At 34.5% G+C, this 72,089-nt stretch overlaps 3 protein-coding genes, 1 long non-coding RNA gene and 1 pseudogene across 4 annotated transcripts; all 5 read left to right on the forward strand.

Annotated features, from left to right (window-relative positions):
• The first annotated feature begins 7,395 nt into the window (after positions 1–7,395).
• LOC128204690 (multiple epidermal growth factor-like domains protein 10) lies at positions 7,396–27,950 on the forward strand. Its single transcript, XM_052906089.1, has 12 exons — positions 7,396–7,411; positions 7,942–8,442; positions 8,545–8,670; positions 9,157–9,219; positions 9,581–9,701; positions 10,323–10,399; positions 11,151–11,244; positions 19,806–19,938; positions 25,140–25,728; positions 25,909–26,029; positions 26,278–26,333; positions 27,896–27,950. The coding sequence occupies exons 1-12, from the start codon at positions 7,396–7,398 to the stop codon at positions 27,901–27,903; spliced, it is 1,905 nt and encodes a 634-aa protein (XP_052762049.1). The 3' UTR covers positions 27,904–27,950.
• A 4,173-nt stretch (positions 27,951–32,123) lies between these two features.
• On the forward strand, positions 32,124–33,339 carry LOC128206192 (uncharacterized). The gene is made up of 3 exons (XR_008256411.1): positions 32,124–32,254; positions 32,472–32,629; positions 33,204–33,339. It is a non-coding gene; the product is annotated as an uncharacterized LOC128206192 (long non-coding RNA).
• Positions 33,340–42,614: 9,275 nt separating this feature from the next.
• On the forward strand, positions 42,615–45,474 carry LOC128204691 (proprotein convertase subtilisin/kexin type 5-like). The gene is made up of 4 exons (XM_052906090.1): positions 42,615–43,980; positions 44,265–44,385; positions 44,532–44,638; positions 45,362–45,474. Exons 1-4 carry the CDS (start codon positions 43,434–43,436, stop codon positions 45,472–45,474), a joined length of 888 nt encoding a protein of 295 aa, XP_052762050.1. The 5' UTR covers positions 42,615–43,433.
• Positions 45,475–61,087: 15,613 nt separating this feature from the next.
• LOC128204692 (multiple epidermal growth factor-like domains protein 11) lies at positions 61,088–62,854 on the forward strand. Its single transcript, XM_052906091.1, has 4 exons — positions 61,088–61,817; positions 61,997–62,117; positions 62,386–62,441; positions 62,706–62,854. Exons 1-4 carry the CDS (start codon positions 61,088–61,090, stop codon positions 62,852–62,854), a joined length of 1,056 nt encoding a protein of 351 aa, XP_052762051.1.
• A 5,732-nt stretch (positions 62,855–68,586) lies between these two features.
• Positions 68,587–72,089, forward strand: part of LOC128206193 (uncharacterized) — a 15,026-nt pseudogene continuing 11,523 nt past the window's right edge.

A 72,089-nucleotide genomic window follows, 5' to 3' on the forward strand; every position in this document is an offset into this window, starting at 1 on the left:
ATGCGTAAATGTCTGAAAACCACTGATATAACACTGCTGATAAACGATCAGAACGCAGTGTTCGTATTAACGTTCGAAAAGTAATGATTTATGGCTCAAGGTGTTACTCAAAAGGTTACTAACCCTTTAAAAGAAGACAACTCTTTTGTCAGCAGTCTCATACCATTGGTTCTCATATATTTACGAACAAAAATACTGATTCTAAGACATTGTTTTGGTCAAAACGGTCAATCTGTGATATTGCAGCTTTAAGATATGCAGGCATTGCTAGGAAATGGAACATGCACTCGCCTGTCGGCAACTACTCTTCATGAAAATGACTGTTTCAAAAATCAATTTTTTTATCGAAACGATCAATCCAAAAGGATAATGATATTTTTTTTATTTGTTATTTCATTTAATGACATTCGCATGCTTCCACTTTAAAATTTCCATATTTCAACAACACGACGTTCGTTTTATCGTCAAAATGCATCACTTGGATACGAGATAATTTTGTCGGGGCGGAGCAATGCTTAGGCACCGCAAAAGGGCGCGTGAGATGAACAAGCGTCTGGATGATCGCGTGGTCGGTCGATTCATCAGGGTATATAATGTCCAATTTGCGATGCTCATAGCCAAGATCGCTAATGTTAATTCTATTTTCGGTCTCAAGTTTTTCTTTCAATTGGGATGATTTCATTTCCTGTTACACACGCGGGTTTGTGTACAAAATAACACATTTTAGTCAATATCTCTGTTTCCTTTGAATATAACGGCATATGAGTTTTCAAATGACGGCCTCATGACCAATGCAAGGCTTCACACACACGAATTATGATTATGGACTTTCATCGATGTCGATTTGAACTTTTGCTGACAAGTTATTTGCACGAGTGTCGATGATATTCTGTTTATTACCCCAATATATGAGGACGAATTTCTTCAATATTAGCAACGTGTGCAGTATTGTTGTCTCAAATATGGAAGCTTTTTTCATTTATACATATGATCACACTTTATGGTAATCATGAACTCTTGACAACTTGTTTGATATTTACTCAGCAAGTTTATATATTATTTCGACTTGTTCACTTTATAACTGGTTATGTTTACATTTTCGTCGATAAATTTAAAGTAGATGAAGACACCTTGTCGACTGGACAAATATCATGTCGACACATGGTGCCTAACATTGTTTTGTCGACAATCATTCAGACAACATATTTAGTCGAAGCTTTAATTGGGTAAACTCGATACGTTGACTTCATTCCTGACGACAAAAACAACAACGGTGAACTGCTTTGTCGACTGAATTGATATGCATAATGCATTTGAGGGTTGGTTCAAAAGTGTTTATTGTATAAATTGCTTTTCTTTAAGTACAATTGTACATTTTGGAACTATGATAATCTGCATTCCATGGATATGTATATTCTGTTTAACATGTATAAGACAACAAACTAACTGAGTCCAATGGAGCTTTAGTCAACGCAGAGATGTTTCATTTCTTATATAATAAAACATAAACTGCAATCCCATATTAAAATCACTATCTTGCAGGAACGTTTTCTATTTGGGGAGGCAACAATTGAAATAAAACAACAATTCAACAACTTTTAACAGTCCGTATTTTAACAAGTGTCATCGTCGAGGGTGGCGAGTAGTGTGTTGCATGAAAAACGTTTTTCTCCAATAAAGGGGGTGTTAATGTGGGGATGAATGCGGACCTGACTGTATGACTGGCGGAGGTTTGAATATAACATATTCTCTTACTTTGTAAACATTAAAGTCAAACACTTTGTTTATTTACGAAACAGGTAATCAATCACTGGTTTGATAAGGGGTTTTTAACACTTTTATGAACATTCGAATTAATAGCAAAACATGCTTGAAATTGGCATGCATCGAGGATGGTGACAATGCACAGACTTATAATAATACATCAACATTGTATTTGATCTTAATGGAAAACTTTGTTCCGAAGTACGTTCAACTAAAATTCAAAACGTAAACATTTTAATTTTGAAAAACAATTTCACCACAACAATATACTGTGATTAGTTGTTTCATAAAATACTCAAATTATATGTCTACGTATATGTTAGAGATCATTTTGTCGATCTACAGAAAATGGAGCGAGTGCAGCGAGACCGTAAGCCGAGAAAGCCAAAAATAACTCTTACTTTATTGGTGTTCGCTAAGTTGACTCACTAGCTCTGCCCTTTGTGTAGTCACGTGGTATTTTGGCGCGAAAGTTAAACCGCCCAGGTGTTTAATTAAATGAGTGTCGGGCAATGGCGTATTGTTGCGACTTTGTGATTATATTATTAAAGCAAATAATATTGATTGATGTTTGAACAAAAATGGAAAACACCGCAACATGAATGTTTATAATACATTTCGTTTAAAAATATTTTTTTTGTAAATATTAAGATTATTAAAATGACCTAGGTATATTTGCATTGTACAGAACATACTTGGACGACATCGTTAAGTTTTTTTTAAATATAATGATAAATACAATATTGCACCTTTTGGTACTGAATTTGTATAATTGGTTGTATTTTATAAAGAGCATTTAAAAGTTAAAATCGTAGACGAGAATTGTATTTGAATATTGTCACACGAATATCTTAATTGTGCACTGAATGGATGTAAATACGATTTGGAAGCTGAATACACACCCATTTTCGATTTCTGGTTTCATGACGTAAGCTTCAACTGCTTACAGACACCCGCACCCATAACTGTCAACCATAGTGACTTCGCTCATGGACAGAGAGCAGAGCGATCTATGAAAAATAGACGACTTTACAAAATCATGTAGATCGACAACATACTCTCTACGAAAATATGTGTTTATATTCACCGTCAAATCTGCTCTACATGATAAATGCAGTAAATATGGTATAATCCTCTTGACCGTTTGCAGTGAAAGAGGTCCCGGGATCTATTCCTTCCGTAGGCGCAATTTATTTGTATTTTTTTATTCGTTGTTTGTAATCTTTCTATAAATTAATTTTCATGTTAAGCTTATCAAAACTGACGGGTTTTTCAACATTGGCAGAGATATTTTACTTTCGATTTCATCATAACTGCAGCTACAGAGCCTTTAACACACTTTGATTATACTTTTAAACAGGAAGTTTTTATTCAGTTAACCCAGCATTATGCTTGGATATGTTTACATTTTGCAAAAATTAGCTATGTATTTGTATTATGCAGAAAAAATTAAAGACAGTGTATCAATAGTTGATTAACATGTATGATGCCATACTAACAACTAATATTTTGTGAATTCTATACTTGGTCAACTCCACGTTGTTTATATGTATTTATGTATGCATATCTGTATATGGGCCGGAGGCCTTCATACAATATTTGAATCCCTACATTTATGTTTTGGTCAGCGCCGTAGAGGAATATGGATAGTTTTAAGGTATTGTAAATTTATATACATATTTTAAAAATTACAATAAGTTTGATTTGTATTAATATGAAACAGCTAATGTTAAAAAATACATGCTATGTCAATAAACATGATAATATATATATATACGTGATTTAATATATTAAAACAATGGTAAAATGTAATTAATGAACTTTACCAAAAATCTATCACGCCCTGGTATGGAATTAAGAACCCTGTGGTTGGAAGTGTAAATAGAGAAAAGTTAAAATACTCATCCTGTCAAATTTTGGATTCAAACTTAATAACTCACTTCAATAAAACATCGGTTTGAAATGTTTGTATTTTTAACGAACAAACAGCATGTACAGGGAAATAGTTCATGATATAATTCAAACCTTATTGAAGTTCCGCATGGACATTGTCAAGTTAAATCTCTTGTCTAAGCCATCCCATCTTTATTATCGATAAATAATACATCGTTTGTCTTACTGTTACATCTTCCCTCAAACTACCTATCAGTGTACGCTTACATTGTGTCACCAACATAAAGTCACCCGACTATTCATTCAATGAAGTATGTCAGGATATAATGTGGTTTTATAAAGTCATTGAATCGTATTGGTACATCCGAAAAATGTTAAAAGTCGATATAAACTACTAATAGCAGTAAATTTTGGAAAAAAAAGTTTAAACAGCAACTCGTATTTAAACCCTTTACAATATTTAAAAAAAATAGTCGACAGATCAGGTCATGTTAGAGTTAATATACTTAGACATAGAACCCAGACTATGTTTGGACAAAAGTCCGCAGAATCGGTCACGTCAAAAACGCACACTATGTTAAAAACAGTCGGCAGAACAAGTCAAGTTAAGACTCCAGACTTTGCATGGAAATTAGTCCGCAGAACAGATCGGGTTTAGAACCCAGACTTTGTATGGAAATAAGTCCACAGAACAGGTCAGGTTAAGAACCCAGCCTTTGTTTGGAAAGTGGTCCACAGAACATATCAGATTAGAATCCCAGACTAAGTATGGAAATAAGTCCATAAAACAGGTCAGGTTAAAAACCCAGACTATGTATAGAAATTAGGCCACAGAACAGGCAAGGTTAAGAACCCAGACAATGTATTGACATTAGTTCACAGAACAGGCCAGGTTAAGAACCCATACTAATTATGGAAATCCGTCCACAGAACAGGCTAAGTTAAGAACCCAGACTATGTATAGACATTAGTCCGCAGAACAGGCCTTGTTAAGAACCCAGACTTATCATGGAAATTAGTCCACAGAACAGGCCAGGTTAAGAACTCAGACTATGTATAGACATTAGTCCACAGAACAGGTCAGGTTAAGAACCCAGACTATGTATAGACATTAGTCCACAGAACAGGTCAGGTTAAGAACCCAGACTAATTATGGAAATTAGTCCACAGAACAGGCCAGGTTAAGAACCCAGACTTTGTATGTAAATTAGTCCACAGAACAGACCTGGTTAAGAACCCAGACTTTGTATGGAAAGTAGTCCATAGAACAGGCCAGGTTAGGAACCCAGACTGTGTATAGATTGACATTAGTCCGCAGAACAGGCCAGGTTAAGAACCCAGACTATGTATTGACATTAGTCCGCAGAACAGTCAGGTGAAGAACCCATAATTAGTATGAAAATAAGTCGACAGTACAGGTCAGGTTAAGAACCCAGAATATGTATGGAAATTAGTCCATAGAACAGGCCAGGTTAGGAACCCAGACTGTGTATAGAAATTAGTCCGCATAACAGGTCAGGTTAAGAACACATACTTAGTATTAAAATTAGTCGACAGTACAGGTCAGGTTAAGAACCTAGAATATTTATGGAAATTAGTCCATAGAACAGGTCAGGTTAGGAACCCAGACTATGTATATAAATTATCCCACAGAACAGGTCAGGTTAAGAACCCACACTTTGTATGGAAAATAGTCTACTGAAAAGGTCAGGTTAAGAACCCAAAATATGTATGGAAATTAGTCCGCAGAACAGGTCAGGTTAAGAACCCAGACTATAACATGAAACCAGACTATGTTTCGAATTTAGTCCGTAGAACAGGTCGGGTTAAGAACCCAGACTATGTTGAGAATTTAGTCTGCAGAACAAGTCGGGATAAGAACCCAGACGATATTTAGAATTTAGTCCGCAGAGCAGTTCAAGATAAGAACCCAGACTATGTATGGAAATAAGTCAACAGAACAAGTCAGGTTAATTACCCAGACTATGACTGGAAATAAGTCCGCATAACAGGTTACTTTAAGAACCCAGAATGTATTTGGAAATAGTCTGATGAGCCGGTCACATTGAGAAGCAGGACTATATTTTAAAAGTTGTCCGCAGATCACGTTACAAGCCAAGGCTATGTTTGAAAAATAGTCCGCGGAATAGATCACGTTTAGAAGCAGGGCTATATTAGGAAAGAAGTACGCAGAACAGATCACGTTAAGAACCTATATTATATTTGGAAAGACGTCCGATGAACTAGCCGTATTGTTAACCCAGATTTTTATTTGGAATATAAACTGGATAACAAGTCATGTTAAAAAAGTGACCTGAGCAAAGTAAAAGCATAGATATTGAGCAAAAAACAAACTGTGTCCATAATAACAGCGTTCTAATTCTGAGTTTGGACTCAATATGCAAAACTGCATATTCTCATTTTGTTTAGAATTGGTCTACAAGAGCAATCATTCTACAGTCATGACCACAATGTTCGTTTTAAATAGTTTAAGAAACATGTTTTAACATATTTTAAAAGTCGCATTTCTGGGTATCAGTATTAAACTCAGACTCAAAACAATTGTGTATTTGTGCTCAGGCCTATCTTGAAATACAGTCGCTTTTGAAAAGTTGACTTATAAGGGATGCTTTCGTATAAATACTATTTTCCTACTCAAATATTCCATGGGTTACGACAAAGCATGCTACGCAACGATTACCGTGGACATTCGACAAGACCTTAAACGACACGAAAATAAACAAGAGATAATCATGGACAGTTTTCAAGTTAATGTTTGAGGTCCTGTATATTTATTGCGCACATATTTTGTTGTGCCAGGACTGAACAACTGATGGGTAGATTTTATTCAATGTAGATAAAATGTCACTACGTTTTACTGGCCATATGATTCTAACGCAAGGGGTTATTCGGTTCAAACAATTTTGATTTTAAACTGTACACTTGCACGCAATATCGTGATTGGTCATTTCCAAAATGCGGTTGATGTTGTTTTGATGCAGTATTGGCCATTATACAAAAACAAAATTATAATAAATATTTATTATTTGATCAATTGTGCCATTTGAAAAGATAACAAAAGTGTCTTCTACTTTTTCACGAGTGCCATATATGCAAAATTCAGTTGCTCTAAGGGTTTAAAGTAATTTGAAAATGGAAAGTCATTTATCAGATATTATCGAAAAGCGGACACCTTCTTCCCATAAAGCAACAATATAACTTGTTACGGTTTTAAAAGTTGCATTAAAAAGCTGCATGATAAGTGTACTTGAAATGGGCACGATAAACTCGATTCGCTTACAGGACCATTATCTGCACTGACTTAAAATCCTAGTGACAAAAGTTATTTTTCACGACGTTAGGACACGTCGTCTTTACCCCACGTTAAAGTCAAAGAAGAATCACCTTTGCTTTCAAATGTAATATTTATCCTGTCTTTAGTACTACTCAAGTCAAAATTAAAATACAGTGAGTTATGAATGTTTTACTCAAACAAACTTGGTAACTATTGACGTGTTTGTTTAATTTTATCATTCACTTTTTAAACAAAATCATACGCCAAATATGAGTTCTCTGAGTCGTCGTATAGTTATACTCATAGCTTTCCTAATATGTCCTCATTTTAACCATATACATATTTGATTTCTGTTTAAATTAAAATTTCCCGGGGACAATTTTTTATCGTTGCGTGAAGAGTGAAATAAAATTTTCTTATTATTTCAGATCCTATTTGCATTCATGGTGCTTTTTAAAGGTATGTTTTACAAAATTAAAAGTTTGTACCCTTAAACTTATAGAAATAGGTTCATTAGTTCATAAATGAAGTCGGGATCACGCTTTAAATCGTTTTTCTTTTGAAAATAATAATTCGTAATTCTATAAAACATCATTAATAAATTACTCCATAACTCCATTAATTTATTTATTCATTCATTCATTCATGCCTCTATCCATTATCACATTAAATAAATAAGTCTTATTAACCTCCATATTTTTATTATCTCATTAATTGAGTCCTACAATCATTCAGTCATACATATTAACTAAATACTTTATATTGCTTGTTCACATATATATATATATAAAGGCTTAAATGCTGTTCTTTTGTCATCAGGCTTGCCCCTGTATTTTTCATTATAGTACTTGTTGCATATATATGTTCATTTATAAAAAAATGTGTGTTTTTATATTTGTACAAGTTGTTATGTATATTGATATTTTATTAGTTTATCGGCGAATAATTCGTCATATTAGTTAAATACGATTATTTTGAACTAACTACAGCTACATGCGCTTCATGTTCTGGTCGATGCCAGTGCTGCGTGACAGACAGATGTGAAGATTACAAAGGCGAGGACCAGGTGTGTGTTGATGGCTGCAAAGATGGTTATCATCAACCTCGATGCATGTTCCCGTGTAAAGGAAACTGTCAGACTTGTCGCCAATCTGACGGAGTGTGCCTAACATGTAAACCGGGATTCTATGGAATATCTGACAATTGTTTAAATGCATGTGTTCACAGACACTGCGCATGTGTTGAAACCGTATGTGATTACTGCCTTGATGGATTTTACGACGTTAGCCAACATTGCAATTCTGCTTGTCTAAAAGGATGTACTGAAGACAAATGCAATGATGATGGAACTTGCAACTGTGTTGAAAATTTTGAAGGAAATAAATGTGACAAGTGCGTTCTAGGGAAATACGGAGAACTTTGCAATAATAATTGCATAAACGAGAACTGCATGTGCACTAACGCGAGTAATTGTATTTCCTGTAGGACTGGCTAATTTGACATTTCTACTTTTTGCACGAAACAGTGTTCCGTAGGCTGCAACGATATTTGTAATAGTGACGGCCACTGTACATGCCTTCCTCAATTTTCAGAAAATACATGTGAACACTGTATACCTGGATATTTTGGTAGCGAATGCACAATGCCGTGCTCAAAAGGTTGTTTTAATGGCACATGCAATAGAGATGGCACGTGCAAGTGTATTCGATACTTTGTGAGTAACAAATGTGAAGCTTGTGATCAGGGACGTTTTGGAACATTATGCGATAAAACATGTAGTGTAAGTTGTGCAAATAATACATGTGACAGAAGCGATGGATCATGCGCTATGTGTATTGACGGTTATACATCATCAACTTGTCATGAAAAATGTAACTATGCTTGCCAATCATGTAACGCGTCTCACTGCTTATCATGCTTTAAGGGCTTTTATGTTGATTCGAATATGTCAGATTGCACTCCCTGTGAACAGTCGTGTCTTGCTAACACATGTGAACAGCCAAATGGTATTTGTACATACGGATGCCGAGAAAGATACTGGGGCCACAACTGCAATAACTCATGTCATCCTACGTGCAAAACCTGCCTTCGAGAAAATGGCATCTGTTCACAATGTGTTAACAACTCTTTGACTAGTGTTGGAAATTACTGTGCCAGAACATGTAGTGACACCTGTGTCAATAAGGAATGTGATGTTATGACAGGCCGCTGCCTACGTGGTTGTGTTCGCAACTTCTACGCCGACATGTGCGATATAGAGTGTCCAGGTACATGCGTTTCCGTACCAGATATAACAAGATGCGATTACTTTGGTCGTTGTCGACATGGTTGTATTGATGGATACAAAGGGATTACCTGCGCAAATGGTAGATATAGGTTTATTCAAGAATATGTATGGAACAAAAAGACATTTACTTGTAAATCTATGTTACCCAAAGTGTCACCAGGTTCTTACTGTGTTCTTTCAGATCATATAGAATAATGTTCAATACGTTTGATGGGAATGCAAGTAGCTTTAAATAATAATGATAATAACTGTTTTACTTATCGAAATTACAATGTAAAAAAACACATTATTGAAAGGTCGGATATTGGAAATATATGTCTTATATCTAAATTAACTTTCAGCAACGACAACTTGTAAACCGGAATCTTCATCATACGGGGGAATCATTGGGGGAACTGTTGGTGGTGCAATTGCTATGTTTTGTGTTATTGCTGCCATCCACATAGTTCTGTTTCTTCGAAGGTATGTCAGTACATGCTTTTAATTGTAAAATTCAAAGGTAGGATTAACAAATTAAGCCCGTCACTTACCACATTGATAGTCACAGCGACATTACTTTTAACTTACCACTGACGTTCTGGCCAGAAGACACTTACCACATTCATAGTAACAGCGACAGTGATTATATCTTACCAATGACACCCTGGTCAGAAGACACTTACCACATTCATAGTCACAGCGACAGAGCTTTTATCTTACCCCTGACATCCTGGTCAGAAGACACTTACCACATTCATAGTCACAGTGACGGTGCTTTTATCTTACCACTGACATCCTGGTCAGAAGACACTTACCCCATTCATAGTCACAGCGACAGTGCTTTTAACTTACCACTGACACCCTGGTCAGAAGACACTTACCACATTCATAGTCATAGCGACAGTGCTTTTATCTTACCACTGACATCCTGGTCAGAAGACACTTACCACATTCATAGTCACAGCGACAGTGCTTATAACAAATTAAGCCCGTCAATGTAGAAAAATGAAGAAAAACAAACAATAATGAAATGCTAATATTTGTACAATAATATCCTTACAATTCATAGATTACTCACAATTCAATTGATAACTTTTCATAAAGGAGACGACAAAAGAAGAGGAACTCTTCTGAAAGAAACCGGGAGCTCACGTTGCACAGTCCGGATCCATATGCAATTGGTACGTTTCATTTTTATAAGTTCTATTGATATGTATGTACCGCTTTATGACAAAATAGTATTTGTGATATGAATTTTGGCTTGCGTTATGACTCAAATAAAATGATGCAAACATGATATTTTGCATGGTATTGTTCTTACAATATGATAGTATAGTCTTAGTAACAAAAATCGTTTTTGTGGGTAAACAGGCTATCTCAAAGTGTGAAGTTGGTACTTTCTGAAATGACAGGAAGGTATTCTGCTAGCACGGTCCATGCTCAAATGGTAGTATGATAGCAAATAGCAAACACTTTAAGATTAACGGAATTGAAAACAAGTTTTTGTTTGGGATCAGTTTTCATATTATTTTATGAGATGATAAATGTATGAGTAGTGTTCGTGATATCAAATTCCGGAAACATATTTCGAACGTACGTTACTTAAACCATAATTTAGAAAAAAAAACACGAAATTCTATTGTCGCACTCATATCCGGATTTGAAGAATCGAAATACATGAACAGTTACTATGTTATTATTAGGAATTATGGTATTTTCACATATTCATTGAACATTAAAATTTGTGTTATCTGAGATTTGCCTTTGGGAGTTTTGCGTCACTTTTTTGTCCTTGAATCATTTAAGATTTGTTATTAATTAACGTCATCATGGCGTTTGGGACTATTGGGTTTGTGCCTGTAGTTTATATTGCAGTATTTATATTACTTGCCAATCTTTTTTGATAAATATATATATTTTCGCTTATTTCAGAACCGGAAATGCAATATCAAGAGCTTAGTGTCAAACGCTTAAGCGAGAATCAAGATGAAACGTACACAGACCTCCAGGAAGCCACAACGTTAACGTAAACGAACTTGCTGATGTTTGATTGATTTTTTTTTAAATTTCTATATGTAAGCATGAGTTTGTGAGAACATAATGTATGTGTCAAAACATTTTGGTATACTATAGTGTTAATTCAATGGACCCTATATATTGTCTCTCTTTAATTATTTCAAAAGTTGTTTTATTGAGGGTTGTATGTTGCAATTGAAGAAAATTGAAGTATTCTATGTAATAATACAGTAATTGGTCGTACGATTGGGATTTTTTCCTGGCAATAACATTCGTATTATTCCCCAAACCCCGGTAACCCTATCAACCAATGCTAGAGGTTTCTATAAATATTATCTGCAAAATTATTTTGATTTTATTATTATTTAACTGTTATGATATATAATTTTTTTTGTTTTATTGAGTGTTTTATGTTGCAATTGAAGGAAATTGAAGTATTCTACGTAATAATACAGTAATTTTATAACCGCTGGAGCAAATATGGCAATGGACGGGCCAACAAAATTAATGCAATATATGTATAGTGTATTCCTAACGGACCAATGTTCGTTCAAGAATCAGACTTCTAATCAAGGATTAATAGCGTTGATGTCAATGAACGACATCTTCACAATCTGCTTAAATTCATTTCGTAGTATACGATTTGCCATTATGATCTGAACTTCACCAAAAGTAAGTCATTCTTTATCTGTCTTGTAGGCACGGTTATGATCAGCACATCGAGTAACGAAGGTGCCGACTTTGTTTCACTCAAATAATGAATGAACACAAATTATCAGTTGTACAAAACTCGTGTTTTCATTTACTGAGCTATAAATAGCAAATTTGGAATTACAGATGCCATTTCAAGATTTGAATGTATATTGCTCTCTTAACAAAAATGTGTCAGATATTTCATCAAAGACACGTTGTGAAATAAATGAAACTAGGGCTAATTATTGTAGATCTTAATTGAATAGATCGATCGAAAGTGTTGTAACTCTAGGAAAAACTTGTTGTGTTTATAAAGTGCATAATGGGTACTCGTGAACAATTATTACCGATTTGTTTCTCTTCAAATGTTATCTTATCACTGACTTCCGGGTCAGAAGACACTTACCACATTCATAGTCACAGCGACGGTGCTTTTATCTTACCACTGACATCCTGGTCAGAAGACACTTACCATATTCATAGTCACGGCGACGGTGCTTTTATCTTACCACTGATGTCCTGGTCAGAAGACACTTACCACATTCATAGTCACAGTGACGGTGCTTTTATCTTACCACTGACATCCTGGTCAGAAGACACTTACCATATTCATAGTCATAGCGACTGTTTTTTTTATCTTACCACTGACATCCTGGTCAGAAGACACTTACCACATTCATAGACACAGCGACGGTGCTTTTATCTTACCACTGACATCCTGGTCAGAAGACACTTACCACATTCATAGTCACAGCGACAGTGCTTTTATCTTACTACTGACATCCTGGTCAGAAGATACTTACCACATTTATAGTCACAGCGACGGTGCTTTTATCTTACCACTGACATCCTGGTCAGAAGACACTAACCACATTCAGTGTCACAGCGACGGTGCTTTTATCTTACCACTGACATCCTGGTCAAAAGTTAGATACTGTACTTCACGTTTTATTTATCTGTTCAGACAGCGAATTACTTTTTAAATATATTTTATTTTCCAAATTCGATACTGCAAAAATAACGAGAAAACAAGAAACATTGACGTAGAAAATGAGTTCAGTGCAATGAATCTATTCATTTTCAGCTTCGTAGTTAAAGAAATAAGCTCTATTATAATTCAGTACTTCTTCAATGAAATTGGCGCAATTGTGCGATAAAATAGCAATCAAATATAAAAAAGTGTAGAAAATCTACAATAATAAAAAATCGTAACATAACATCCTTAGCTAAACTTCAACTAATTACATACACGAGAAGATGTAGAAGTAATATGAATATAAAGAAGACTTTGAGGTCAGTTAATTCACCAAACGTTAACTATATTGATGTTTAAAAGTTTATTCAAAACCTTAAGTATTCGTAATATAAGGTACATGAGAGTATGCATTACTTCGTATTAGCCGGAACTTCCTTATTCAACAATGGAGTACCTCATATTAAATTTAAACATGCAACTTCAGTAATTGGATATATTCATTATGTTAATTAAATTTCCGCTTTCTGTTCATAATTGAATGCAATGTATCGTCATGCAAGGATATGCTACTTAAGTATCATGCTTTTATTCTTTACAAATTTAAAATACAATTTGGAATCATTTGGACAACGAATTTGAGATTGCACATTATTGACAATAATGTTATGAACGGAACCAAACGGTGATGCAATTACCATTACGCATAAGTCCTACCAGCCTTTTTATTATTCCATCTTTGCTGACTAAAGTTTTAAAAATTATAATGATATTAACACTTAACACAGGTTCCCTAAGGAGTATGTGGACATTTTATCAGTGGTAACTTGAAATGGTTTGCTTAAGCTTTTTTTTTCATTTCATTCTATTTCAATTCCTTCCTTACATACATTCATATTCCCTTTAAAGGAAGCATTCTGTGAAAATGCTACATAACCTTAATGCTCTTGATTGGATTGAACTAATGACTGTGCAGTAAAGGTAATTGACAAAGCCGTTGTTCAAAGTGCCGATTTCAATGGACGAACTTTTTCCCCTTAAAAAGTAATTTTTAATGGATTTATTGGATCAATTTCAACAGTGTCACAGTTTTTTCAAGAATTATGCGCATGTGTTCCCCGGTACTAACACACGCATGGCATTTATTGTAGCAGGACTAATATAGAAAAAAAACAACTCGATATCACGAACAATTAATGAGACATTTTTCACTAAGGTTAGTTTAAACTAGCACAGCTATCAACGAAATGTCAACAAAATAGAATACATCATGTTAATTAATGTTTAAACCACCTGCTTTTTTCAAGATCAAACATACCCTTCGAAAACTGTACCGCATTGACAAGAGCTCATATCGTTGATCATTTAGCTGTGGAGGCCGTGAAAAAGAAGCAGGGATTTAAAATCGATTTTCTCATGCGATACAAAAACAATGGCGAAGTGACCTTGTATTTGGCTGTTTAGAAAACGTCGTTGCAACATTACACCTGACGGACACTGAAGACGGATTTTCCTGACCATGTAATCACCACAAATAACAAATTGATTGAGAAACGTTTTGTCTAGAAATCTACATAGTCATTGTATAACTAATTAAGACTCTAATTAGAACAGTAGTGGAAAATACAAGTTGCTTTTTAAAAGGCATGTGCGCATATATCTTATAACGATATAATGCATAGAGCTAGAGCAAAAGCTGTTTACAAATGATCACAATTCTGTTATTCGCCTTCACTAAACCAAAAACAATATCTCAAGCAGTCGGAAATCAACTATTGGTTCAATTTAGTTCACAATGATATATTTGTAACTGGAGAAGTAACGCGCTTTCCGTTATTTTGGTTGTCATTGTACACCGAAATAGTGAAATGTGTTTCTTGAGACATGTTAATGTTCTTATAGCTATGCATGTGACATCAATACGGCGACTGGATAGAATCAAATTTGGCACAACTTTTGTCTAAATGATTCTGATAATAAATGAAACAGTAACAAACTTAAGCCCTAATATAACAGTTAATGGCTATGACACTGACAGGGTTATATCGGTGATGTTTGCCGTGTTCTAGTTACATGGTTTGTTATTTTTGTAAACATTTAAAAACAAAAACACAAATGCGGAAATAAAAGCCACCTTTTATTTTGCCTCAATGGATGTTTACAATATTAGTTTGTTATTTTTACTTCCTTGAAACATACTGCACAAAACAGTTATAGGATATGACGTGCGATATTTATTTCTCTTCCTTGGTGCATTCGTAAAGATGTTCAAAATACGATTAAAACGAAGATAGCGCTTTTACAAATACACTACGCTTTCTGTTTGGTTACAATGCGAATATTTTATATCTCCGGTTTTCCAACAGTTTAGCCTTTGATGATATCGAGCTTGTAAAATGTTTTCACCGCAAAACTGTTTGCAAATATGTGCATTTTGTATTCCAAAGGTTGCACGCCAAATGTGATATCGATGTGTATATGATAATGAATTTCACATTAATTATCAACTACCCTAATTAAATGAAAGCACAGAAGTTAAATTGTGATTCTTTATAATCATTCACAATAGGTATCATCCCATAGTATCGAAGCAAGTTTTCCATAATGAGTTTGCTTGACAGTTCTTATTATTATTATGATTGCGTCCTTTAAGATTGCCAGTGGTGTTCGTTCGAGCGTCTGGCTCTTTTATATGCCTTTGACGGAGTAACTAACGAAGAGTCCTGGGTGCGAATTCTTATAAACCTTGACAGTATATATATTTCACAGAATACCATAAGTTGATTAGGAAAATTATTAGGGTTCGTTCGTTTTGTGTGAAAACATGAATTCCATTCACAAAATATGACACAAACGACCGTAGTTCGACATAGTCCCCTTGTTAAAATTTCCAAACTTTTCGTTCCCCAACACCACATTATAAAACAATATCTAATGATGAAACTAAGAAAAGGTCTAGAAGAAACTGAGGTTTCGCTTAAATGATTCAGGCATGTTCTAGTATTTCCGTAATGCACTGAGCATTCAAAAAAAAAAAAAAAAAAAATGGTCCTTGTTAATATATCTTCATAAATGAAGATACTTTGTAATGCTAAGGCGCAATTCTTATTTAGAGAATGCATTAGGTACATTTTGGTATTGTTTTAGTGCGCTGATCACATTATATTGATATTACCTTTTTTAGACAATGAGAAAGAGTGCATTACCTCATTTAAAAACACAAACAACATAAACAATTCGTTTTAAGTCGATTCTTACTGAAATAAAAAGTTTGTGTAGTCTTAAGACTGGAATAATATGAAAATGCATCAAAGTGGTTGATGAATTGATTAAAAAATCATTAGCCCATGCTATCTCATCAGATATGCCAAAATCCATTTATAGACATAAAGTCTATACAGGTTGTCCGGTAAGCGCAATGATAAGCGCACTCGCTTCTCACCAAGGCGACCTAGGTTCGATTCCCGGCTTGGGCGCATATGAGTTTGGTAAGTGTTCACCAACCCGGACAAGTGAGTTTTCTCTGGTTTCCCCCACAACACAAGACTACACTCTCGCGCCAAAGAGCGTGATTAATATAAGTTACAATAGCTTGTTTCACAATCGTTGTACAATTAAATAAGCTTAAACTAAAGTCTATACAATCAACCTTCTTATGATTGAAAATGAAACTGGTTTGGGTCTAAGTATATGTAGTTACATTTTTTGTAATCTTTAACAATCTTTTGAAAAGGAACAAAATACGACGATAATATATATTTAAAAGGAACTCATGCTGAAATGAATGTCTTACGAGCTTGTCTAAATTAGTTAACACTGAAAGAAATAACAGTAAAATATGTTTGCCATTTATATTTGGAATGTACCATGTTGGATATTGTTTTCAAATATTTGTCTACGTATCTACTGTCATACCCAGACTGGGATAAGTCGAGGGGGCTTAACCTTTCGATAAATACCGTGCGGATGAATAACAACGTTATTTACTAATACCTCATATGTTATTTATTGCACGTTGGCCTTGACAACATGATGCAGCATAGTTACATGACCCGTTGTCACTATGATTGAAACTTGTGTTGTCGGTGCCGTTAATATTACATATGCTTTCTCAAAACTTGTATAATAAAATGTCTGTTATATGGAAAAAATTCTTATTTCGAAATAATTTTATGGTGTTATCAAGGCCAAAAACCTGGCTAAAAAGGAATCCAGCAAACCACTTTGGTGTTTCAGTTGTTTTTCTGCCAGTGTTAGATGTTGTTATCATAAATACATTTGCATTTATTGTGAATGCGTTTAAACTTTGGTTATGTGTTCAATACAAAAAGTAATAATGGTCACAGTAGGCATATTTAAATAGTTTCGCCTGTCTGTATTCCATTCAACATATACCTTCGTATAACCTAAATAAAATTTATGAAAAACACGTTATTGCTCCCGTCATTTTCCATCGAGCGATGCCCGTTTGATTTGGTGTATAAGGGTAAATATCGAGTGAAATTCAGGCAATTGAATCCTGCGATTAAATGATGCAAAGCACTAACATACTGTTATTATTTAAAGCCCCAATAAGTTCAGTATATAACTTTTATATAGTTTGTGTTACTATGTTTATGTTCAGAATTAAATCGAATCAACATCAATAAGTCAATCAATTTAATAAGGTGGTTACTACATCTGTGCTTGATATTATGTGATTGTTTTGCTTGTTCTGTCCAAATCTTAGTTAAATCGTAAAAGTTATTAAAAGTCACTTAAATAAACTTGACATAATAATAAATACAATCTTAAGTTGTTGTTGCCGAGGTTGTGCGGGAAACAATTGCAGTCAAACCGAAAGATCATGCGCCTGTAGGGAATATTATAGTGGTGAAAAATGTGACAACCGTATCGCACATAGGTATGGAGAAGACTGTTCCAAACCATGTAGTCTTGGTTGTTTAGAGAACACGTGCTCTTCTTCTGATGGAAAGTGTGATTGCAAACCATTTTATACAGGAGACAAATGTGACGTGTGTGAAGACGGGCGGTATGGCGAAAACGATTGTAATCAGAAATGTTTTTCTGGTTGCAATAGCGTCACATGCAACCCCAACGGGACGTGTTTATGTAAGCCTGATTTTACTGGTGATACGTGTAACACTTGTGTGTCTGGTAAGTATGGGGTAAATTGTTCTTTGAAATGCAGTCGTGATTGCAGTGAGTATTATACAGGAGCTAGATGTAAAATGTGTGAAACCGGGCGTTACGGTGACGGTTGTTTAATTGCATGTAAGTTCTGCTATTCATGCAATATGATATATTTTTAGGTAAAGAGCTAACTATCTCCTAACCTGCCTTATGCCATTTGTTTACATTGGTTAAAATATACTTGGAACCTCGTTTAGACAATCAACAGAAGGCAAGCGTGCATTTATATTCTCTGAAACACGGATGATAATGTAAAATTTTAAAAGCATTCGAATTATCAATTTATTATACCAATCGTTAATTATGAAACACAACACAATTGACGTATTTACAAATGAATTTCTCTTCCATTTTGACTAAAACTTTTACTGTCAAAAGTATAAGGGTACAAGAGGAAATATGCGAACAATGTATGTATTGTATAAGAGTCAGAAAACATAAGGATTCTCATTCATGTTTCAATTTTGAGACTAAAATATACCTGAACTATTTGTATCTGCTTACAAGTTCACATGACATACCGTTTTTGTTTGTAAGATAAACAAACAAAATATTGTGTATAACGGTTCTTCTTTTTTTAAGCCAGGAAAGCGTACTAGAGAAGTGTCTAAATAATGTTTTAATATAAAAAAACCATTCACATAATATCATAAAGTGAAAAATCCATCAAAATAGGTAAGGCTCCAAGTTTAATTTAAGCATACAATATTGTTTATATATCCATGCTACAAATGATTATTTTTAAGCATTGTTGGAGGAGTGTCCAGAGTTTTATCCGTAATTATTTATGTTTATTTTAGCAATGTATGTCAAATTATCATATAATCTGTACCTTTGGATCGCTTTATCACATCAGATCGTGATTCGAAAGCACTTATCTCCCAAAGCTCAGCGACAAAAGCATAACTTATAAATAATGTTGTAAACGCAAGAATGCTTTGAAAACCCTTGCTCTTTACAGAGAGAAAGTGTGATTGTAAAGTTTGCTTTTTAAATGAATGTGAGGTCTGTAATTGATGTAATTTACCATTTTGTTGTTATTTGGTAAGTTAATGTAAACAAATGAAAGAATGAATGTTCAGACCATAGAGATTGTATTTAATGTAATGCTCATTTTAAAAGAGCAAAGAAAAAATGTGAATAGATTCACAACACAGACCAATAATCAAAACTAGGTATTAATCATTATCAGTTACATTAGAAAATTATCTGAAAGCTGCTACCGCAAATAAACTATCTCTTGGTTTCCAGTTATCTGATTTATGGCTCGCTTGCTGTAATTGCAAACATCTGTTTCAGCTGCTCTTGCCAATACATCCATGTTTAATGGTCCAAATATGACTACACATACCTTTAATGTATACCATGAGGTCATGGGTTTGAGTCCCGACCAGTGAACATTCTCCTGGCCTTTCACATGGATATTTAATACTGAGGAAGTCCGACCAAGGGTGTGGAATTTGTTTTCAAACGACAGCTATCAGGAACGACAAACAACTTAATATTAGGTTCAACCAGAAATAAATGAATGAATGCTGTTTAATATTCGCAGTGAATAATTAGCTATGTTTTTAAAAGAATACAATGAGGTTGAAAGATACAGTCATAAGTATTATCAATACACTCATTATTAATATTTTTGTACTCTTAACTCTCTAAAATTAATATTAAAATATTGGTTATTTCTGTCAATATCTCTCTTCTTTTTGAAGATGGTTCAATATGAGTTTGACGATTGAACAGGGCAATGTGTTCATGTTGGCATGGCTGGTGCCGATTGTTGCCGGGGTAGCAGGAACACTCCGTACTGGATCAGATTTCTTTTCCATTTGCCCTTATGAGAAAGTCGGAAATAAATGATGATATTCCAAGTTATACTCAAAATAAAATAAAGTCTCTTACACGTTTATATGGAAATGGTGTGTAAAGGGGTATAACCAGCTGTCTGTTGAGCTAAGTTAATTAAATGCGACGTGTTAGTGTTCCGGCAGTCGTGGGTCCGATTCCAACTCCGGGCGCACTTTTCCAACCAAGTTTAATTTAATGGCCGCAGCAGAAAAAGGCAGGAGTGCCTCTTTTGGCCTGAAAGGCTAATGGGGGAGGAGAAAAGTTTGTGTGGGTAAACTCAGTATGTTAGAGCGTCATTCTAGTGATTCGGCGATTGTGGGTACGGGTACCACACCTATTGTGGGTACGACACCCATTTCCCTCAAGTTTACTTTAGATAATATACAATGTATGATAAATTGATTAATTGGATCGATAATATTTTTACCTCAGCTTCTATTCCCGAAATGAACTCCCTTTCGACATTTGCGATTATTTTACTAGTGTTTGTTTTATGTCAGCAGGCCTCATAAAACATAGATCAGCATGTTAGAGTATGAACATTTTTGATAATTATCTTAAATGTATTGTTGTCATTATTGTTTCAGTTTTGAGTTTAGAAGGGATTTATATCAATACACATTTCTCAGTAACCCAATAACTGTTGAACAACTCATTTATCAAATTATTTATACGGATATTGGTAAAAATACTATGTTTATGTTTAGGAATGTTTAACGAAAAAATATGTTCCCATGTTACTTCCGTCCACAAAATTACGCTTTGGCGTAGCATTGGTTGAGGAAAAGAAGAAGTCTGGGCATTGCCGTTCCACTCTCCGAAATGGGTTTAACATACCCAAAGGCTTATTTTTTTAGCCCAACCGCATTTTCACCATTGTATTTATTGGAAGTGACTAGATCAGCTAGAGATAAAAGCATCCGACTGTAGATATTAGAAAAGTCAACAAAGATATAACGACAGTATAAGTATACTATGCTGTTTTATCTCTCTGCCCCTTTTTTATTATTTATTTTTGCCCACCCAATATCGGATAGAACTGCTATATGCCTGTTACAGAATGGTATTAGACATTGCCTTCCTTATTTAACACCGCTTGTAGTACATTAGAATATTCACAACCGATTAAAGTCTTAAATAAATAAAATGTAATCCGTGTACACTATAACATTGCATTTTTCGAGTTGCACTGGTACCGAAATAGTAATGGAAATAATATGATGCTGATTCGGTGTGACTATTTGCGTCTATCGTTAATTGTCTGTTCAGTATTGACCATTGTGCCTTTAAACAGCGCATAATTCTATTTTAGATTGCTAGACAGGTTCCTGTCGTTTACATAGTAATAATAATACAGTTATTTGTCCGAGCTCGTGATCGGGTCTGTTTGGTTAATGTTTGTGATATTAATTTTGAACAAATTTAAAACATTTAATATGGTGGTATTTATTTCCGCTCCATAGTAGTGAATCTTCAACTACAATCTGATCTAACAATGAAAGACATTAATCAAATTTCTGTATTCCTGGATATTTTGCTTCCTGTACTTTCCTTTATTCCCATGTATATTTAGTTGTAAATCGTATATGTATACATTGAATCTTCTGTAGTATGTTTGACTATGTGTATATTGAGTTGTTTAAATCTTTAAATACAACTGCGTACTATAAAGGTTCGTGCGCACATATACCTGTACACACACACACGCACGCACGCACGCACGCACGCACGCACGCACGCACGCACGCACGCACGCACGCACGCACGCACGCACGCACGCACGCACGCACGCAAGCACGCACGCACGCACGCACACACACACACACACACACACACATTCTCGTTGTTTAGGGTTGGATTGCGATAGAGAATGAAACCAATGTTAATTTCTGTGATAGTTGACATATTACAAAAGAAAGGGTGTCTTGAGTCGGTTTATAAAGGACTTTGGATACTGTAGTGAGTACAACTTTCAACACCACACTCGCAAAGAGGAGAGTTGATAATATTTTTACAATAAAGGTGATAGTTAAGACCACTGCAACTAGTACGCAGTCGAGTGTGAAGTACGTTCAATCGGCGGTACCGTAGTAATAATAAAGCGGGCAGACTGGAAATCGACTACGAAGAGCATATGGAACGACAATCCCGTACATTCTGTGGACGTTCATTCCATTCTAGTATAGTTGAAGGTAAGAAAGAGGAAAAATAAGAATCTCTGCGTAACGTAACCGATCTTATGTTAGATGCATTCCGTAGTGGATAATGCTGTGAACTGACATTTAAAGGTGCAAGGGATGACAAATATTCAGGAACAAGGCCGTTTTTTATTTATAAAAGAGACATAATTTGTAATTAAAGCGTCTTTCTGACAGAGTAGGCCAACATAGCTCCACATGGAGAACATTAACCGATATTAACTGCTACCGGCTTCAATTTGGATCCTTTACAGTCCGTTGTTTCGTAGTCCGTACAATTATCCCAGACAATATCAGCATATTCAAGAATCGGACGGATGTACAAAAAGTAAATAGTATAAAAGTATTTTCTGTCCAGACGAAACTGGAATTTTCGCATATTCTTCTAAGGCCTTACTTCTGATGTACTCAACGTGTTCATGCCATGTACAGTCACCAATAGAAACCAAATCAATATGTTTATGCGAATTGATTTCTGCGATTTGTTGACCATACTTAGACAAATCTGGATAAATACGCGGTAGTCCTTTTCTGGAGAACAAAGATGACTAAGTTTTTGCAGGATTAAAGGTGACTAGCCATTTATCAGCCCGTGTACTGGTGTAATCAATGTCTCTTTTGATTATGTTAGTGGCCCTTAAGCGCTCGTCAACGAGAATATAAATACTAGTATCATCTGAAAATAGCCTAACAGTACTTCTAATGTTGACAACAATGCCATTTATAAATATGAAAAATAAAAGGGGACCTAGAATGGAACCTTGAGGTACACCAGCCTAAAAAAACAACAACAGATATGGAGCCAAGGAGAACTACACATTGCCAACAATTGCTTAGATAGTCACTAAACCACTGTCCGGTTAGCGCAGTCGTTAGCGCACTCGCTTCACACCAAGGCGAACCGGGTTCGATCCCCGGCCTGGGCGCATGTGAATTTGGTTAGTGGTCACCAAGCCGGACTAGTGGGTGTTCTCCGAGTACTCTGGTTTCCCCAAAAACACAAGACCACACTAGTACTCTCGCGCAACATCGTGCCAACGAGAGTGTTTAATATAAGTTGTTGTAGCTTGTTTCTCAATCGTTGTAAAATTAAATAAAGTTTAACCTAAACTAAACTAAACCACAAAAGTTAGTTGCCATTGACACAGGTTTCCTGTAGCGTCTCAATCAAGCCGTTGTGCCAAACTTTATCAAATGCCTTACTGATATCAAAGAATACTGCTCTAACCTCAAGACCATCATCTATTGCCTTACAAAATGTGTGTAAAGGCATGTAAGTTGATTAACATTAAAATCGCCTGGCCGAAATCCTAACTGTAACGGGTAGAAAGAAATAAGTCACTAAGGTGGTTAAAGAGGTGTTTATATATTCGATCACCTTTTCCATTGTATTAAGTAGGGAGTATGGTGTCACCCGTTTTGAAAACTGCACACACTTTAGCATCTTTCAACGGTTTTGAAAATCTACCAATTGAGAGAGACATGTTACAAAGGGAACACAATGGGCAAACTAACGAGTTAGAAAATACTTTTAGGATTCGATTGCTTTTGTCATCAGGTCCTGAAGCTTTATTAACAATCAATGATGATATAATTCAGTGATCTAACTTAGTAGAAATATGATATTGTCAATTTCGCGGTTACTGTGATGATTTTTCGCTGTATATCCTTGACCATCTGTACGAATGATAATTTGTTCAATATGTGAGAGTGTTTTTTGTTTTATTGTATGTTTTGATTCTCTCATTACATCACGTGCTAAAGTGCACTTAGTAGATTGAGGATATATATACGCTATCTATCGACGAACGCGGAATTTCGAAAGTTTTAAACAAAAATTGCATTGTATAGTCTGACGTTCAAAGAAAATTCTAATTTGTTTTTTCGCCAAATAACATATTGAAATAATGATGTACGGAAATGAAAGAGTTTTTTTTATCTGTTAAAACATGATTTCTACCATATTGAAAACCGTGCACAAAACCAAAGATTAGTTTATATACGTAAGCTTACACTTCCATGGTCAATTTACAAAATTTGTCGTTTATGTGTCAATTATATAAAACAGTTTCTACATAATAGCTTTAAATTATCGCGTCTTGCGCGGGTTGTGTATCATTTATATAACGAAAGTAAAAAGTGCAGTAAGAATGACTTGATTTTCTTGTTCTGAATATATTTGCTGATTAACACCCAGTTCATCGAAACGATGAAATCAGGTAACGATCATTATATGGCAAAAGTATAATACTTGGCATGGAAAATATCAAAATAAATAGCACTCATTGCCAAAACTACATATGTTCGAAAATAAGAACAAATACTGCACGTTTTTGACAATGTTCGACATAATCGTTATTCATTTTAAAATATTGTATATAATTTCTCTTTGGCGTAGCGCTGATTACGGAAGATAAAGCAGCGCCCTAATAATGTTCGAATTCAAATTTAGCATTTCTTATTACTTATTTCTTTGCCATACCTTATTGTTCAACCGTTTGTATAAAGTATAATCAGTTAGCAAATGAAATATAAGTATTCGGATTGGGTCAAAATCTCACTTATAAAACGCATATTTCGCCATTTAAATGCTCATGACATAATGATATTAAGAGACATAAGTTAAATCTTGTGTAATCCTGGATATTCTACTTCCTCTTCTGTCACAGCAAGTAAAATGGTTACGAATATCAATCAAGAATGCCATATTGATTGTGCATCAATGAATAAAGAATATTTAAGTTCTGATTTAATTTGGAGTTCACTTTACTTGCTTATACAATAATTACCGCCATGGTTAACAATTTAATATTACTTAGTTTAATTAATGCCGTTGTTTGTCAAAGGTGTCCATCTGGAATGTTTGGTGAACAGTGTGAACTATTTTGCAAATATCCTCATTGCTTTTGTAATTCACCTTTGGATTGTACGTCGTGCGAAGCAGGATATTTTAACACAAGTGCAAACTGTAAGTTTACCTGCATTTCTCCAACGTGCAAGTGTACGAACCGAGACAACTGTCATTCTTGTAAAGACGGATCTTACAGATTTGAGAACAATTGTAAACATAACTGTTCTGTTGGGTGCGATGGTACTGCATGCTATAATAACGGAACTTGTGATACTTGTAAGCCTTATTTTTCTGGAAGTAAATGTGACTCGTGTGTAGATGGTCAATATGGAGCAAACTGCTCTTTGCAATGCAGCCTAGGTTGTGCGGGAAAAGTCTGCAATTCAAGGAATGGAACATGCCACTGCAGAAATTATTTTAGTGGTGAAAAGTGTGACTTATGCGTAGATGGCAACTATGGAGAAAATTGCTCTTTGAAATGCAGTCAAGGTTGTGAGGAGAACACTTGCAATTTACGTGATGGAACATGCAATTGCAGTACTAATTATAGTGGGGAGCAATGTGAAAACTGTATCAGAGATCGGTATGGAGAGGGATGTTCAAAAACATGTAGCCTTGGCTGCTTAGAAAATACTTGCTCTTCTACTGATGGGAAGTGTGATTGTAAAGAGTTTTACACAGGAGATAGATGTGACGTTTGTAGAGACGGGCGGAACGGTGACCATTGTCTGAATAACAGTAAGTTTTGTCAACTATGTAATTTACCTTTCTGTTGTTCTATAAAACACAAACAAAAATGAAACGAAATATCCTCTAAATCAGATTCTTTATACGTTTAAAGAGACTGTTCTGTGCTAAATCTCACTTCACGAACTGATTTTCATTTAGTTCACATTAAAAAGCATCATTACGTTTCAGTTGAATCGAGACGTCCCAACAAAACAAACAACTTTCCAACTGGTGCACTTACAGGGGGAGTTATTGGTGCTGTAATAGTGTTTGATGCTGCTGTCGTTATAGCTGTTTTGTTAAGGCGAAGGTTTATTGTTACACAATTAAATCTATTTTGGTGTTTTTCGCCCACGTTTGATTTCTATAGTTGATTTTTGTATCAGTATATTTTTTCCTCTTATCATGTTCGTTCATAGACATTTATCATTTGGAGATATATAACACTTTTAAAAAATTCACTGCAAGTGAATTTTTATCATACAACTATTGCTTCTGGCTAATTAAAATGAAATATTTATATAGTTGTTTTAAAAATTATGAATAATTGCATTTTAGATTATCACAAAGGGAAGCACAAGGGCATACCGACGAGCAGGAGACTACACATCCTGGTACACAATACACTTAATCATAATTTATTTGTTATTTATTATTGATTAAATGATTTGATTTACGATCTCATATCAATAGTGGTATTAAATCCATGACAAAATTGGGGAGGCCTTTTGAAGGAGTTCTCACTTATGCAATATTTTAAAACATGTAAAGTACATATTAATCAAATATAAACGACTCACGTTTAGCACCAAATATTACACTAAATATGATTAACTAATTCAAAAGTTCAGTGTACGCGTGATGGGAATGACAATTCCATATGGCAGCTTATGTGAATAACACATATTGAATAGAGACAAGTTTTTCACATTCAAATTGCGGTCTAAATGTAAAACAAATGACCTAGCAATTGATAGTTGTTATCTGTTTGATTAAAAAAAACGATTTTACTCGCTTTGATTATTTTTTATAGCCCAAAACTACTATAACCTCCAAAGCATGATAAAGGATTTTAAAGGTAAAGTATGTTAAACGGACATAACATTTTGTCGTATATATCACCAAAGAAACGAGAATATTTTGAAAATTAAACTCGCTTCAACTTCCAAAAATCTCATTTCTATACTATTTTCATGATAATCAAGCTTCGCTGACGTTAAGTACACCATGGGCAAAATTACAGAAGCATACATTTTTATGCAAACAGTAGAAGTTTTTGCGAATATTTGAACTGGCTCAATTGCTTTATTAACATTTAGGTGGCTATTTTTATTGAACGAACACCATTAAAGTGAGCAACTGGTTTACATATTTCGTTTGTTCAATGCCCTTCGTAATTGTATCTGTTTTAGTTTTAAGGGGTAAGCATGTAAAATACGACGATAAATTAATGTACAAGTAAATGTACTCTGAGGACGATCGTAATTTTAAGCAGATGTGTTAAATTTTAATCTAGTTATTAATTTTGAACGGATAATCCGCCCGTCTGCTTTTATATAGTTGTATTACATTTCATGTTCACGATATTCAGAAGTCGAAAACCTTCCTTGTTTATTCGGTCTAAATCAATACAAGACACGCAATAAAGTGGACTTCAGTTTGATAAAATACAAGGTCATCGAAGAGTGGTGAAGTATTTAAGGCGGAATAAAAACTTTTTGTTTAATGTTTATGGTTTTGGTAAAACTATTTTCAATTAATAACTTTAAGTTGAAAAACAGTTATATTTTTTAGAAAATGACAAAATGACGTTATTGTTTCATTGATTACTGAAATACTTTATGTAGAAACAAGCCCTAAAGCCTTCTAAAAGTAAATTATTTATCATGTAGATCAAGGCACCACAAAAAAGTTCAGATTTATACTGTTTGTTTATAGATTCTTTTTTCCAATATTGATACTTAAATCCTTTGATAACAAACATACATTAAACACAGAAAATGATTTCACCATGGAATATGTTTAGTATGAATTTCAATTATTTAATAGACAAGGCTTTTCAGCCGATGTTTTTATTTGTACTTGAAGCTATATGGTACATATATCTGTATATTGAATCATGACATAACTACGGGTTACAAGTATTATTAGTTTTGAACATTGCTCCATTTCACAGGGAAGTGAAACCAGACAGCTTCACCATCTTCAATTTACCTGCTGGCCAGACAAAGATGTGCCGGATGATGTCACAAGAATCATTGAGTTCAGACAGAGAGTTCTGAACACACCTGACTAATTTCAGATTTCTAAATACAATCACATTGACCTTCAAATGTCGTCTTTGTTTTTAATAAATTATTAAAAAAATCGAACACGTCACGTGTTTTTAAGAGTTTGAAATATATAAAAACTTTTTTTGCAGTACATCTTCATAATAAAATGATAGAAACAGAAATATGAAGTGTTTGAGATTGTATACAAACATATTAACATTAAAGTATGATGGATTACAGATCAAGCAATAGTCTAGAAACCTATTTTAATCTACTTTAAGGAAAGTACAACGTTGTTTTATAGGATCAAAACACAATATTTTAATCTCGTTTTATGGTGGCATATCAAGTGAGCAAAATACATGTTGACGTCTATTTACCGAAAAAATCATCAGCGTTTTGTCCAAAAAGCATTTGCATCTTGACGCAACAGTGTTGCAATGTGAGGCAAGGTTCCAGTAGCTAAAATATTCTACCTATACAATCAACAATGCCTTGTGGGGATTGTTTCTATAAAGATATTTTTCAATTCAGTAACCATAAGGTGAATTTTAGTCACTAGTTTTGGCTTTCGTATTCAACTGTTTCTAATAGAAAAAAACATCACCAGCATTCATTAGATAGATTTGAAAATTTTGAAATAGAAAGATAAAGTCAATTGAGGTTTCCATACAAATGCAAAGCAAATTTAAACAAAACTCTGACAAAACATTTTTTGAGCGTTTTGACTATGGTTGATAAGGTTTTGTCATTATACGCATGACTAGTACATTCAACATTGGAATTTAATTATTTTCCACAAAAAAGGCACTCCTCTAGTTTGGTCAAAATTTCAATAAGGCTAATCATTTGCATTTACGCATTTCAAACTATTTGTCTTTGGCGTTTTCAGTGCTGGTGTGGGAAGAACATGTACATACATTGCTCTAGATATTTTGACAAAGGAGGGAGAGAGTGAAGGGTCAATACACATCCCTGGCTGTGTGATAAACACGAGGCACGATAGGGCCAACATGATACAAACCACGGTGCGTTAGTAGCCAGTTATTGCGCAGGGGTAATTTAATGCCTTAGTGGTGTATATAGTGTACTTAGCTCAAGTAAAAATATTTGTGATAATCTAGAATAATCTTTATTTGAGTCGTTTAATGTATCCTACATATCCATAACATTAAAAATACAAATGATTTTTATACTATGTATGATAGAAATAGGTTTGCATTCATGTAGTATTATATCTATTGCTTTCGTTGTATTTGATTGTTCTTTAACAGTTGTGCATGTTACTATCTAGAACCAGTACGAGTTCTTATATAGAGCACTCGTCAGCTCGCTGAGTGATATCAGCAGACCAATTAGAGGAACACATTTTCGCAAGTACATCAATCAGATGGGGAAGGAAGGATTCAATCGACAGTTTCAGGTTTGACTTTATGTTAATAGAGTTTTTTATCTAGATATAAAAATTCACATTGCATTTTCTTTAACTGTAATAGCATTGCATCTTCTTCCTTGATTACTGATTCAGTCAATATTAAAACTAGAAACGCGTATAGATGATAATGTATAATGAAAAAGTTTATATAATTATGCAGGAGATGCAAACAGTTTTAGAAAAGCCATCAGGTACTGAAATGCAGGCCATTGAGAGCAATAACAGAACTAAAGGCAGGAACAGACCATTGACAGACATACAAGGTAGTATGTTTTTTCCGTTTTACAAGTGTTTCATGTTTCATTCCAGTTGCTGGAACATAGGACTCCTTGGAATGAAGCTCTTTTTATGATTAATGTTTGAGATAACTACTAAATATTTCTACATGACCTTTGAATGCTTTCGTTAGGGATTCGTATGTTTAGGATGATATACTAAAGTTCCAGTTTTTAGTTGGGTGTTACTGTTCCAATTTACTCACATGTACGAGCCAAGAGGAGTATGACAAACTTAAGTAATTTTCGTATTTTGTGTTGGAGAAGATCTTAGCACACCTGTGTTATATAACATACAGACAGCAATGTTAGGTATCCATGGTTTTACTGAATATTTAAGGTATTTTTTCGAGTTTTGTAGGGAACATCTTAACACTTTCTAGACGTTGAAAAGCGTTTGATTATCATTTGCGAACATAGATATATACATGTATGTTGTTTTTATATTGAAAATATTCTTCAACAGTTTAAAAGTTCTAATTTCTTTTAAGTACTGCACACATTTGTGTTTATACATTTCTTCCATGCCTTCGTGTAAGAGCCGGATCTTAAAATCTTAGTGTAAATTAACTGTAGCTCTTACATGATTTTCAATATCATTTCTACCAAGTTTATTTTTCTGAAGCATGAAGGGCATTGCGTAAGCTTGTTGCATTGCAAACTACATGTCCCTCGTAGTCTGAGGTTTTGTTTTGTAAAGTTTGATCAACATTGACATGGTATTTGATACCTTATAATCAACAAATGCCTTTTTAATATATATTACAGGGGATCACAGTTGAGTTGCAACAGACCTTGCCGGTTCCTTGATAGTCCACCTGGAGCTCCTAAATGTATTAATGCAGTTTACATCGACGTAGGTAGCATTTACTTCCCGGTTTATTTAATGTTGTGCTACCGAGAATCAAGACGTGCTACCGAGAATCAAGACGCACGAAGTTTTAACCGTTTATTCATTCGTATTATGATGATGTTGGTAAAAAGCTGAAAGTATACAAAACACGTGTATAGGACTAGTTATTACATGTTAAGATGTTTGGTCCAGAATATGTTTTAGGGTATAAGCTTTGTTTAAAAACACCGAATACGTTCTGGGAATCTTACTAAACCAGCATACTCCGGAGGAATGTTCCTCGTAAAACAACTAATGGTTGCCAAATAAACAACAAATCACTTTAAGCAAACCGCTCAACCATAAGCTAGACCAACAGATCAAAATAAGTCTTCCACATTACTATTCACTAAATGTATATAAAAACTAGTTACATTGTAATTAGATGGTAAATCTTAACTTAAATTGCAAAAATGTAACAACCTTAAAATAACCAAGAGTACGAGTACGAAGCTATTGGTTACAAGTAACATAATCGCGAAAATATATGACATTCGTTAAAATACTACTTAAAGTTTGTAAACAAGACAAAAACTAGAAGATATCAATCTATACAAGTACCATACTTATGGCAATATAAGAAACTTACACTATGAGGGGCTCAAGGACTAGATATTTTAGGTTAAGATGTGCGGAGCGCACACAGCATACGTTGGAACAACGACACTATCCCGTCAAAACGTGAAAAAATACTAAAGTCAAATTAACAACTAACGACGTCTAAACACATAAAAAATACATAACAATTTCAAAAACCATGGAACTTTATGAAAGTTCCAAAACATTTAATTATATACATGTTAGATACCACTTTGGTGTGAACTATTGGTACATGACTACAATTAACTAAGATATATCAAACTAGTACAAATCAGCGGGTAATGCAGGGCTCCCTTCAGGACGCACAATGTAGGTTGATGCGTTATCATGTTAATACATTGTTATGTTTAATTCATTGGAATTCAATGATCAAAACAAAATTATAGTGTACTAATAAGAATATGTAAGCGATAGTATTAGCTGCGAACATTGTGGCCACATAGCTATTTATAAAAATAACTAAAGGCTAATATTTTTTATCTGCACACAAATCATATGCTTTTTACTTATTATCATAAAATTCATATGAGTTAATGAAAACATTAAACATTTAGTTAAAACAAAACTGATCAACATATAGTGTGTGCATTTAAATGTGATTAACAAAATCAGTTTGCAAAGTGTATCGGCATCAACTGGTCAGCCAATTATGTGATCCTTTTTTCAGAGCTTGAAAGCAAGGAATCGCTTTTTGGTTGTTCAAAGTCCCATGAAAGAAAATGTCAGAGACTTTCTGACACTGCTGTTCCAGGAAAATTGTACTTGTGTTATAAGTTTTCAACCTTCCACAGACAAACTAAAAGTTTGTTCTTCTTAAATTACAATATTTCTTTACGTCTTAGTCATGTTTGAATTGTCCTTAACTGCTGGCACATTAGACCAAATTTAAATGATAATTAAACAAATGTTTGATTTTTCCAGAAACAAAATGTCGGATTGTATTTTCCTGCTGTAGACCATTTTGAAACAGGGCATATTTCAAGTCAGGTGTACCAAACAAGAAACCCACGGCTATTGCACAAAAAGACTCCTAACGATCAAACGCAATGAACCCAATGGGGTAACTATACATTTAGAATATATACTAGCTGTTTAAAGGTTGTGATAAAAACCTATAAGAACAACCTTTGTTTTCATACTATTTGATTTACGGTGTCATTTCTTTTGGCACATGTTTATACAAGCGAAGTTGGGAAATATTTTAGTTTTTTGTGACTTCGTACATAGTCTACATCCTTATCAACATTTTGCTCAGTCGCAAAACTTATTTTAAACAGCAAAGTTCGGAAAGGGAAGTCACTCACTTTGAATTCAATGCATGGGATTACACCAGTGACGTCGCGAAGTCGAGTAAGGATTACCTTGATCTTAGCAAAAGCGTTAACGCCAACTTAAGAGAAACTTCTAACCAAGGCCCGGTTCTTGTTCACTGTTTGTGAGTACAGGATATACCTTTTTTCATTTATTAACTTCAAAATGCCTTAACATTAAAACTTTTCAACAAGCGTTCGTTTGTTTTCATTTATTACGTTATGATTTCCATACTTCTACAATATGTTGATGATTAGGTTTTTGGAGGGCATCCTTCGGGATCATTGAATATGATCAGGTCGTAGGGGTTTTTTGATTTTTAGCCAGTGAAGGTTGTTTGCAATATTTTAACTCTCTTTATTGTGCATGAAGAAGGTTGTCGTGAACATAATGTGATTTAGTGTGTGCTCCCGAGAGATCTCTTTTTCATAATGTGTTTCGGAACTTTTATAAAATTTGAAAACAAATGATAAAAATCCTCTGCGTATTGACGTGTATGAATATGCTGGACACTAAAGAGTCAGGCCGCACAACCGTACAATCCACTGCGATCTTGTGTAATTGACAAGGATTGAAATCAAACCAAGTTCATAGTGCATTTACATTTACCAGTCAAAGCTTATATGGACCTCATTAGTTATCACAAATATCATAGACTTCCTGCTTTCTTTGACTCATCTTATACGATTTAATTGTAGGGACGGGACTGGAAAAAGTGCCTTGTTTTGCGTTGTTTCAATTCTGGTTGAAAAGATGAAAATAGATCAAGAAGTCAGCGTTGTTAATACCATAAGGAAAGTCAGGTCCAGGCGTACATCAACAATCTCTAACATGGTAATCTTTATTAAGCATTGATAATGAGTACAATTTAGCAATAATTCCAATACAGACTTTACCATTTGTAACCTGGTATGCTGGAAGATTCTGAGACCAACTAAAAGTTGTCATTTTCAGACGCTTGTAATCACACATATAAAATATATATTTCAAATTGGTTTAATGTTATATCATATAGCATGTTAACATTTCCCTTATTACCTGTAAAGAGTACACGCAATTAAGGATTTCATTTTTCTGACTAAGACAACAATTGTAATACAAGTATTTATGACGGAGCTTAATACTTGTTTGAAATATAACTAAGATATGTTTCTTTATCTTCAGGCACAGTTTGAATTCTGCCACGAATGCGTGTTGTCCTACATAAAATCATTTGATTACAGTCAATATTCAAATTTCACTGGTAGTGTAACAAGTGTATCTATTACTTAAACGGATTGTTGGCCATGCTGGTTCAACAACAGCTAAACAGAGAATGTATTCTTATGAATACCAAAATAGGATATTTTCACGATATTGTCAATGTTTTGGAAAATGAGAAAAGGCTGAACCCTTCCGTGTTTTAAAGAAAAAGATTCATTTATACAAAATGTTTGCCGTTACTTGTACGAAACTGTTTTTAACCGTAAGTAGTTAGAATTGAATATAATTGTCATCGTTTGTCATCCAATGTTTCATTATAAGTATCTTCCATGGCCGAGAGTGTTCATTCCGACCCGAGAGTATGGTGTTTTGCGGAAACGAGGTTTACCGAGTTTCCGCAAAACACCCTGCGCGAGGGTCGGGATGAACCTACGAGCGGCTATGGTAGATGCTTTTTCTCCCACCTCAGTTAAACAAAATTAAGTAAAAATGTATTTTTTTGCAGGAACTCTTTTGTGCTTAGTGAAAATAATTGCGTACGGATATGCAATAATTCGTGGTTGTCATGGATATTCGCGCAGTGACTCAGAGCATGTAGATGGTCTGATCGGTCTTTAAATAGTTCTAAGAAGAGTGAAGCATTATTTCCTGAAAGGTGCGTGAAAACTGTTTTCTGGTGACATTTGAAGAGAGAAATAATTAACTCGCGTTCTAAATATTGCCACCAGACAAGAATTCCATGATGCGCTACAGACGACAGTCTTCAACAAGGGAGGTAATTGCAATGTGATGACCATAAAAAGAAGTTCCATACGGTCATTTTATCATCGCCCGTGGGCAAGATAAGAATTTCTAGCATGGTTAAATTAATGGATCTACTTATCTGAGGTGGGAGAAAATGTATTCGAGATTGATGTTACGGTGTATTAAATGCAAACTGCAATTCAACTAGACTAAGTGTCGATACACGCTGTATTTTGATGATACTTGATTTTGCCAAACCTGGTGCCAGTGTGAGCTGACACTTGCTTATTTAAGGACAATATTGACTTATAAAAGACGTTTACAGTGAATAAGTATCCCTTGAAGAAAAACATGAGATTCATTTGATTGATTTGTATGTTTTGTGTTAGATTGTATAACCTTTCAATATATTAAAGTATTGTTTTTGTTAAAGAATAATTGTAGGATATATAATATGGATTTGTTAAACATGAAGTGTTATAAAGTAGATGGTGGAGGTCTAAGAATACAAATCTTTATTTATTGACAAAATCAAAATAACTAATTGTATCATATTCGGACTTGAGATTGTGCGTAATATTTTGCTTGTTTCTTCACAGTTTTTCATTGATTAAGACGAATTGGAAATATGTGGCATTGCCCACAATTTTTAAAATTGAGCAAGGCATTTTTTTGGCATCACACATAATGTTCCCGGTTATGAATCTAAAAACACTTAAATTATAACCAGTTTACTTTTTTTACCAAGATTGCATAAAATTTAAGTATAACAAAGTAGTTGGTTTTAGTGGGGAGCGAATCCACGCCGGTAATGTCAAGAACAAGACAGAAAGCGGGCACGTTATCCACTCGCCCAAATGGACAAAAGTTTTAACTTTTAATAAAAACATTGGTAGCATCGCCAGATAATATCAATGAATCACAATACCGACTTGTATTGAATGGCGTTGGTACCGTATTTCAAAATTGTGAACTTCAAAGACAATAGTCGGGCATATATCAGTATCTTAGTTTTAACCCTTCTTACGATGCCTTCTTATGACAAACTTTAATAAAGGTAAAAAGTCTTGTTAGACGAAAAGATAAACGTAACTTAATTTTGCATCATTATGTTTAACTTATTTGACTTTAATGATGAAAACAAAAAGAGCGTAAGATTTGTGAACAGATAAATTTGTATTAGCCATTATAAATGGGGCTTTCAATTTATAGCTACCTGGCCACATTTCCCAGTAAAAAGCGCCAACATCTCGCATATTGTTTTAGGAATGCATTAAAATTGATACGGTTCTTTTGGGCATCTATGTCGAGTTATACTTTAATTAGCTGTATGATTGCATCACGAGCGTGGATGTTATAATGATTAATAACAAGAGTTTATAAGCAATGCAAATCAACACAAATGATAAAAAAATGTGTTAGTGAGAACAATAAGCAATAACCAAATTTCTGTTCATGTTTTTGTCGGGTACATGATATTGATGGTTTTAGTACTGTTTAATTGCGAATGTTCACAAGACTATCATATATTCATGAATATATTAACATACTATATATCTTGGCCAGATTCTTTTATCATTTGAAACTATATAGTATCGTTTTGCGGCTATTAAAAAAAGTAAATATAAGGTCTTTAATATGCCCATCAATTACCATTTCCATATCTAAAGCCCCTATCACTCGCTACCGATGTACCCCACCGTTACTAAACCGGAGCACATAATTAACAACAGCAAGAGTATCGGCGGAAGCCAGTCGAAAAAATACTTAGGCCGTATCAATACCGATGAGGTACTGGCGTCAGAGCCGATGTGCTACCGAATACCACTTTTCTGCCAACGAGGTTATACAGAGACGCTGCCGTTGTTTTAATAATGTGCCACCGCTGACCGGAGCTATAGCAGAGTGATACTGTTGATTGCGCTGCCGTTGTTCTACTGATGTGCGGTATAAGTACGGTAGTACTACGGTTCGACATCGCTTAGAACGGTAGTACGTTGTTAGTATATCGGCAGAACTATGGTATCACATCTGTACCAGTAAGAAATACATTGACGCAACCGAAAGCCGTTGATCCATAACAGGACATTACCGGTTTTCTACCGACATTAAGAAACCATATCAGAGATATGCCATTATTCTGCCGTTGTGATCCCGTTGCTGGCTCCGGTAGCGCAACGAAAGCAATTTTGAAGCATGTTTAAAATGTTATACCTTCATCTGCCATGGCTTTTTTCGCCGATGTTCTGACGATGTCCTGGCGATATACTACCATTCTTAGCGATGAGATACAGACGCTCTGCCGTACTAGAACAAATCCAAAACAAATGCCAAATTTGTGCTCCGGTATAGCTCCGGCGATCAAAATCTGCGACAGGCCCTTAACGCACGCCGTATTGAAAAGAGAGTTCCCGGACCGACCTCTTTGTGTTTGATGCAGAAGCTTGTCAATCTGAGCACCTCGGCCATTTCCCTTCGAAAGACATCCTTGGATTTATATGGACGGTTTACAATGTCACTATGCTTTGCATGTAACTACGCTGCAAGTAGATCGCGTAGTAATTTCAAATAAGCCGTTAACATGAAGGCATTTACTAGAAGGAATATTCAGATCTTTGCCAAAATACACATAACTGGGAATCCATTTGAACTTAGTAAACGACAACACACGTGTAACAATACAAGCTATTAATATTTGTAAATTTTACAAACTACTTCTACAAATGCACCGGCATAAATCCAAGGCTGACATAGACGCGGAGATTGCCGAGTTATTCCGATTGGAAACCTGTATCACTAGACCACTTGGGTGTTTTTACACTTCTTTGGCCTTTGCATGACCTCACAATTTGAAATTCTAAAAACCAGTTACCCGTCCAAACTGATCACATTTATTCTTGACACTGCGATCATTTTAACATACAAACGTGTATAATACAAATCAAAATGTTGATAAATAATATAAAATAATGCGTAAATGTCTGGAAACCACTGATATAACACTGATGATAAAAGATCAGAACGCAGTTTTCGTATTAACGTTCGAAAAGTAATGATTTATGGCTCAAGGCGTTTCTCAAAAGGTTACTTACCCTTTAAAAGAAGACAACTCTTTTGTCAGCAGTCTTATACCACTGGTTCTCAGACTTATGAATACAAAAATACTGATTCGAAGACATTTTTTGGTCAAAACGGTCTATCTGTGAGAGTGCAGCTTTAAGATATGCAGGCATTGCTAGGAAATGGAACATGCACTCGCCGGTCGGCAACAACTCTTCATCAAAATGACTGTTTCAAAAATCACTATACGTACCATTCGCGTGCTTCTTATCGAAAAGAGCAATCCAAAAGGAAATTGATATTGTTTTCATTTGTTATTTCATTAAATGACATCCGCATGCTTCCACTTTAAAATTTCCATATTTCCACAACACGACGTTCGTTTTATCGTCAAAATACATCACTTGGATACGAGATAATTTTGTCGGGGCGAAGCAAGGCTTAGGCACCGCGAAAGGGCGCGTGAGATGAACAAGCGTCTGGATGATCGCGTGGTCGGTCGATTCATCTGGGTATAAAATGTCCAAATTGCGATGCTCATAGCCAAGATCGCTAATTTTAATTTTATTTTCGGTCTCAAGTTTTTCTTTCAGTTGGAATGACATCATTTCCTGTTACACTCGCGTGTTTGAATACAAAATAGCACGTTTAGTCAATATCACTGTTTCTATCGAATATAACGGCATATGAGTTTTTAAATGACGGCCTCGTGACCAATGCAAGGCTGCAAATACGAATTAAGATTATGGACTTACATCGATGTCGGTTTGAACTTTCATTGGCAAGTGATTCGCACGAAGGCCGATATTTTTTTTTGATAACCCAAAAGGTAAATGACGACCAATTTCTTCATTATTAACAACGGATGCAGTATTGTAGCCCCTATATGTAAGTTTTTTTTGGTTTATACATACGAGTCGAATGTGCACACTTCATGGTCATCATGAACTCTTGACAACTTGTTTGATATTGACACTGCAAGTGTGTAGATTATTTTGACTTGTTCACTTAATAACTTGATATATTTATATTTTTCGTCGATAATATTAAAATAGTTCAAGACACATGGTCGACTGGACAAATATCATGTGGACACATGACCCCAATTTCTCGAAACTTCTTAAGTCTCTTATAACAGGATTAAGCTTAACTTACTATTTTTGTTGTTCTATAATATATGTTATATTTACTTCTTTAAGAGTTTTTTTATAAATTATATAAGAAATATCTGTATGCTTATTAGAAGAAACCATTTTTCATTTATCAAAATCCATTATTAGTATGTATTTTGGCTAATTGAAATAAGCGACTTAAGCCTATTAAGCTTTATTAGTTTCGAGAAATTGGGGCCATTATGGTGCTTAACTTTTTTGTCGACAAACATTATGTCAACATATTAAGTCAAAACTTTAATTGGTTTCAACTCGATACGTTGACTTCATTTTTGACGACAAAAACAACAACGTTAAAATACTAATATGTCGACTTAATCTATATGCATAATGTGTTTGAGGGTTCGTTCAGAAGTTTTCTATTTTATAAATGCTTTTCTTAAAAGTACAATTGTTAATTTTGGAGTATTCTAGATTCTTGGGTATGTATATTCTACATGACATGTATTAAACCTCTAACTAATCGAAGGGAACTTTAGTCACCGCAGAAATGAGTACATTTGTAATATAATTTAACATATAATTGCAATCCCACATTTAAATCACTATCTTGCAGAAACGTTCTTTATTTGGGGAGTCAACAATTGAAATAAAACAACAATTTAACGACACATAACCGTCCGCTCGATAGTTAAACCGCCCACGTGTTAGTTTCATTTAACGAGTAAAAAATGTTAATATATAGTTAATTAGAATTGTTATGGTATGTTTGCAACTTTACTGGAATGATCTCGTTAAGTTTTTTTGTTCATGATCAATACAACATTGCACCTTTTGGTACTGACTTTGTTTAATTTGTTGTATTTTATAAAGGGTGTTTTAAAGGGAGAATCGTAGATGAGTTTTGTATTTGAATATTGTCACACTAATATCTTAATTGTGCACTGAATGGATGTAAATATGATTTGGAAGCTGAATACACACCCATTTTCGAATTCGGGTTTTATGACGTAAGCTTCAACTGCTTACAGACACCCGCACCCATAACTGTCAATCATAGTTACTTCGCTCATGCGCAGAGGGCAGAGCGATCTATGAAAAATAGAAGGCTTTACAAAATCATGTAGATCGACAACATACTTTCTACGAAAATAAATGTTTATATTCAACGTCAAATCTGTTCTACATGATATGAAGCTGCAGTAAATAGGGTATTATCCTCTTGACTGTTTACATTCAAAGAGGTCCCGGGATCTATTCCTTTCGTAGGCGCAATTTATATGTCCGTTTTTATTCGTTGTTTATAATATTTTTATAAAATATTTTTCATGTTAAACTTATCAAAACTGAGGGATGTTTTTCAACATTTGCAGAAATAGTTTACTTTCGATTTCATCATAACTGCAGCTACAGAGCCTTTAACATACTTTGATATTACAATTAAACAGGAATATTTTATGTCAGTAACCCCAGCGTTAAGCTTGGATATGTTTACATTTAAGTTTTCGTCAACGCCCTGAATGAATATGGATAGTTTTAAGGTATTGTAAATTTATATACATATTTTAAAAAAAAAATCAAAAAGTTTGTTTGTAATAATAGACAACAGTTAATGTTAAAGTACGTATATACATGCTATGTCAGTAAACGTGTTAATGATAAGTCAATGTGATCCAAAATATTAAAACAATGGTAAAACGTAATTAACGGCATATACCAAAAATCTATCATGCCCTGGTATGCAATTAAGAACCCTAAATTGTGAAAGTAAAAACGTTTTCATTGCAATAATCATTGAATATATTTAGTTGTCTTAAATATTGATTGATACAGTTTATTACAATTAAATGTTGTAAAAGTAAAAACGTTTTCATTGCAATAATCATTGAATATATTTAGTTGTCTTAAATATTGATTGATACAGTTTATTACAAGTAAATGTTGTTAGTGATTTCGATCATGCCGCCATCAATTTGATCCCGTATGGATTCTGATTTAAATAAAGTTGATAAATCTTATGACGACCAACAAACTTACATGATTGTATTGATTAAAATATTTAATGGCCTTTGTAGCAGTGATTTATTTTGGTGTTTTATAACCAGTATTGAGAGACTCGCCGAAGAACGTTGATATTTCAAACACAAACTATTACTTGAGATCCGTTGTGAACACGCTGTACATGGCAACTTTTTTCGTTCACGCGTTTCACTAATCGTCTTACTGTAGAAATTCTTTATGCGTGTGCTCTTTTCACACACTATCAAACATTTTTTCCGAGGGAAGCAATATTAAGGAAACTTTTCAATTATTGAAACATAACTTGACTTGTAAAATTGCAAATTGTAACCGATACTATAAAGGGTAAATAGTCCGCAGAACCGCTCACGTTAATAATCAGACTGTATTTGGAAATAGTTTACAGAACAGGTCATGCTACGAACCAATATTATAGTTGAAACATCGTCTGCAGAACAGGTCACGTTAACAACCTAGACTATATTTTGAAAGCTGTCCGCAGAACAGGTCACGTTACGAACCAATATTGTAGTTGAAACATCGTCTGCAAAACAGGTCAAGTTGAGAAGCAGCACGATTTTTTGAAAGCTGTCCGCTGAAAAGGATACGTTACAAACCAAGACTATATTTGGAAAATTGTCCGCAGAACAGCACACGTTCAGAAGCAGGTCTATTTTTAGAAAGTATCCAGCAGAACGGGTCACGTTGAGAAGCAGGTCTATATTTGGAAAGCAGTCCGCGGAACAGGTCACGCGACGAAACAATATTGTAGTTGAAACATCTTCTTCACCCCATGTTAACTTGAGAAAACAAAGCACCTTTGTCTTTAAATGTTATCAATTGTTTTTCCTCTTTTTGGTATTACTCAAGTCAAAATTGATATACAGTTGGTTATGAATGATTAACTTCAACAACTTATTACACACTTGGTCACTATTTATCTTATTTGTTTAACTTTTAAAATTTGCTGTTTTTACGAATAATGTGCCAAAAATGAGTTATCTCATGCGTTGTATAGTTATACTCATATCTTTCCTAATATGTCCTCATTTTAAACATTTCCATATATGATTTCTGTTTAAACTTATTACCGGGGACAATTTTTTATCGTTGCGAGAAGCATGACATAAATATGATCTTATTATAATATTTCAGATCCTATTTGTATTAATGGTGCTTTTTAAAGGTATGTATTTCAAAATTAAAAGTTTGTACTATAACAGTTTTACAAATAAGTTCATAAGTTAAGACTGGCTCACGCTTTCATTCGTTTATATTTTGATAATAATAAGTCGTTATTCAATAAAATCATCATAATAAAATTACTCCATCCATCCATCCACATCCATCCATCCATCCATCCATCCATCCATCCATCCATCCATCCATCCATCCATCCATCCATCCATCCACATCCATCCATCCATCCATCCATCCATCCATCCATCCATCCATCCATCTATCAATCCATCCATTCATTGATTGATTCATTGATTGATTCATTGATTGATTCATTGATTGATTGATTCATTCATTCATTCATTCATTCATTCATTCATTCATTCATTCATTCATTCATTCATTCATTCATTCATTCATTCATTCATTCATTCATTCATTCATTCATTCATTCATTCATTCATTCATTCATTCATTCATTCATTCATTCATTCATTCATTCATTCATTCATTCATTCATTCATTCATTCATACCTTTTAAGTAAACTTCATTTTGCTTGTTTATAGATTTATATAGGCTTAAAAGCTGTATTTTTGTCATCATGCTTGCCCCTGCAGTTTTCATAGATGTCCTTATTGCATACAATTTTTCATTTATAAAAAAATAGTATGTTGTTACGTTTGTACAAGATGTTAAGTATATTAATATTTGTATTATATTATTGGCGAATATTTCGTCAAATTAGTTACATACGATTCTTTTGAACTAACTACAGCTAATTGCGACTATTGTCCTGGTCGATGCCAGTGCTGCATTAACGACATGTGTGGATATGACTCACCGGGCTGGGATCATGTGTGTTTAGATGGCTGCAAAGATGGTTATCATCAACCTCGATGCATGGTCCCGTGTAAAGGAAACTGTCAGACTTGTCGTCAATCTGACGGTGTGTGTCTTATATGTAAACCGGGATTTTACGGACCATCTGACGAGTGTTTAAATGCATGTGCCTTCAGACACTGCGCATGTTTTGAAAGCGTATGTGATTACTGCCTTGATGGATTTTACGACGTTAGCCAACATTGCAATTCTGCTTGTCTAAAAGGATGTACTGAAGACAAATGCAATGATGATGGAACTTGCAACTGTGTCACAAATTTTGAAGGAAATAAATGTGACAGGTGTATTCTAGGGAAATACGGAGAACTATGCAATAATAATTGCATAAACGAGAACTGCATGTGCACAAACGCGGTTAATTGTATTTCCTGTAGGACTGGCATTTTTGACATTTCTACTTTTTGCTCTAAACGGTGTTCCGTGGGCTGTAAGGATATTTGTAATAGTGACGGCCACTGTACATGCCTTCCTCGGTTTTCAGGAAATACATGTGCAAACTGTATACCTGGATATTATGGCGACGAATGCACCGTACGGTGCTCAAGAGGTTGTACAAATGGCATATGCAATAGAGATGGTACGTGCAAGTGTATTCAATACTTCATGAGAAACAAATGTGATGCTTGCGACGTTTTGGAGCCCTATGCGATAAAACATGTAGTGTAAGTTGTGCGAATAATACATGTGACAGAATCGATGGATCTTGCGGGATGTGTATTGACGGTTATACTTCATCAAATTGTCATGAGAACTGTAACTATGCTTGCCAATCATGTTCTCAAGACAACGCGTCTCACTGCTTATCATGCTTCAAGGGCTTTTATATAGATTCGAATATGTCAGGTTGCACTCCCTGTGAACAATCGTGTCTTGCGAACACATGTGAACAGCTAAATGGTATTTGTACATACGGATGCCAAGAAAGATACTGGGGCCACAACTGCAATAATTCATGCCATCCTACTTGCAAATCCTGTCTTAGAGAGAATGGCATCTGTTCACAATGTGTTAACAACTCTTTGACTAGTGTTGGAAATTACTGTGCCAGAACATGTAGTGACACCTGTGTCAATAAGGAATGTGATGTTATGACAGGCCGCTGCCTACGTGGTTGTGTTCGCAACTTCTACGCCGACATGTGCGATATAGAGTGTCCAGCTACATGCGTTTCCGTACCAGATATAACAAGATGCGATTACTTTGGTCGTTGTCGACATGGTTGTATTGATGGATACAAAGGGATTACCTGCGCAAACGGTACATACAGTTTTATTAAAGAATTTGTAAAAAAAACCCCAAAAAACCAATATCTTGTAACTCTGTGTTATCCAATGTTTCATCCGGTTCTCACTGTGTTTTTTCAGGTTATATAAAATACTGTTCAATACGTTTGATGGATATACAAGAAGTTTTAGATACTAATGATAATACCTCCATTACCGATCGAAATTACAAAATAAACAAAAGATTTATTAATGAAAAGTTTAACAGCAGAGACATTGAATATATAATAATATATATATACTAAATGCAAATTTCAGCAATGACAACTTCTAAACCGGAATCTTTATCATGCGGGGGAATCATTGGGGGAACTGTTGGTGGTTCACTCACTATTTTTTGTGTGACTGCTGCCATCCAGATAGTGCTGTTCCTTCGAAGGTATGTAACATTGAACAATAAAACAAATACATGCTTTAAATTGTAAAGTTCCAAGGAATGTTGATCAAGTTAAGCCCTTCAATGCGGAAAATGAAAAAAAAAATTATGCAAAGCTTATATATTCATATTTATAACTTTTCATAAAGGAAACGACACAGGAAGAGCAACTCCTCTGAAAGAAACCGAGACCTTGCGTTCAGCAACCCGGATCCATTTGCAATTGGTACATTTTTCATTTTTATAAGTTCTCTTGGTATGTATGTACCGCTCAATGACAAACCAGTTTTAGTGACATGAATTTTAGCTTGTGTAATAACTTAAATAAAATGATACAAACATGATAGTTTGCATGGTCTTGTTAATACTATATATGTGATAGTATAGTCTTAGTAAAAATATCCTTTTTGTTGGTTAACAGGCTAAATTAAAGTGCGAAGTTGGTACTTTCTGAAATGACAGAAAGGTATTCTACTTGCATGGTCCATGCTAAAATGGTAGTATGATAGCAAACTCTCGTCTTTCACTGAATTGAATTTTTTGTTTTGTTTTGGATCAGTTTGCACATTATGTTGTAAGATGTTAAAATGTATTAGTAGTGTTCGTGATGTCAAATCCGGAAACATATTCCGAAAGAGTGTTACTTAAAACCATCATTTAAAAAAACGAAATTCTATTGTCCCTTACATTTCACTTAAATTCGGATTTGAAAGATTTAAATGCATGAAAAGTTGCTATTTTATTATGAGGAATTATGGTATCTTCATACATTCATTGAACATTAAAATTTGTGTTATCTGAGATTTGCCTTTGGGAGTTTTGCGTCACTTTTTTGTCCTTGAATCATTTAAGATTTGTTATTAATTAACGTCATCATGGCGTTTGGGACTATTGGATTTGCGCCTGTAGTTTACATTGTAGTATTGTTATTACTTGCCAATCTTTTTTAATAAACATATTTATTCTTCGCTTATTTTAGAGCCGGAAATGCAGTACCAAGAGCTTAGTGTCAAATGCTTAAGAGAGAATAAAGATGAAACGTACACAGACCTCCAGGAAGACAACAGCGTAAACGAGCTTGCTGATGGTTGATTGAAACTTGCTTTTCAGTGTCTATCCGTTTCTATGTGTGAACGGGTAAAAGCATAAGTTTGTGAAAATATTATGTATTTGTCAAAACATATTGGTTTAAGTAAGTGCTAATGTAATGGAACCTTTATATTGTTTCTCTTTAATTAACTCTAACGCTGGTTTTGAGTGTTTGATGTTACCATGGGAAAAAATAGTGGATTAATTTTATAAACCGAACACAATGTATGTTATAACACAATGTATGTTATAAGACAGTCATTTTATAACCGCTGCAGCAGACGTTGCAATTAACGGTCCTACAAAATTAATGCGATAAATGAATAGTGTATTCTTAACGGACCAATGTTCAAGAATCGGACTTCTAATCAAGAAAATATAACGTTGATGTCAATGAACGACATCTTCGCGAACTGCTTAAATTCATTTCGTAATATACAAACTGTCATTTTGTTCTAAAATTAAACCAAAGAGAGTATGTCACTTTTATGTCAGCCAATCAGATTCATTAGTATGCTTAATCTTTAACACCAATATAGTTGGTTGGGAAATTAAGCTTTGAAAATATCCAAAGATGTCCTTTCGTTTGTCTATAAGCCGGCAGAGACAGAGCAGAACGACTTCAAACCATATTTACTTGTCTCGTAGGCTCGATTCTAACATTGTTTATGATCAACAAATTTGAGTAACGAGGGTGCCGACTTGGTTTTACTCGTAAAAATGAATGTACACAAACAATCAGTTGTAAAAACTCTGTCCTCATTGGTTGAGCTATAAATAACAAAATTAAAATTTCAGTTGCTATTTTAGGATTTGAATGTACATGCATGTTGTTGTCCTATAAAGAATGTATACGGTATTTTATCAAAGACAAACATGTTTTAAATTAAATGACAATTGAGCTACTTCTTGTAGCTTTTAATGTAAATAGATCGATGGAAAGGGTTGTTTGTCTGGGAACAACTTGTTGTTTTTATGTGTAATCTGCAATTAATATCGAATTTCTTTCTCTTTTAATGTATCATACTTGCTTTAAAAAAAAAATAAGAGTCAGCTTTTGATAATGCATGTATAAACGATTGGTTTTACCTTTTATATATTGGAGCATTAGAAGTTCGAAATCTTAATTCAACCTTCATTTAAAGATGTTGTTTTGTCAACGAAATGCTAGTATTTGGAGAGAAGGGATTATTTCCTCCAGACTAGTTACTCAACTCGGACTGGTCTTGACGGTGGGATTTTTTCCTGACAAGAACCTGTTTTCCATTCGTATAATTTGCAAAAACATGTTTACCCTATCAACCAATGATAGAGGTTTCTAAAAATACTATCTACAAAACACTTTTCATTTTATAGTTATTTGACTGTTATGATATGTGATTAAATTTTGTACATGTTGTAAACCATTAATTATGTGTGAAATATATTCTTTATCGCCACAATAATTGCGAGTTTCATACCTGGTTTCTTTGTAAGATGAATCTAAACTACAGTATATTTCCTTAGAACTCCTAACACCGATCATGACTGGCCATTTCCATTTCATGAAACCGGAAATTATTTGAAATTTAGTTTGTTTCAAAGATATATTCTGTTAATGCCCGGCATGTATGTATGCCGCCCCACTAATATAACTCCCAACTATTTATATGGGATCTTTCTTGTCATAATATAACTGGCCTTTTGTTAGTATAGCCTTTCAAATAACATTAAACGACCCTTTCAGTTAATGATATGATACGATACGATATAGCGAACATTCGTTGATAAAATGACCCCTTTGACCTTGACATAAAATCTTAATTTGATAAACAGGAACAATTAAAAGCATGACATAACCAATCATATTGTCTATTCGACATTAAGTTTTACCAAGTTCCTAGTCACAGCGACCGTGCTTAGTTCGTACCACTGACTTTCACGTCATAAGTCAGGCACCTTACCACATGCATAGTCACAGCAACGGTGCTGAGTTCGTACCACTAACGTACTGGTCAAAAGTCAGGCACCTTAGCACATTCATAGTCACAGCGAGGGTGTTGAGTTCGTAACCCTGACGTCCTGGTCAATAGTCAGCACCCTACCACATACATAGTCACAGCGACGGTGCTTAGTTCGTACCACTGACGTTCTGGTGAAAGTCAGGCACCTAACCACATGCATAGTCACAGCGGCGGTGCTTAGTTCGTACCACTAACGTCCTGGTCAAAAGTCAGACACCTAACCACATGCATAGTCACAGCAACGGTGCTGAGTTTGTACCGCTGACGTCCTGGTCAAAGTCAGGCACCTAACCACATGCATAGTCACAGCGACGGTGCTTAGTTCGTACCACTGACGTCCATGTCAAAAGTTAGGAACCTAACACATGCATAGTCACAGCAACGGTGCTGAGTTCGTACCACTAACATTTTGGTTAAAAGTCAGGCACCTTACCACATTCATAGTAACAGCGTCTCTGCTTAATTCGTACCACTTACGTCTTGGTCAAAAGTCAGACATCTAACCACATGCATAGACACAGCGTCTCTGCTTAGTTCGTACCACTGACGTCCTGGTTAAAAGTCAGGTACCTTACCACATTCATAGTCACGGCGACTTTGCTTAGTTCGTTCCACTGACGTCCTGGTCAAAGTCAGGCACCTTACCACATTTATAGTCACAACGTCTCTGCCTAGTTCATATCACTTTTTTCCTGGTCAAAAGACAGGCACATTATCACATTTATAGTCACAGCCACGGTGCCTAGTTCGTACCCCTGACGTCCTGGTCAGAAGTCAGATACCTTATCACATTCATAGTCACAGCGTCTTTGCTTAGTTCGTACCACTGACGTCCTGGTCATAGGTCAGGCACCTTACCACATTCATAGACACAGCGTCTCTGCTTAGTTCGTACCATTGACATCCTGGTCAGAAGTCAGATACCTTACCACATACATAGACACAGCGTCTTTGCTTAGTTATGTCCATTCATTAATATGAATATGAAGAAGACTTCGAGGTTCATTAATACATCTCCCTTAACTACGAAATTTTAACTAGATGTCCAAATCGTTATAATTGCGGCTGTTGTTTTTTTGTCTTCAACATAGCTACCTCCATTATATTTTGTTTCAGAAGATGAAACCAGATTTACTGTAAAGAGTTGGAGAATCCAAAAAAATAAACGCTAGCAATATTAATGTTTAAAAGTTCTTTTCAAACCATAAGTATTCATAATCTAAGGTATAGGAGAGTATGCACTAATTCGTTTAAGCCATAACTTCCTTATTCAACAATAGAGAATATCATATTAAAGTTTAACGTGCAACTTAAGTGATTGGATTTATTCATTGCTTTTCATTAAATCTCCGCTATCTATTCATCGGTGGAAAAAGGATATGAATGCAATGCATCGTCATGCTTTATATTATCAATCTTTAACCATATACACATTCTAAATACAATTTCCATTTAATTCGACAACGTTTAAGATTACGAATTATTGACAAAAATATTTGGAACGAAATCAAGCAGTGGTATAATAACCATAACGCGTAAATCGTATTATTCCCTTTTCTGAATAAAGTTTAAAAGCAATAATGATATCAACACTTCGCTAAGGAGTAAGGGGATACTTCAATGTTTTCTGACGTACATAATATGGTAATTAAAGTTGTCATGATAACACACCTTGGAGGAGAAAGTATATCAGTGTTAACTTGAAATAGTTTGCGTTAGTATTTTATTACAGGCGGCTTGGATTCCCCCTTTCAATTACATTCAAATTCTTTTCAAAGGCGGAATTTTGTGACAATGCTACATTACCCAAATGCTCTTGATTGGATTGATTTAATGACGTGGGCAGTATAGGATGCGATGCCCATTAAACAAATTATGTAATTTACGCAGCCCTTGTTATACGACAAACATTTTCCATTCAAAAAATATTTTAATTGTTAATTATCCAATACCAGTCCTGCAAATATATCATTTCAGAAAAATATATATTACGGGGAGAGAGAGAAGCAACACAGTCGTTGTCTCTTTATACCTCATTGAACTAATTCTATGTACAGCTGCAAGATGCAAGATAATATTATAACGTCGCCCACTAGGTACTGAGCCTATTAAGAGACATGTTGCACTATTTCACCAGTGTCATTGCTCATTTAGTGTATTTTTAAGGCCCATACACATATGTACTCCGGTTCCAGGACACGTGTGTCATTTATCACACAACTCTTAAGCAGAAAAATAATCTCGTAATGATGAATAACGAATGAGAGACTTTTCATTTGTTTCGCAAGAAACCAATTCGGAAATTTGTCTCACACATATCCACAGACCCTCAAACTTATGATTTCATAATTGTTTTGGGTCGAATTGAACTCGGTCCGCGTGATCCATAAAATTATAAATCAACCAATTAGACCACTCGCCTGCGGAGACAACTGGCACTTCAATGTTATTGGAGAGTATTAAATTATTACATGTGATTCCACTTGAAGAAGGGTTGACTCCCCTGCATATTCATATAAACGAAATTGTATCTGTCAATTTCCCCAAGTGGTATGAGGTGTAATTAAAGGTAGTACTGTGATTGCCGCCAATGTTAGTATCATTTGGTTTAAAACTTTCAAAATAAGGAAATTTTCCTTCCGGTGAAGAGACTAGTCACTAAGGTTGTTTAAACTTACACAATTATCAACAAAAAACAACATTATGTTAATAAATGTTTAAACCACCTGCTTTATTTAAACATGCAGCATATCCTTTGAAAACCGAGCCGAGTTGACAAACGTTCATGTCTTTGAGCATTTAACTGTAAAGAACAAGAAAAAGAGGATGGGAATTAAAATTGATTTTCTCACTGGTTGCAGAATCAATGGCGTAGTGACATTGTATTGGCTGTTTAGAAAACGTCGTCGCTGCCTAACACTTAATTTAAAACGATTAGTTATATAAAGACGGATTCTCCTGACCGTGTAAACACCTCAAATTATAAATCGAATGAGAACCATTTGGCCTAGAAATCCACATAAATCATTGAATCGTTTAACAACTGATTTAGGTCATATTAAAACACTTAAAAATCCCTATTTAAAACAGTGATGAAAAATGCAAGTTGCTATTTTAAAGGCACGAACTCATATATCTAATCTCATATACAGATCTCATCAACGCGTCAGCGTAGATCACGCGTAGGAAATTACGTGAATACATTAAAATATTGTTTCCAAATGGTTCTGTTTAAAACACAGCATTTGTCTTTGTATAATATTCTTTATCTCAATTTAAATCACCTGAGAGTATTGTATTATTTTGTTGTTTATTACCTGGCTGGTAAGTCGACCGAAATGTTGTTTTCTTCAAATGCAACGTAGTGAGATTGAAGACATTGTTCAAATACTTATTTTATGTTACATTAAGCCTAATAAAGTGTTATATATACACAATCAGTAAAAACTTCTGAGTTCACCTAGTACGAAGTATTTGATTGCTTTTAGTTAACTGGATTTATTTTGATAGAATGAGCGTGATAAAACCTATAAATTGCCAACCTGTAAGCATCCCGAAAGTAACTATATTAAATTAAATTAATGAAAAGACTAGCATTCTTACATCTTCAGAACATAATGCCTGTTTCGGGGAATCTTTGTATAATAACCAAATCTTATTTGTTTTTTATTTTATTTCAGCAATACAAACTATTTAGGGGAAGACAATGTTTCAGATTCACCTAACAAACAATGGACGGTTATAGTTCGGTGTCCATTTCTGTTTTATTCAATTTCTAGTAATGCCAAAATAATTTTGCTCCTTGGTTATTGCTAAAAAACTTTTACTTAAAACTGTTTTATTAATCACTTTATGAAGACATTTCTGATTTGTTTAGAACATCTACTTGATCATTAAACATGTCATATGTAAACGTTTCACTACTTCGATAAAACAGATTTTTAATATAAAGCAGATTATTGAGACAAGTCTGTTATTATGTACACTAGTAAACAGTAAAACAAACATGACGGAAATGTATGATTTAAATTTAGTTTATTATGATATCATTATAACTAGATTTGTAACGTGTGTTCAATGTTATCAATGTTTTAACCTACGGTTACTGCCCTAATTACTGTATGTGTTGTATCAACTACAACTGTGGCGACACATGTTTTGAAATATAATTGGGCACCATGTGGTCATAATGGATGCACGGACAGTTATCATCAGCCTCGCTGTATGCACGGGTGTCCCGAAAACTGTCTGACTTGTCGTCAATAAAACCGGGGATTCTCTTACCTAAATAAAGATTTAATGGACCAAATAACACTTGATTAAACCCATTGTAAGCAACTGCATGTGAACACAAAGCGTATGCGATTCCGGTTCAGACGTTTTTTACGGGCTACATAACATTGGTGGATACTCTTATGCAAACGGCTGTAGTGATGGAACTTGCAATAATAACGGAACATGTTCGTGTGACGCAAATTGAGAGGAAAAGTGCGACACTATTGCCAGAATATTTGTACTTTCAGTAAGTGTCGATGTACAAATACGGCTTATTGCTTGTCTTGCAAATCAGATCATTATAATATTATGAATTATTGTGAAATGCATTGTTCTAATGGCTGCACATGACGTTGTTTGTAGGACCAATATATCATAATGTTGTCAGCCTCGATTTTCAGGTAGCAAATGTGAAAATTTCATTTGTGGCTTAAATGATAAATTATGTCATAAAACATGTAATGAAGGATGCATTACAATATTCTGTAACAGAGAGGACGGACATTGTAAGTGTGCCAGAAATCAGGTAAATCATGTTATGAATGCATTGATGGTTACTATGGAAAGCAATGCAACTTGAAATGTTTTTATTTTTTGTCAACTTTTGCAGGAAGATCGAGGGGACATATGAAAGCTGTAAGAATGGTAACTACGATTTTACCCGTGATCGAAAATGCCCAGATACTTGTCTAAGATGTACCACTGAAGAACACTGTTAGTTGAGTGTTGATCGCTACACCTCATCATCATGTCGTGGGAAATGTAGTAAAGCATGCAAAACTGAACATATTCAAACTGACGTTGTCCGAGTGTATCTCTATAATAGAAATATACATGATGATGATCTTGAATTTCAAGGCTTAAAATTATCAATACAGAAACTTTATATTTTTGTAACGGTATAAACGTAACATATTATTTTACTTGGGGTATGGATAGGTTGAAGGACCTTCCATTTTTCTGCCAAAATCGTCGTGAGTTTCATAGGTGGAGCATGTTAATTATGTTTCCGTATTTTTTTATTGGAGTTAGTGTGTTAATAAAAAGTTATCATTTGTAGAATAATGCATATTGTGTAGTAATATGCTTTTGAAGTTACAGTTTATACCTAGTTCTAGGAGCGATCAAAAAAGAATTGCTCAACATAGACGACATAACTTAAAAAAAAATGATCACTACAAGGACACAAATTCTGCAATAATGGCTTGGCCAAGCTACAAATGCATTGCTAAAAGAAGGTAAAACTCTGTTTGTTATTTCAAAATTGCACTGCTTGTGAATTTACGATAATTTCTTATTTAGTCAGATCGGTTTTATAATAGTTGTTTACAATATGTGTTTCGCTTAAGGCATTATTTACACATTTATACTGATCCTTTTCTGAACAAGAAATGCATTTTGAAGGTATGGCCACTAAGTTTAACGAGAAAGTACGACGAAACGACAAAACAGCTATTCGAATTCGCAAACCTCGCAATGAAGTTGATTTGGAACAGTTGAATCTGATATGAATAATGTTTGAACAACAAACAATTTACTGCTAATATACAGAGATTAGTAACATTTAATAATTGATATTATATTGACTTTATATACAATCATTTGAGACAGGTATTTGTCATCTTTTCGAACTATTTTAAAAATCAATGTTTCAACCTGTAAAATATCATGCTGATATCCCTTACTGTTTTGCACATTTGTAAGTCACGGCATATATAATCCAGCACTTTAGTGAAAACATTTCGAAAAAAAAACATAATTACGTCACTTTCGATATGACGTGACATTACACATATACTTACATACAATAAAATACAACATAAAATGATTGATATGCTACTCTTGGAAATGGTCACTAAATGGAATAAAAATTGATGTCACTGAAAGAGACAATCAACTTCTATATCATACTTCTAAATATATAAGGATTATTATTAATCAATTGATCAGTCGCCAAAGCAAAGGATGCTTAACCATTGTATGATACTGCTTAATTTATGCAGATTCAGGGCTATTATTAATCCATTTACCAGTCACCAAATCAATTTACACGAAGCTTATTGTCATTTAACTACCCGATCGACGAATAAAGGGATTATATTTGGTCAACAGATAATAGTACAAGATTGTATATTCTAATATTTTCTTTCGACCGACTCTGAGAAACAAAGTGTATTCCTAACGGACCATTGTTCAAGAATCAGACTTCTAATTAAGGAATTATAGCGTTGATGTCAATGAACGATATCCTCACTAACTGCCTAAATTTATTTTGTGATATATAAACTGCCATTTTGTTCTGAAATTAAACCAAAGAAAATCATACTTAGGTCACTTTTATGTCAGCCAATCAGATTCATTAGTATGCTTAATTTCTAACAGCAGTACAGTTGGTTGGGAAATTAAGCTTTAAAATATCCAAAGATGTCTTTGCGTTTGGCTATAAGCCGGCAGAGACAGAGCAGAACGACTTCAAACCATATTTACTTGTCTCGTAGGCTCGATTCTAACATTGTTTATGATCAACAAATCAAGTAACGAGAGTGCCGACTTTGTTTCACTTTTTTGTTTCAAAAAATGAATGGACACAAACAATCAGTTGTACAAAACACGTGTCCTCATTGGCTAAGCTATTAATGGCAAAATTAAAATTCAAGGATTTATATGTACATGAATATTGTTCCTCTATAAAGAATGTATAAGATATTTTACCAAAGAAAAACACGTTGTGAATATAATGACTCTTAAGTTACTTCTTGTAGCTTTTAATGTAAATAGGTCGATGGAAAGTGTTGTTTATCTGGGAACAAATTGTTGTGTTTAAACTATATATTATCTGTACTCGTGAACAATTAATACTGATTTTCTTTCCCATTTAAATATATCACACTTGCTTTTTACAAAAATTAGAGTCAGCTTTTGGATATTGCATGTATAAACAATAGTTTTTTTTCCTATAATACTTTAGAGTATTAAATGTTCGAATTAAATTTTAATATAATCTTTAAATTTAAAGATGTTGCTTAGTCAACGAAATGCTAGTAATTGGAGAGAATGAATTATTTCCTCCAAACTATTTACTCAACTTGGACTGGTCTTGACAGTGGGATCTTTTCCTGACAAGCACCTGTTTCTCATTCGTATTATTCGCAAAACAATGGTAACCCTATCAACAAATGGTAGAGGTTTCTATAAATATAATCTTCAAAACACTTTTCATTTGTATAGTTAGTTGAGTGTTATAATATATGATTATATTTTGTACATGTTGTAAACCATTAGTTATCCGTGTAACAAATTGTTTATCATCACAATAATTGCAGGTTTCATATCTGGATTCTTGGTAGAATGAAACTTAACTACATGATACATTATATTTCCTTTGAACTCATAACAACGACCATGGCCAACCATTTCCATTTATTTAATGAAAAGCGGAAAGAACTAGAAATGAAATTTGTTTCAAAGATTCATACCTCAATGTTTTATGCCCGGTTTGTACGTATGTCGGTTTACTTATATAACTGTCAACTATATGAGATCTCTTTAGTCGACATATAACTATATTTTGTAATTATTATCTTCCAAATGACATTAAACGACTCTTACAGTAAATGATATGACACAATACGACACATCGGACGTATGCTGATAAAATGACCAATATATTCTTAAATGCCATAGTCACGGCGATGATGCTCTTATCTTACTACTGATGTCCTGGTCAGAAGAACCCTACCACATTCATAGTCGCGGCGACGGTGATTTTATCTTACCATTGATGTTCTGGTCAGAAGACATTTAGCACATTCATAGTCACAGCGACGGTGCTTTAATCGTTCCGATGACGTCCTAATCAGAGGTCAGGTAACTTATCACATTCATTGTCACAGGGACGGTGCTTTAACTTACCACTGATGTCCTAGTCAGAGGTCAGGTACCTTGCCACATTCATAGTCACAGCGACGGTGCTTTATCTTACCACTGATGTCCTAGTCAGAGGTCAGGTACCTTGCCACATTCATAGTCACAGCGACGGTGCTTTATCTTACCACTGATGTCCGTGTCAGAGGTCAGGTACCTTATCACATTCATTATCACAGCGACGGTGCTTTAACTTACCACTGATGTCCGTGTCAGAGGTCAGGTACCTCATCACATTCATAGTCACAACGACGGTGCTTTAACTTACCACTGATGTCCTAGTCAGAGGTCAGGTACCTTGCCACATTCATAGTCACAGCGACGGTGCTTTAACTTACCACTGATGTCCTAGTCAGAGGTCAGGTACCTTATCACATTCATAGTCACAGTCACGGTGCTTTAACTTACCCATGATGTACTAGTCAGAGGTCAGGTACCTCATCACATTCATAGTCACAGCGACGGTGCTTTAACTTACCACTGATGCCCTGGTCAAAGGTCAGGTACCTCATCACATTCATAGTCACAGCGACGGTGCTTTTATGTTGCCACTGATGCCCTAGTCAGAGGTCAGGTACCTTATCATATTCATAGTCACAGCGACGGTGCTTTACCTTACCACTGATGCCCTAGTCAGAGGTCAGGTACCTTACCACATTCATAGTCACAGCGACGGTGCTTTGATGTTGCCACTGATGTCCTGGTCAGAAATCACTTACCACATTCATAGTCACAGCGATGGTCATTTAATCTTACCACTGATGTCCTGGTCAGATATCATTTACCACATTCATAGTCACAGCGACGGTGCTTTTATGTTGCCACTTATTTCCTGGTCAGAAGACACTTACCACATTCATAGTCTTAGTGACGGTGTTTTTATCTAAACACTGGTATTCTGGTCAGAAGACACTTACCACATTCATAGTCACAGTGACGGTGCTTTTATCTAACCACTGGTATCCTGGTCAGAAGACACTTGCGACATTCATAGTCATAGCGACGGTGCTTTCATCTAACCACTGAAGTCCTGGTCAGAAGACACTTGCGACATTCATAGTCATAGCGACGGTGCTTTCATCTAACCACTGAAGTCCTGGTCAGAAGACACTTGCCACATTCATAGTCACAGCGACGGTGCTTTTATCTAACCACAGGTATCCTGTACAGAAGACACTTGCAACATTCATAGTCACAGCGACGGTGTTTTCATCTAACCACTGATGTCCTGGTCAGAAGTAACTTACTAAATTCATATTCACAGCGACGGTGCTTTTATCGTACATTGGTCAAAATTCAGATACCTTTCCACTACGCGATTTCTCTATCTGTTCAGACTAAGATTATTTAAATATATATATATTTGTTTTTAAATTCGATATTGTGTGCAGAAATAAAGAGAACACAAGAAGCATTGCCGTTAAAAAAGGAGTGCAAGGCAAATAATTTATTCATTTTCAGCTTTGTAGTTAAACAGATAAGCAGACATTTAATTCAATACGTCTACAATGTAAATGAGGCTATTGTGCGAGAAATATCAATCCAATTAGAAAGAAAGTGTACAAAATTTACAATAATGCGAACAAAATCGTACACGAGAAGATGTATACACAATATTAATATGAAGAAGAGTTTGAGGTGTGTTCATACATATCTCCAAAATATTAAGGCTTTACTAGACGTCCAGTTCTTTATAATTGCGGCTGTTGTTATTTTTGTTGAGTTATCTTAATCTTTACATAGTAACCTTAATTATATTTTCTTCAAGAGACGAAACCAAAGTTATTGTTAGAGGCCTAGAAAGCAAATAAATAAACGCTAGCAATAAGTTTATTCAAAACCTTAAGTATTCATAACCTAAGGTATATGAGAGTATGCATTACTTCGTTTAAACCATAACTTCCTGATTCAACAATAGAGTATCTCACATTAAATTTTATCGTGTAATTTCAGTAATTGGAAACAGTACATTCATTGCCTTTAATTAATTTCCATTTATAGTTCATGGGTGAAATAAGGGGAATGAATGCAATGCATCGTCATACAAGGATATGCTTTAAATTATCATTCTTTTACCATTTACAAATTTTAAACACAATTTCAATTTAATGTAACAACGTTCAAAATTGCAAATTATTGAAAAACATATTTTGAACGAAATCAAGCAGTGCTACAAAAACCATTACGCTTAAGTCCTACCGGTCTTTTATTATTCCATCTAATAATAAGTATATATATGTTTATTATTATTTGTTTTATTGTTAAGTTTCCTCAAGTTAATGCATGCTTTGATAAGATTTACATTTACAAGAGCATTGTCTGATGATTCTTCTTGCACACATCCGGATAAAGCGTTAAAGATATTCGATAATCTTTGCAAAAAGTATTGGGATATAGCGAAAGTTATAAAACCTAATTACTCTATGTCAGGCAAGTAAATTAGTACAGCGGTACATGACACGATTTAGTAAATTTACTGAATGGTGAATGCTCACATTCCAATGATAATTGTCTGGCAGTTGCAATATGACGATTGTTGGTCATTATAATTGCATGTCTGTGTAAATGAGGTATAATTTGTGTCCATATATGTTTAAATAACTGTAAATCCAAGAACATTATATAGTATTTATTGTTAAAGTCACGAGCAGCACGACATTATTGTTATACGTACAGCTATGCTTGGGTTCAGTGAATACTAAAATATCTCAAATAAAATGACCGATCGGCTGTCAAAGATCAAACTAAACTGGTTACAAAGATCCCTTGTTCATTTTCTGCAGATATTTTCCTTCAGAACTGATTGATCACAAATTGAATACTAGTAGACGAACAGTTTTGCATGATTTGAAATTGTTGCAATAAATCATTAGGATCGAACCACAAAAAGTTTGTAATAAATAGGTAACATGATATAGTATTTTGTTATGTATTATCATTCCACCTACATGCTTGACAACTAATAAAAATAATTGAAAAAATAAATAAATTACGTACCTATCATAAATCTACACTCAATGCATAATGTCGCAAAATATAGTAGTCCGTATTCCAATTCAGTGCAATACAGACGTATTCCACTCTGCTGACGTCACATTATAAATGTTTCATCGCGCGATATTAAAATCAAGTCAAGAAACAAAAAATAGGCGTCAAATAACCCGCATTTATTAAGAAAACATGTGTAGTGATCTAACCAGTATGTATACACAGTAACAGTAAAATGGTTATTTGTATTACGTTTTAACCCGGAATGTCGTATTCATCTCTTGTTAACTAGCGCCTTGTGAAATCCGAATCTGCAAAAATCCACTCGAGTCGAATACAACCCCCCGGTCCAATGTTTCCATTTTGACCATCGCTTATTAGGTAGGGACTTTGGAACGGAGTAAATTTATTATTCTAGCTAAATATTGGAAGTTAGAAAGTGCATTTGTCTGTCTGATGGCAGATTCCCAAGCCAAAAAACCCATTAGGGTTTATGTTCTTTTCAAACAGCAAATTGAAAATTGCGTTCCATTACAAAAAATATACAGTATTAAAGTGATTTAAAGATATTAATATACGATATATCCGTGTCCATCTGTTCAGAACATGTTTGTGCCATACTGGGAGTGTTTTCATTGTCTTAATTGATGCTTTAATTTTCACATCAGAAACAATCGTGCTCTTAGTAGCACGATAATTCATGTAGGAATTAAGTAACTCATTTACCAGAAAAATGCGTATGATTGACGATTGTACGTTTTATGCGAGAAAAAATGTAACTAATGCTAAAAAATAGAAATAGGATGGTGTGTTTAGATATAGGTCCGATAGTTCAAACACGATACATAATAGATACAAAATAAGCACACGTTATTTTATATAGATATACTAATAGGGTGTGGTAAGATATTTAGGAAGAATAGAAGTTGGGTACACACCATATTGGCGAAAATTTGTCAGTCAGGTAATGATCAGAAACGTTTCGAGTCTTTTATAAATTTATAAGCAGTATCAATTATTTTGGTGTTGTTCTTGTTATTTAGTGATGGATTGCCATAGAGAATGAAACCAATGTTAATTTCTGTGATAGTTGACATATTACGAAAGAAAGTGTGTCGAGAGTCGGAATATAAAGGACAGTGGATACTATAGTGAGTACTACTTTCAACATCACACTCGCAAAGAGGAGAGTTGATAATAATTTTACAATAAAGGTGATAGTTAAGACCACTGCAACTTGTACGCAGGCGAGTGTGAAGTACTTGCAATCGGCGGTAGCGCAGGAATAGTAAAACGGGCAGACTGGAAATCGAATACGAAGAGCATACTTAAAGGATGCAATGGAACGACATTCCGTACATTCTGTGGACGTTCATTCCATTCTGAAGTTGACTTAGTTTTTGCAGGATTAAAGGTTACTAGCCATTTATCAAATGTTCAAAGAAAACTCATTTTTTTTTCCGCAAAATAAGATATTGATATAATGATGAACGGAAATGAAAGAGTCTGTATTTTTAATCTGTTAAAATAGTATTGCTACCATATTGAAAGATTTTTTTTTGTATTTAATGAATGCATTTATTCTGACATCACAAGTAATCGTGCACAAAACCAAAGATTATTTTATATACGTAAGCTTACACTTACAGGGTTAATTTACAAAGTTTGTCGTTTATGTGTCAACTATATAGAACAGTTTCTATATAACAGCTTTAAACTATCGCGTCTTGCGCGGGTTGTGTATCATTTATATAATGAAAGTAAGAAGTGCAGAAAGTATGATTCATTTTCTTGTTCTGAGTATATTTGCTGATTATCAATCAGTACATCGGAACTTAACAAAATCAAGTTACGATGATTTTATGGCAAAAGTATAATACTTGGCAAGTAAAATATCAAAATAAAAAGCACTCATTGCCATAACTACTGCTAACATATGTTCGAGACGAATAAAAGAACAAATACTACACGTTTATGACTATGTTCGACATAATCTTTATTAATTTTATAATATTGTATAATATTTGTCTTTGGCGTAGCACTGATTACGGAAGATAAAGCATCGCCCTAATAATGTTCGAATTCAAATTTAGCATTTCTTATTACCTATTTCTTTGCTAAATAAAATGTATAATTTTCCACTTAAGTATTAGGTAATAATCTCCTTTTAAAACGCATATTTCGCCATTTAAATGCTCATGGCATAATGATATTAAGATGCATAAGTTAAATCTTCTGTAATCCTAGATATTTTAATTCCTGATCTGTACGTAAAATGGTTTCGTATATCAATTAAAGAATGACATATTGATTTTGCGGCAATGAATAAAGCATATTTAAGTTCTGATTTAATTTGGAGTTAACTATACTTGCTTATACAATAATTACCACCATGGTTATCAATTTAATATTATTTAGTTTTATAAATGCCGTTGTTTGTGAAAGATGTCCATCTGGAAAGTTTGGTGAACAGTGTGAGCTGTCTTGCAAATATCCTCATTGCTTTTGTAATTCACCTTTGGACTGTACGTCGTGCGAAGCAGGATATTTTAACACTAGTACAAACTGTCAGTTTACATGTATTTCTCCAACGTGTACATGTACAAACCGAGAAAACTGTCATTCTTGTAAAGACGGATCTAACGGATTGGAGAACAATTGTAGATAGTAATGCATGCTCCAAAAGCGGAATCTGTTTTGCTTGCAAGCCTTATTTTACTGGAAGTAAATGTGGTTCGTGTATAGATGGTCGATATGGAACAAACTGTTCTTTACAATGCAGCCTTGGTTGTGCGGGAAAAGTCTGCAAATCAAGGGATGGAACATGCAACTGCAGAAATTATTTCAGTGGTGATAAATGTGACTCATGCGTAGATGGCAACTATGGAGAAAACTGCTCTTTGAAATGCAGTCAAGGTTGTGAGGAGAACACTTGCAATTTTCGTGATGGAACATGCAATTGCAGTACTAATTATAGTGGTGAACAATGTGAGGACTGTATCAGAGATCGGTATGGAGAGGGATGTTCAAAAACATGTAGCCTTGGCTGCGTAGAAAATACTTGCTCTTCTGCCGATGGGAAGTGTGATTGTAAATACTTTTACAAGGGATATAAGTGTGACGTTTGTGAAGACGGCGACCATTGTCTGAATAACAGTGAGTTTTGTCACCTATGTTATTTACCGTTCTGTTGTTCTATAAAACACAAACAAAATGAAACGAAATATCATCTAAATCAGATTCTTTGTACGTTAAAAGACACTATTATGTGGTGAATCTCACTTCACAAACTGATTTTCATTTAGTTCACATTTAAAAGCATAATTACGTTTCAGTTGAATCGAGACATCCCAACAATACAAACAACTTTCCAACTGGTGCACTTACAGGGGGTGTTATTGGTGCTGTAGTAGTGTTTGATGCTGCTGTCGTTATAGCTGTTTTGTGCAGACGAAGGTTTATTGTTCCACAACTAAATCTTATTTGGTGCTATTCGCCCACGTTTGATTTCTATAGTTGATTTCGGTATCCGTTTATTGTCCTCTTTTCATGTTCGTTCATAGACATTCATTCTTCATTTAAAGATATTAGACACATTTAGAAATTTCACTGCAAGTGAATTCTTTGTTCATGATTTTGTTGACCTTACCATACAACTATTGCTTCTTGCTAATAAAAATGAAATATTTGTATTGTTTTAAAATTATGAATAATTGCATTTTAGATTATCACAAAGGAAGGCACAAGGCCATACCGACGAGCAAAATACTACACATCCTGGTAAACAATACACTTAATCATATTTTATTTGTTATTTATTATTTTACAATTAAACAGTTACATCTTTGTGGTACGAATCGCGTTATAAAAAATTAATGAATATTATATAATTGTATAAGTTGTATTTCTAAATCTGTTTGCAATTGGCGGAATTCAGAGTAGTACGTATACTTAAACACATAGTATGTTTAAATTAACAGACCTATCATACATATGTGTTCCTAAAGTATTGTGTTACTAATGTTGATTTAATAAATGTTATAGGAGGAGAGCTAACTCAGCCTGGGCAATACGAAACATTAAATAACAGTCGCATGGAGGAAAATCAAAGGAGGGAGACCTACACCAGGCTGGTAACGACAAGTCAAGATGAAATAACAGAACGTGTCAGCCCGGATAGTATTGAATCTTGATGGAGATAGGATAGCCCAATCTGGATCATATCAAAAATTAAATGCCATCCACTTAAAGGAAGATAAAAGGAATAATACCTACACAATGCTGTTGATGTCAGGAGAAGGTGGAGTAATAAAGAGTTGCAATTCGGAAAAATCCGGAGTTTCACTCATACGCAAACATGATGATAAAAAAAATGAATACAGCGGTCCAGAAATGAAGTCACTGGACAAGACATGACAAAGTATATCAAGAAATGACGACCCTGTAAAGAAAAAAAACAACATACGTCTGGGCATACAATACTTGGTTTTAGTGTTCAAGGGGCGTTATAGTAAAAACATTCAAGAGCAGAAAACCACATGTTAACACGGATATCAATATTGTGTTCCTGTTATGAGTCAACTGTTCAAAGAACTATATATCAAAAGAATCAAAAGGGTATAAAATTCATAGGCATTTTCACTTTCTTTAAATATTTTCTTACCCTACAAGTATTCACAAATTATGAGCGTTCATCAAATACTATTAAAATAGTTGTTTTATCAGACAATTTTCTTTGTATGAAAATATAGCAATATAACGTAATGTGAAACGACATAATCTTACTAACTTCACTTCCGTATATAATACTGGGTGGGGTAGGTGGTCTATTGTTCTTCCACTTGGGTGAGTTGAAACGAGTTCGGCATGTCCTACTATTTCGATGTTTTGTCCATTGTCATTAATTAACCACAAAACCTTATTGAAAATGGCTAAATTAGCGTGTAATATCAGTTTCCACTATTGAGTGATATCCAGTTTTTTACAGAATGCCCATGTCGCTCATGTCCTTGCCCCCTCGCGATCAATGAGACTGCAATGCGCCACTCGGAATTGCCCGAATTGGTCCATACCCCATTGACAAAAGCTTGACTTGCCATCAAACCTCCCCTCTCCTTTATTTTGTCTGAGATACAAGTAGCCCCATCAAGATCTTAGAGACTGCTACGCGCTTGTTATATAAATAATAATATTCTATGTATATTATACCAATATCACTTGCAATTCTGATCTCAAATATCATACCTCACAGCCATTTAAATATTTATTAAAACCCAAGATAGTTTGCTCAGTCTATAATACTGTATATTTTCTATTTACCTTGGTACCGAAGAAGAAGTTGTTGAGACCTGCCATTTCCAATAGTAACGTCACTTAAATTGAAGTAAAACACGACAATGTAACTCTTCTGGAAAATGATACGTTCATGTTGCATTGTGACTGTGTGTGTTTCTCGTTTATAATTCTTGAGGCTTTAACCACCGTGCCTTTAAAAAGTGCAAAGTATAATTTTCAGCTGGATTTGTTCTTGCAGTTTTTTTTTGTTATATTAATACAACTCTTTCTGTCCCTCTGATCCCATTATCGGTTCTGTTTTGTAAACAAAGACAAGACAGAATATATGGTTAAGTGGTATATTAATGCATTGAAGTGAATCGATAAGATTACAAAAGAACTGCCTGACATCTGATCTCACATACATTCACAGCAAAATGATTGGTTTTAAATATCAAATATCGATTGAAGCAGTAAAAACCAAGGTAAATGAATAAGGAATATTTCAATTCAGATTTAAGTTAACTGCCGCAATAGAAATATTAATCAGTTCAATAAAAGTCTTGGTTTGTGAAAGATGTTCACCTGGAAAATATAGATACAACTGTGAACATACTTGCAGATATCTTTACGTTTCTGTGGTTCACATTTGCAGCGTTGGTTGTGCGACGCAGGATGAAGGGTCACAGACGCAATATGCACGTCAACATGCATTTCAATAACATGCACATGCACCACCTAAACAAGCTATCAGTAGATAGTTTGGATTTGAGATGAAATGTAACAAGAAACAATGTTTAATCACAGCGATCTTTTATAGGAAAAAGTATACACTTGTATTATTCAAATAAAAACCAAATCATGATGAGCGACTTGCGTTTCCACAAACTTGCATGTGTACCAATTACACCTACAGTCTCTCTGTTAAGGACGAATGATTGAACATGGCTTGTCCCAGAAGTTCACTGTATTATTGAGTTATGTAATCAAAAATGTAGCAATGAAGAAATTTGCATGCGTTTGCTAATGATACAGGGAATATGTGACATTTATGTTTTTAAAATTTGGAAATACATTGATGTTTGCCATAGGAACACTTGGACGGTTCAAATATTTATTTAAACTACTTTACAGACAAACACGTTTCAAATGATTTTACCTGAGATGTTTTCGCTTAGAAAGTGAACAGAACATTATGGAGGTAACCAATTTACTGATGATCAATGATAGTCGTTATTAAAAACATTATTTCTGTTTTTAAACGGTAGTATCTTTTACTGCTGAATCTTGTGACTCTCATCCATCTGAATATCTTCCTATATTGTTTGTATAACGTTAATCATAACATGAGCATTGTCAATACGGCAGATTACTTTGAGAACGCCCTTTTAATATATTTTGTTCAAACAAACGATCCTTCACACGCGACAGTATTTATGACTGTATTCAAGGAAATCAAGCACTGGTGCAATATTAAATGCAAATATGAACTTTGAATTTAAACTTCCTTGTTCAATATTATTTTGTTATGTTTGTTAAAAACAGATATTTTAAATTTCAAACTAAGTTAATATGTATATACTCCTCAAAATAATTTAAGGACCACAAAATAAGAGGGCTATAATTTCATCAATTTAATTATTACAAACAAAACAATTTATTATATGAACTACATGATATCTGTCGTTAACAATTGTAAAAGTACTTTATAGCGAATAACAATAGTAAACACATGTGAGATCAAAAGGTGTGATCACTACTAAAATTTGAACGTTTGCATATCGGTGGTTGGGGCATGAAATTTTACAAACAGCAATGTTACATGTTGAAAATCAGACACCAAGTAAAGTTAATATCGCGTGTGACCACCTCTAGCGTTAATCACAGCCCTACAACTGGAATTGAAGCTGCGAATCAGTTTCCTGATTACAGGACGAGGTATTCTTGCCAACTCCATGAGCGCTTGTGCTAGGTCCTCCCGGGTATGTGGTTGAGCTGGCCGCCCACTGATCTGTCGTTGAAATATGTCCAATACATGCTCTATTGGATTACGATCAGGACAGCGGGCAGGCCAGTTCATACTCTCTATTTCTTCGCGTTCAAGGTGGTAATTGACAACACGAGCCCGGTGCGGACGGGCGTTATCGTCCATAAGCACAAAGTCCTGGCCAACAGCACCAGCATAAGGTCGCACAAATGCATCTCGATGGCGAACACCGGTTAAAGAACCGTTTTGGATGACGTACAAGTCAGTAGAACGAATATAGGAGACCCCAAACCCAAACAAGTACTGACGGGCCACCGAACCTATCGTGTTCCTGGATGCAACAGTCCTTGAATCGCTCATTTTTCTGCCGCCACACACGTTTCCTGCCGTCATTGAAGGCAACACAAAACTTCGACTATCAGTAAACAGGACTGACCGGAGTCTAGCTAGTGGAATGGTATGGTGGTCTTGAGAAAAAGCCAACCTTAACCTCCTGTGGCCTGGTTTCAATGGAGGGCAGTCAGCTGGCCTCCGAGCACGAATATAGGCAGCGGGAAGTCTATTTCTTACAGTTTGTTCACAGATTCGAATCCCAGATGCCACACGGAAGTTTGCATTCAACGTTTGAGCGTTTAACCTCCCACGTTAAGCCATATTAACACTATAACGGTCATCACGGTCCGTTGTTTTTCTCGGACTACCTCTTCCTGCCCGTTCAACAACAGAGCCAGTATCCAGGTAACTCTGCCACACACGACCGACCACAAGATGGCTTACGTTTAACTGACGTCCAACGTGACGTTGTGTATAGCCGGCCAACAACATTAAAACCATTCGTTCCATATCACCAAGCGGTAAATGTCTCCTTAAAGGCATAATTTTCGTATAATTACTGTTCAAGTCTAAAACTATCCAAACTTTACACAAAAATGTGTTTAATTAGTAACACTACAAAACCGACTGTTTTAAAGAATGGCAAGAAACACTCAATATCGCAGGGTGACCCAAACAAAATAAAAATCCTCAATTTAACCGTGCAGTTATGCACGATTAACTGTGTTCTACATGTACCCTATACACCCATGTATACTTGTACTTCAATGGAAAAATAATCAATACGTGTACTGTTTTAAAATAATGGTATGAAATAGTGGTCCTTAAATTTTTTTGAGGAGTGTATAAAGATTGCATATTGTAAAACCACAACTAGAATGTAATGTATTTCTATAAAAGTAAAATAAACGTGTATGTTACTGGTTTGTAAGCATAATCCAATGCTTGAATTGTACATGATTATTAAGGCATTTTAAGCGATAAGCATGTGAAACACGACGGTAAGCAAGCACTCTTCTGTGTTCCTTGCTTTTGCGTCCTTTCTATTAACAAAAAAATGATATTAAATCAAATTCCTGTAAAGAATTATCGAATCGACCTATTTTGAGTGCGATCGTCTACCCTAAATAGATTGATTGAAGTCTGCCTTATACATTTTGAACAGATAAAACACCCGTTTACATAAATTAAGTTGAGTTGCATGTTTACGATACGCAGTAGTCGAACTATCTTCCTGATTGCTTTGGTCTGAATCAATACAAAACACCCACTCAAGTAAACGTGCACGCGATCGTATAATGAAATACAAGGCCATTGATCATCGAAGACGTTGAATATTTTAAAGCAGACCATTAAGTTTGAAATAATGAAACTCCCTCTTATTCAATGTTGATGCTTTTAAACATTGCAATTCTTAAGTCAAAGTCCAACAAAAGTTGTATTAATGACAAATTGATGGATTCATTGCTTACAAATTTCCATCAAATATACAGAAACGACAATTGGAGGCTTATATAAATTATGGCCCTTGAACATTTTGTTTGTTTATTTTAGATTTTATTTCAATTTCCTTTGAAAGGCACATTTTTATATTCTTAAACACATTTTCATAAAGGGAAAACAATTTATTTGAATGACTTGTGTCATTGTTCGGGCGGGCTGATGGGAGGGCAGCATCAAAGTCACCTTATGTATCGAATAATTTTAATTAGGTTTTACATAAAGAGACCAAACTTGGTATATACGAAGAGTTTATGGAGACATTTTAGGGGAATGCGTTTGTAACAGTGACCTTGATCCTAAGGGCCCCAAACGATCAAGGTCAATGTTACTATTAATAGAAAAATGGCTGGTATTGAAGAACTTAAGTAAGGGTCTACATATTGTGACCAAACTTGGTATATAGGAAGAGTTCATAGAGACCTTTCCTGAGATTATGTTTTGGGCCCCGAAAGCTATGGTCTAGGTCAAGGTCATTGTTGCTAAAAAAGAAAAAAAATGGTTAGTACTGAATAACTCAAGTAAGGGTTGTCATAGTGTGACCAAACTTGGTATATATGACAAGTTTATACAACTTGTTTGGTAAAATATATTCTAAACCTGTAGAAGCGGGGCCTTAATGCATATTGGTATGTTGAAATATGTTGTGACACATGTCCTTATTTATATTTCGTTCCAGTATTATTTTTTTTAAAGATAAATGATATGAAGTATCGTGTCATTTTTAAGCGCGCAAGGTGTGGTTATATGCGTCGCTAAATAATCATTCTATATGCGTCTCAATTGCGTAATTTGCAGTCAATACCGCGTTGCATTGAACTACTCCAATAATCAGTGTTTAGATTGCCGATATTGATTTAAAGTCTCAGTAAACATGGGTATTCCAATTTTGAACTTATATAAGCACATGAAAACGAATGTAGTCTGTTTTTAGTAGTTGCTTCTTTACGGATTGACACGAATTGCTTTATATCAAACAGGATATTCACACATTCTGAAGAGAAAAGGTATATAGTTTGGTATTGTTTATGTAATACAGTCGTACATTTATTTATTTCATGTTCAGTTCTTTATCAACATTTGTCTGTATCAGAATTGTTTCAGTTGGTTTAATATAATGATCACCAATTTTGTCGTGTGTTGCAATGAATAATTCGATAAATGTTTAGAGTATTTTTTCGTGAAAGGAAGAGGTCATAATTTGAAAAAGGGTAGAGAAACTATTCCAATAAAGGGTGGGGGTGCTAATTCGAGAAATGGAGATGGTTTTTAGAGATAGAGAGTGTGAAGGTACTTATTTAAAATCAAAAAATGGCGAGGGTACTATTAAAAATGAATGAGGGTACTGATTCACAAAAAGGTTGAGGGTACTAATTAAAAGGTTGAGGGTACTATTTTAAAAAGATTGAAGGTGCTAATTAAAAAAGGCTGAGTGTGCCAATTCAAAAAAGGTTGAAGGTACTAATTTAAATAAGGATGAGGGTACTATTTCAAAAGAGGTTGAGGGTATTAATTTAAAAAAGGTTGAGGCTACTGATTTACAATTCTGATGAGGGTATTAATCAAAAAAGAGTGAGTGTGATAATTTAAAAAGGGTGAGTCTTCTGATTCACAAAAAGGGTGAGATTACTAATTCAAAAGAGGTTGTGGTAACTAACTCAAATAGGGTTGAGGTTTCTTATTTAAAAAGGGTTGAGGGTACTATTTAAAAAGGTGATGGTACTAATTTAAAAAAAAGGTTGAGGGTACTAAACAAAAAGGGTGATGGTACTGATTTAAAAAAGGTTTAGGGTAATAATTAAAAAGGGTGATGGTACTGATTTAAAAAAAGTGTTAGGGTACTAATTTGAAAAAAAGGTAAGGATTCTAATTCAAAAAAGGTTGATGGTTCTACTTAAAAAAATGGGTGAGGGTACTAATTTGAGAAAGGATTTGGTTCTTCTAAATTGTTTCGGTTTTCACCTTACAACCAATAGGGTGTTTGATCTCAATGGTGATGTTCTTGATACTATGGAAACATATTCAAATAGGGTTAATATTTCTTCCTTAATATTAAGCGAGCTACGAGATATTAAATAGGTCTTTTTCATACTTTAAATGTTAATTGATATATAAAATGTGTAAGGAATGAACAATTTATGTGAAATGCTTCAAATGCTGCAAACCAAATACATATCAATCCTTAAAACGTATAACCTCACCACTGTGTATGTAATTAACGTATTATTTACATCGTTTTGTAGATAATGACATCGCATTCGAGTTATATGTTCGGCTCTTCGGCAGCAACATCGTCAACATCTGACACTATCGTTATTTATTGCGAACGAGACTGCCTGGAATGTCAATTTTACGACTATAAGCGAAAACAGATTCAAAAGGTCGATAACTATAAAGGTAAACGTTATGACTTAGGCATATATTGAATAGTGCGTCGTATAAGTCGTGGTTATGCAGGGCTCTTTTTGGCCAACAGCTTTGTTGGAACAAACAAGGCTATGTTTTTAACCCATTCTAAGGGCCTTACTACAATGCCCAAGTCGTATGGGCCAATAGCAACCATATATCTTTTCTTTATGCAAATTTCAACTATTTCGTTGGACATGATTCGTGTTCTATACTCGAAAAAGGGATAAAATCAATATAGACTCGAAGAGTATCCAATATATTCGACAAGGGGTGGTAAGTGATTAATGGAATTATTGGTTTAATGATTTATTATGTTTTAAGCCGAAACACATTTGACATAAAGTAAATTTAATATTGAAATGATATAGCTAAATTATACTTGGCATCTTATTATCTCAATATAAAATAGTGTTATCACATAATGCTAAATTCTCAATTACAGGCATATGCTTCTGGGCTTAAAAATACAGTTGGTAAACATGAAGTTTACACTTGTAAGCTAATATAGGATTGCACTTCTTGGAGCTTATTCCAAATGGAGTACCATTTTCATATCAAAATCAACACAGGCTTTGCCTACTTAAAAGTGACCCTGTTTCAACTCAGTTGTCTTATGAAAATCGTATGAACATATGTATACATCTCGTGCATTTAAATCTCTATTAATCGGTGTAAATGCAAATGTCGACAAAGCGATGATTTAATGCTATGAAACGAAAACACTAACCGTTGACCCGAGGGACTTTAAATAAATCAGTCTAAGTACCTATAGAAACACATTTTGAATTTCAGTGAACCTTAGCGATCAATAAGTGGTGTAAATGAATAGGCCGTTGGCTCATGTTCATTTTTATAAAGCTGTAAATAGCTATTTTTAAAAGAAGTAATAAGCCTTATGCTCTTGGTGTTAAACGAGTAGATCATTAGGTGCCTGTGACTTTCAGTAAACACAATTCAGTGATATTGTAGCAATCTTTACAGATAGGTACACGAGCCCAAATATGTTTGATAATTCGAGCGCTATGAGGCTTCCGTCCCAAATACTCCTGACTGACTGCAAAAGGTTTCAAGACACAGCTACAATTATCAGCTTCCTTTCTCTCGATTTTAATGCCAAACGCGTCTCTGGGCCTCTTTGGCTAAGCTTCGAAGAGATTATATGCCTCCTGTCAATGTTTGAGAAACTTTGGACCTAAATGACTAAGATACTAGCCGCTTGTATATGATGGTCGCACGAAACGCAATGCTTCACCGATCATAATTTGCAGGGTCGCATGTGTTCGATATTATTTTTTTTCAAACCTTTTTGAACATCTTTTGTTAATTATTGCTTTTGTTTTGTTTTTTAGTTATCACAAATTAGCTATCAATAGGCTGTCAGAATATTTTACTAATTATCATTCACGAATATTGTTGACTTCCTTTATGCTATCCGCAAATTCTGAAATTAACTTCCACAATAAATCTGCTCCTTTCATATTTTTTGTTGGCTTGTTAAGTTTATTAAAAAGACTAATAGCGGTCTAATAATCGTGACAAATTACCACCAGCTTCCCTTGTCAGTGTAATAATAACATTTGTTAAAATAAGAAAACACAGGCGTTAATATATAAAATATAGTTTTAGCATTTCATAAACAAAGGGGAACTCAATTTTATCTCTTAGTCAATTTATTACATTTTTCACCGAGAGCCAGATGAATTGGAAATTAACGATTAGCACCGAATTTATACATAACGTTTTATAGAATAGCATTACTGGGACTAGACGAAGTTCCATGTGTCAACTTTACCTTCGGGATTAGAGCACACATTTTATGAGTGACTCACTTTCCTATGGTTATCAACATCTTTGTAAAAAAACACATTTCCTTACTAAATAATTAAAAAGATGTCGCAACAAATTAGTGTTATAAACTCCATATT

Source organism: Mya arenaria, chromosome 10, assembly GCF_026914265.1.
Source record: "Mya arenaria isolate MELC-2E11 chromosome 10, ASM2691426v1".
Classification (NCBI taxonomy): domain Eukaryota; kingdom Metazoa; phylum Mollusca; class Bivalvia; order Myida; family Myidae; genus Mya; species Mya arenaria.

Excerpts from the sequence above, each read along its gene's own strand:
- LOC128204690 (XM_052906089.1), top strand. Across the intron at positions 9,702-10,322 it reads ATAGTTCTGTTTCTTCGAAG|GAGACGACAAAAGAAGAGGA; the intron begins GTATGTCAGTAC and ends CTTTTCATAAAG. Across the intron at positions 19,939-25,139 it reads CCATTTGCCCTTATGAGAAA|TGTACGAACCGAGACAACTG; the intron begins GTCGGAAATAAA and ends CCAACGTGCAAG.
- LOC128204691 (XM_052906090.1), top strand. The coding sequence starts at position 43,434 with ATGTGTATTGACGGTTATACTTCATCAAATTGTCATGAGAACTGTAAC. Across the intron at positions 43,981-44,264 it reads AGGGATTACCTGCGCAAACG|CAATGACAACTTCTAAACCG; the intron begins GTACATACAGTT and ends TGCAAATTTCAG. Across the intron at positions 44,386-44,531 it reads ATAGTGCTGTTCCTTCGAAG|GAAACGACACAGGAAGAGCA; the intron begins GTATGTAACATT and ends CTTTTCATAAAG.
- LOC128204692 (XM_052906091.1), top strand. The coding sequence starts at position 61,088 with ATGCCGTTGTTTGTGAAAGATGTCCATCTGGAAAGTTTGGTGAACAGT. Across the intron at positions 61,818-61,996 it reads CGACCATTGTCTGAATAACA|TTGAATCGAGACATCCCAAC; the intron begins GTGAGTTTTGTC and ends ATTACGTTTCAG. Across the intron at positions 62,442-62,705 it reads GCAAAATACTACACATCCTG|GAGGAGAGCTAACTCAGCCT; the intron begins GTAAACAATACA and ends TAAATGTTATAG.